The 72,089-nt window shown below is 42.7% G+C and overlaps 1 long non-coding RNA gene across 1 annotated transcript; it reads right to left on the bottom strand.

The window, feature by feature from the left end:
• Nucleotides 1-15,846: 15,846 nt before the first annotated feature.
• LOC116572353 lies at nucleotides 15,847-70,997 on the bottom strand. Its single transcript, XR_004278268.1, has 3 exons — nucleotides 70,912-70,997; nucleotides 21,818-21,885; nucleotides 15,847-16,773 (listed from the first exon to the last, which is right to left on the bottom strand). It is a non-coding gene; the product is annotated as an uncharacterized LOC116572353 (long non-coding RNA).
• Between the last annotated feature and the right edge of the window lie 1,092 nt (nucleotides 70,998-72,089).

Here is a 72,089-nt window from a genome sequence, read left to right as displayed (position 1 = left end):
TCAAATGTCCTTGAAAAAATGTCCTCTAGCTTCTACTTAAATTCTCTCAAGGATAATAAGCTTTCTGACATCTACATTGTTAGACAACTCTTCGTGTTTAAAAGACAATTCCTATATTGAGCCAAAAAGCTGGCTTCTTATAAATTCCACCCACTGGTCCTAATTTTGACTCCAAAGTAACATGGTGAATCTATTTTCTCTTCCATGTGATGGCCTTTACCATATCTGAAGGCAGCTATCATGTCTTCACCATGTGAACTATTCTCCAGGCTGACTGCTCCTGTCATCATTCTCTCAACCATTCTTCCTATGACCTGGTTTCAGAGCCACTTTTCATAATCACTACCCTCCTCTGAATGTGCTACAAGTACCCACTGATCCTCTAAAGTGTGGTTCCCAGACATGAGCAAAATACCTTATTCATGCTTTGTCTAAACTGCTACCTACCACAACTGAGCCCCACCCACCATTTAATGAGGCCTAAGAGCACACCAAGTTTTTAAAAATTATTTATTTCTTTTCAGTGTAACAGAATTCATTGTTTATGCACCACACCCAGTGCTCCATGCAATATGTGCCCTCCGTAATACCCACCACCTGTCTTCCCCAACCTCCCACCCTCCGCCCCTTCAAAACCCTCAGATTGTTTTTCAGAGTCCATAGTCTCTCCCCTTCTAGTTTCCCTCAACTCCCTTCTCCTCTCCATCTTCCCATGTCCACCATGTTATTTGTTATGCTCGACAAATAAGTGAAACTATATGATTATTGACTCTCTCTGCTTGACTTATTTCACTCAGCATAATCTCTTCCAGTCCCGTCCATATTGCTACAAAAGTTGGGTATTCGTCCTTTCTGATGGAGGCATAATACTCCATAGTGTATATGGACCACATCTTCCTTATCCATTCTTTCATTGAAGGGCATCTTGGTTCTTTCTACAGTTTGGTGACCGTGGCCATTGCTGCTATAAACATTGGGGTACAGATGGCCCTTCTTTTCACAACATCTGTGTCTTTGGGGTAAATACCCAGTAGTGCAATTGCAGGGTCATAGGGAAGCTCTATTTTTAATTTCTTAAGGAATCTCCACACTGTTTTCCAAAAGTGGCTGCACCAACTTGCATTCCCACCAACAGCGGAAGAGGGTTCCCCTTTCTCCATATCCTCTCCAACACATGTTGTTTCCTGTCTTGCTAATTTTGGCCATTCTAACTGGTGTAAGGTGGTATCTCAATGTAGTTTTAATTTGAATTTCCCTGATGGCTAATGATGATGAACATTTTTTCATGTGTCTGATAGCCATTTGTATGTCTTCATTGGAGAAGTGTCTGTTCATGTCTTCTGCCCATTTTTTTACATGATTATTTTGTGTGTGTGTGTTGAGTTTAAGAAGTTCTTTATAGATCCTGGATATCAACCTTTTGTCTGTACTGTCATTTGTGAATATCTTCTCCCATTCTGTGGTTGCCTCTTTGTTTTGTTGACTATTTCCTTTGCTGTGCAGAAGCTTTTGATCTTGATGAAGTCTCAAAAGTTCATTTTTGCTTTTGTTTCCTTTGCCTTTGGAGACATATCTTGAAAGAAGTGAGCACACCAAATTTTATTGGTGTAAGCTTCATTATTTATTTACATAAGTGTATGATTATGTTAAAACTTCATGCCCATTTTATTTAAAATCCTCCTCGTCCTCTGATTTTGTGTTTATCATTAGACTTGACCATGGCCAAAAAGAATGTTTTGTATGTACTCCATGTGATACATGAATTTGTAGGAGTAATATGGCAGATAGGGAAAGGAGCTCTCCACAAACTATCTAAGGGCCATCACTTCCCATCTCACCTGTGGAATAGCACAATAATACCCATCCTACCTTTCTCACCAGAGTAATATAAGGCTCAAATAGTAAGATTTGAAAGGGATTTGGAAAGTTGAAATAGAGACGCAAGTAGAAATCATTAAGACAATTCATTCTCAAGCCCCAATGCCTTGCAACTATTTCGTAGAGGCTGTCACTGTGCTCTTCAGCGCATCTCTCCTATGGTGGTGGTGGTGAAGGTCAGCCTTGGTCAGTAGTATTGTGTCCTGGAAAGAACTGGGGGCTAGGTACCACAAGACCAGTACTTACTAACTGTGTGACATGATAATCCATTTAGCCTTATGGAAATTCTTAATATCCTTCCAGCCAAAGACCACCAGGAGCATACCTATACTTAAACGTTTTGGGCTTATTACTCTTTGCAGCAAGGGAGAATGCTCACAATGAGGAATCACAGGTCATTCAGTAATAGGGTGTTAGAAAGAACCTATTTAGATTTGGGGCTTTGATTGGGTGATCTGAGACAGGGTCTAAGGATATAAGATTTTCTCCAGATTGGTTGCTATCAAAAAAGTGGGGGAAAGTTTTAGTCTCATATACAGCAAGAGTGAGGATAAATCTATAACTGGTAAAGAAGTAAAAGTCACTCATTTTACCCAAGGGAGGGTGTTTAGCATTCATGAGTGGCATGATGGCCTTGTTTTTGTCTATATATTTAGACAAAAATTATGAAGTGGCCTTACTTTGCCTTATTTCATTATGGTCTCAGAATACATTTGTCTGAGTTTGGTATTCTTTGGGATTGTTTTTGTCCAGTAGGAGAATGACATGATCTGGATGTGAGTTCTAGGCCAGCTTTCAGATTCAGGAGCTGCTCTTTTTTTTTTTTTTTTTATTCTCAAAATTAATTTAACTATTTGTGAACCTTCTTGAATCTTAGTCTCCTCATCTGGAAATCAGAAATAACAATTCAAAGCATTGTGGTCAGGGGGCAAGTGTGGTAACATTTGTGAAAATACTTTGTCCACTCTACTGTTGTTTGACAGACATGAAGCTTCCTTCTTCAGCTCTTTCTCCAGATATATAACCTGTGGAAGTTCTCGAGTATTCCTGGATCTCATTACCCTCACATTGCTTAACCCTCAGAAGCAAATAAGCTTCCTGTAGCTGCATAGCTTGAGTCTTCTCAGAAAGCTGCTCTTGAATTCTTCTGGTAAACCTCAGTCCATAGGTGAAACCAGCAAGTCTTCTGCACTTGTTAGACAGTAAATTATCTCCTCCACTTGTAGACGCTGAGCTCTCTTTTAAAAAAAAAAAAAAATTAAGATTTTATTTATTTATTTGACAGAGAGAGATCACAAGTAGGCCAAGAGGCAAGCAGAGAGAGAGGGGGAAGCAGGCTCCCTGCTGAGCAGAGAGCCCGATGCAGGGCTTAATCCCTGGACCCTGAGACCATGACCTGAGCTGAAGGCAGAGGCCCAACCCACTGAGCCACCCAGGCGCCCCTCGAAGCTGAGCTTTCTTGTAGGACAGACCCTAGCAGGCTGAATCCATCTTCCCATATAAGGAAGTTGGATAATGACATTCAGCATGTATTTGGTTAATTAATGGTTGCACTCTTCAAATCAAAACATCATTGGGTATTAGATCTGGAAGACACTAGCCATATCCTTATTTTATAGTTGAGGAAATTAAGAATCAGAAAAGGAAAGACCTTCTGAATTTAGTTTTCTGTGGCTTTTTGACTATAGTCATCCCAAACTGCATGAGCCACAAAGACACAAGATGGGGTTTAATATATTCCCTTTGCTTCCAGATCCCTACCTGAGCCAATTGAGAGCTCTAACATTTGAGTTAATATTTTAGTATTTTTCCTCTTCAGTCTGTCTGGGGCATACCTTTTAGGAATCCAATAATATGGACTATGAGTGCTTTAAGGGGTAGACTAGTTAGAGACAAAATTATGACTCCAACTCAATTCAAGTAACATTTTGGAGTAATAATTTTGCTAGATGCTGGAGAGATATAGAAAATGATTAAACACAAATTCTTCCTTGAAAGAGCTTATACTTTTATAGGAAAGATAGTACATGTCAGAATGTATTGAGGAATATAATGCGTGTTAAGAACAGTGGTATTTCATTCTACCTGAAGATGTAGGGGAAGACCATACAAAAATAGTCATTTATGCTATTTATGTTTCTCAGATTCTCCAGAGTAAACTCCCTCCATCCCACTTTGGTTACCGGGAGACTGAATGATTACCCACACCGCATTATTAGAAAGAACCCTAATGCCCTTATGGGTTATAGTGAGTTTAAGTCAGCTGTCATTAAGCCCTGGAAATATTTATATTTTAGGCCTAATCTCTGTATAAATAATTTACAAAAGTTCTAGTCACTTAGTAGGCACTTCATAAATGCTTCTAACAGGTCAAATAACACCAATATTTTCAGATGTCTTTTTTGTTATTTTTTGTTATTTTTTATTTTTTAAATTATTATTTCATGTAGCTGTTTTGAAAAGAGCTGCCAGATATGCATTTGTTCTGGGAACTGGCAGTCTTGTATAATATATGACAGAGGAAGAGTTTAGTTTTGAACTGTGAAAACCTTTAAGATTGTCTAGTCCAGTGACAGCAGACAGTTTTAAATTAAAAAAAAGAAAAAAGAGCTCTATTTGGTTGATAATGGCTGTTTCAAATGCATCACTGAGAGGGATTCTGAGTCTCATTCAATAGGAAAGACCACGCCTATGGGCATTTGCTTTATTTGTGCATACATTGGCCTCCCCTGATATATTACAATGCCTATGTTTGTCAAAAAAGCAAATTAAAAACTAGAGAGGGAAAATGACTTGCCCAAGAGCACACAATGAGTTAGTAGGAAAAGTCACACCAAGACCCAGGTCTCTTGATTCCAAATATATTGCTCCATAATCCCATGCAGCCCCCCAGAAGCACCTGGGAGGTTTTGTGCAAGCTGTCTATGGAAAATAGAGGAAATTGGCCCATTGTATACTAAACAGCTCAACTCCAAGTGGAAAACACAGTGACCATATGGAAGCTTCTTTAGCCAAAGGCGCTTCAAAACCCTATCCAGCTCTTAGAATCCCAGAGGCTGAGAGTTGAAATGGGCTTAGCCATCATCCAGTAAAACTATCCAGCCAAGGCAACAGTCATTTTACAGCTTCTCGGATGGTCCTAAACAAAATTTTGATGTAGGCAAGATTTGTGTTTGTTACACTCCCACCTTCCTAGCCCTCTCTACTTCTCCCCAGCATCCTGAGGCTCCTTCATGGGCCTCCAGGTGTTCATAGCTTCATGATGCTCTCAGTACAGTTTAGACAGTCAATCCAGGCTTAGTCTTGCCCGTGCTGTTACGTAATTCAAAATGTCTGAATCACTATCTCCGCTGAATGTTACATAAAAGCAATCTGAAAATCTATTTGGGTGGCTGCCCTGGGCTCTGCTTTTCCAGACTTCTTTACTTCCTTCACTTCTGGACCTATCAGTTCCCTCCTCTTTCCTCCCTGCTGCCCCCAAGGGCCCTCTGACAGTGAGATGAGGTGCGAAGGATGAGTGGGGCTAATCTGAGATTCGTTTGCAGGATGGATTTGAGGAGAAGGACCAGTATCAAAGGTAAATCCCTAGAAACATGAAGAAGTATAGAGAGCCAAGGAGAGTCTCTGGGTTGAGTGAGAGGGGGAAGAGAATTACTCTTATATACAGCACATGTAGCACAGGTACTGCGCCAGGAAATAGAGACCAGATATAAATTACATTTCTTTGAAAATGAGAGAGATGAGACTAGAAACCTTTGCACTCTGCCTTAAACCACTGGGACCTCACCCCCCACGCCCTGAAAGGAGGAGTAAGAGCTTGAGGAGACCACATAGTTCCTCTCCTCTGCTGACTGCTACATTCTAGCTTCACCTCCGGCAGCTTGATTTCACCTTCAGACTAAAGAGCAGCATGGAACCCTCCCAGACCTGCCTGGCAATCTATGAATAAGTTTTCTTGCTGTGAAGTGAATTAATGGATTAGATCTTTGCTCTCTGAAGATTCTCTCTCCAGGGCTCTGGGATTTTCTGTGTTCCTCGGTGGAAATCAGCACACAGTCTTTATAAAGGAAGCATCCCCACTTTCTTGGGGCTATAGAGGATGTCCCAAAGTCATCCCCAATCTGCCTTGCCCTGTCTCTGAAGATAGGGATGGGTTTAGGATAGACTGTTAGGCACTGCTGCCCTCTGCTGGGTGGTATGTAGCCAACTGCCCCCACAAGGTGTTTGTCCACCCCCCAAGTGCCCAGCCACGGCTTCTGTATTAGCCTATCTTGTAACTCATGTTCAAGCAGAAAACCACAGAGAAACCGAGGACCCAGCGTGGTATATGTACATGTGTGTGTTGAGGGAAGATGGCATGTAAGTGTAAACCCAAATGGCCAGTTGTCCTCAGTTAGGTGAATGTTCCCTATGACTTGAGCAAGACTTTAACTGAGGTCTCGCTCAGCAGTCCTCCCCCGACTGGTTCTCAGCATGATACCACCTTCAAGCAAAGGTGACCAAGGGGCTTTCAAGCTTCACCTGCCTTTTGCTATTGATGAGCTAACGCGCAGAAGCAAAATGGGAATAATTGGATGGCAGGGGAACATCAGGATATTGTAATTGTTCTCCTTGGAGATGAAAAGAGAAGCTGAAAAACATCTGCACGCTGAAATCTGCTCCGATGCGCTAAGTGGGCCAAGAAAACCTGCAGCCACGAAGTGGGGCTAATTTACTGCTCTAATCACCAGCATCCAATCTGAAGCCAGACATTATCTTAAAGTACACACCAGTTCCAGGTGGTGCACAGCAAATGTTTGATTAGCGCTACCAAATTCCCTGCAACTTGATAACGCTTCCAAGCACGTGGGAATCACAGGGCTGCTCACCGATGGTGGGGGCTGCTGCTGGCTTGGCAGCAGGCTGTTCCCCTCAGGTCACAACCTTCCCTAAGAAGCACAGCTCAGCCCTCTTCCCAGGGTGCTGAGGTGCTGGGTTTAAACATTTGGGGGGTGGGGGGGACTTAGCAGGGGGAGGTAGATTTAGTAGAAGAGGAAGAACCAAACTGTCTCCGGTGAGGCGTGAAAATGGACTAGAAGGAGGGTGGGGGATTAAAAACCTGTATAGTGTTTGCTGTGTGCCAGGTGATGAATATTTTATATATTTAACCTCCTCACATGATAGTACATGGTTACATCCCTGTCTTCCCATTATGCAGACAGGAGGACTGAGGGCTCGCCCAAGAGAACTCAGCTAGGAAATTATGGAGTCATAATGTGAACCCAGGCCTGACTTAAGAGCCTTCAAAGTAAATGACTGTGGTGGAAATAGGGGTTCAAATGAGGTACTGCAGATGTTAGGATCTTCTTGAGGTTACACAGAAGAGTAAGAGGAACTAGAAGCCAATCAGTGACTTCAGAGGAGGTGAAAAGAAGTGGACGGATAGCAGCCGAGGTCTTGACTGAGCCCCTTCCATGCCCCCAGGACTACAGTATGTTCCGTGAGTATAGTGAAAGGCACGGCGCCTGCCCTCAAGGAGCTGGGGGTCTGTTTGAAGGAAGGGGGATTGTTTGGCCCAGAAAGGAGAGGTGTTTGGGATTCAGAGTTGAGAACTGCACTGATGAAAAGATGATTCAAATCAGCAGAGAGAAGAACATCCGCGAAATGGTGGAGGTGCAAGCGATAGTGGCGAGTTATTCTGGGGTAAATCAGAAGGCCCAAATGAGAAATTACATCTGTCTAGCTGGAGTGGGTTCAAAAACTGCAGCTGGAAAGTACTTCTGGCTGGCTTTTAAACCCCAAAGCGAAGAGTCAAAGGTCTCGTGGAAATTTCATATCCAAAACCCAGAGATGGGAGGGGAGAGCCTACTAAAACTGAAGACAGAGTCGAGAGAGGACTGGTGACGAGGAACTCTGTTTTCATGACACCTGGAGTTGGAGCTGTTTCCTGCAGTGTCTCCTAGAAATCAGAGACCCCCAGGGGGGTCTTAGAAAACCAGGGCCCACTGCAACCTTGTAGTCTGAAGGCACACAGCGCCCCCTAATGGACCCAGGCATTGCCTCTGTACCTGGCTTCTCCTGTTCTTCCTCCACCATCGCTCACCGCATGGGGTCCTTTCCCATAAAGGCTCACTTCCTCCTTGGTGGCAGTGTGCACAGCTACATTAAGGGATGAACAGTGTCTTGCTAACACAGAACCCTAGAGTCCTCCTCCAATCAACAGCTGCTAAGGTGCCTGCTTCCAGAAGCAGGACATGGCTGTGGTTGTCAGCATGGACTCTGGGATTCAGACTGGGATTTGAGTTTTTGCAGTGATACCAACTGGCTGTGGGACCTGGAGGGTGTTACTTGACCGCTCTGAAGCTCAGTTTCCTCAATTGTAGAAATGAGATGATGACAGTAGTTACTTCTCAGGGACACTGCAAAGGCTGATGGTAATGTGTGCAAACAACTTAGGATATAACCACACACAGGATGGACACATGCAATAAAAAGCCACTTGTTAGTAGTAGTATAATTGTGATTCGATCTGAATTATTCTCTATCACTATTTTATAAATGTTAATTCTCCCTCCCTGCAGACCAGGGCTCAAACTGTTTGTGGAATGCTGTAGTCTGAATCAATGTTTTTCTCTAAACAGCCGAGCCCAGTTACCACTTTTTCCATTGGGTTTTCCCTTACACTCTGCACATTCAGGAATCTCTCTCCATAAGAATTTTTTTGTATCTCCCTTAAAGTTTTCTTCTTTATATAATAGTCATTTATACCCATGTCTATTTCAGTCAAAATAGGGTAAGCTGCCTATTTCAGTCAAAATAGGCTAGGCTGTGCTGCAGCATCCAATGAGCCCCAATCTCAAATGTTTTAAACAGCAAGGGGTCTTGTCTCGCTCACACTCCTTGACCATGGCAGGGAAGGGTGTGGATCTCTGCTCACGGCAGTCACTCGGGGGCCAGGCTAACAGGGCAGCCACCACCTCACACTTTGCTGGTCAATGCAAGAATAATAGAGAGCTAGGGAGGGTCTCACACCAGCAAATAAAGGCTCTGCCATGAAAATAGAGCACATGACTTCTTGCCATAGCTCATTGACAAACTGGTCATATGCCCTGCCCTCAAGACAAGGAGGTAGCAAATGCAACCCTACCACATGTCTCCTCACCCCCAAAGGAGAACCAGCTGTTGGTAAGAATGAGTAGTGGGTACTACATTTCTGGAAAACAAAGCCAATATTCTATCTTGCACTGTCCCTCATGTTTACTATATGCAGTAAGTACACAGTAGAAATCTTTGAGTAACTGAATGAACATATTTGTTCACATTTATGTTATTTTTCCCAGTTAAGACCATTGCCTTAGATCAAAATTCTCTTAATGACCGCTTGAAGAAATTTCGGGTATCCTTGGGGCAGGTCTGAAGGGGTAGTACAGGTCGTAATTTTATTCCCCTCTTTTTCACACCATGTGTTTTTACATGTAAAAAGTCGTATGAATTATTGTGACAGCTAGGAACTGGGAAGGATTATTTGTCTTCAGAAAACTGATTCACACATGAAATAGCATTTACACATGACATAGCTAGAAGACAGTTCAGCTGCTTATAGAAAGTGCATAAGAGCTGGTACATACTGTGTCCATAAGAGACACTGAAAAGTAGGTGGATCCTCGAGAGGTCAGGTTATATAGGAAGGAAGTCATTCTTAACCTGGTTCTTAAAGGCAGTGTACAGTTTGGGAAGGCCTGGCGGAGGAAGAGTCCTCAGTCTGCCAGAGCTCACCTTGCTCATATCTTAAAGAAATCATGAACCTGAAATGAGGCCCTACTTCATCACAGATGGAGAACAGTTTCACTCCTCACCTCTTAACAACGAGAGCCATTGTCATTATTTGAGAGCTCCTTCCTTGCAGCTGGGGCCGCTCTGGCATTTCCCTTCAGTGCCCCAAGGCTGACAGAACCTGGGGTTGATCGCGCATATATTCAGATACAGAATCTCTACCCTTCATCTCCACCGTCCCTCTCATCCTCCCCAAGAGATCATGAAAAAGTAGGAATTGAACCCATGTTTCTGATTCCAGATGCTAGCTAGAAAGGAAGAGCATCTCAGTGCTTGTAGGGAGAAAAGGTACAAATCACAAATAAGCCCATTGCAGTCCATGAATACAGAGGGGCCCTAACACATGTGCACAGAGATATGTGTTTGTGTGTGATAGAAGCATAAATCCAAGGGATTCTTGTACCTCCAAATGTGGGTTGGCTCCTTCAAAGAAGGCATGCTGATGTGCTAGAAGCATCGAATGAAGATTTTTAAGATATTGAATAAATAATTAAGACAAGTAAAATATTTATGTATAAAAATATGTGCATATAAATAGACACACAGTAATCTGGCATGCATAAGCATAAGAGTTAACCATTTGAGAGGTAAAAACTTTTGATTTCAAATTGCTTCGCTAGAAATTTTTCTAAAATATATGGCACAAGCTTGAGCCCTTGTATATAGAGGAAGCTGACAATCCTGAAGCCATTTGCTGGTGATAAAGATCATCTTTCTAACCAGTTATTAGCTGGCTCTTGAAGCTTGTAGCTTGAGTGATGGCACAGAATGTGAGCTAACTCCAGGGCAGGCTTGCAGCTTGTTTTCCTGACTAAATTTTGATATTGGTTTGCTGCTTTATAAATTTCCTTTCTCATAAATGTGGGCTTCAGATTCCATCTTCATCATTTTTTTGAACTGTGGACCATAGGTCTCTTTCTCCAAAAGTAATGGCCTACCCAGTGGCCAAACTAAGCTTTTCCCAAAAGACTGTCTAATTCTTCATCAAAATATTATCATTCCTCATATTCAAGGTCTGACCAATTTTGCCAGATAAAAAGCACTGTTCTTGTAATTACTCTTCAAGTCCCAAATCAACTTGAACCAGTGTTCTGTCTTCCTTGGATTAAGTTAGTGAGTAAGCATTGCAAAATTGTGACATTCTAGAGTTCTGCTTCAAAATGTTTCTCAAATTGTTATTCAACTGGAAAACCAAAGTTGCCATATTTTTGAGGCCATTTTGCTATAGGCACCAGAGGGTTAGACAGGCTTAAGCCTGTCTAAAATAAGGAAACTGACAAAGAATACCTCACCTAGTGGTTCTCTCCTTCTTTCTCTCCTTTTTCCTGAGCCTAGTGACCCATGGTCACTTTTGGACTGATGCAAAAGATCTGTAAATTCGATTTTGTACTTACTCTAAGGAGTAAAAATGTTGACCCTGCTCAAAGATTTTTGCATTTTGACAGATATACAAACTTTAAAAGATCACAGTAGCATGCCAAAGCCCACGGGCATTCGGAGAGAATTTGAGAGGAGGAAAAAAGTCTTAGCAGAGGCTCCGGAGCTGCGCAGCTGGCCATTTATCCTCCCTCCACCCCAGGCTGCAGATGCGGTGCACTGGGAGAAAGCAGAGTTGAGGAGCAGGCCCTGGCACGTCCAGGTGGTGCTAAAGAGAGACCTGTGTCTGTCCTGCTCCCGGTCTTCTACATGCCATCCTCTCACTGGGCTTTGAGAGGCAAGCCATGAGCCCTCTCAGGCGGTACCTCGGCACTGCCTCCGCAGCTTGTGGGGTTCAGAGACTCGGGTGGTCAGGATGGCCCGAGTGATCTGGCAGTCCACTGAGCTTCACACTAGGAACGGCTGTCCGCCGTGTGTCCACCCATGCCCTCATCAGCTCATTCATTCATTCCTCGGCAGATAAACGTTCCCTATGTACTTGATAAATGCCAGGCGCTTAGTGAACTAAGAGACAAAAATCCTACCCTAACAGAGCCTACGTTTTATTATCCGAAAGAGATAACTTTAAAAGATGCACAAATAAAATAAGGTATATAGAGAATGTGAAGGGAGTTGAATAGGGGTGAGTGTGAATAGGGGTGTGATTTAGCTGGGCTGGTGAGGGCTGAAAGACTCAAAGGAGGTGATAACAGTCGCCACCTGACACAGATGGCCCCTGGGGTCAGGCACTGAGCTGCGTGCCTTCCACACCACTCACTGACTGCTCACAATAACCAGGTGAAGCATTCAGTATTGCTTTGCCCATTTTATAGACGAGAATAGCAACATTCAGAGAGTTTAAATGCATTGTCCCAGACATACAGAGAAAAGTGAAAGCAGGCTCCAAATCCCCAAATCCTAACCGCCGTGCTTAACCGCAATGAGCACAGACAACCAAGGCCATCTGGCCCCCTCAGGAACCTCAGGACACACACTAACAATCTCTCCCCCTCAAAACACACATGTTTTCACCTATAAGATGCTGGTTTTTTACTTTTTATCTAAGAGTTTAATTTTGTTTGTTGTGTATGAATTCTCATTGCTAAATGCTGAGGAGGAAAATTGAAAAACACAGATGACCGGCCCCAGGTATGACTGGGGCCAATGAAAGTACCGATGCTTCACAGCATGGTAATCAATGTGCATAGTGTTGACCTGGAGTTCACTGTGAAATGTCAGACTACATTTAATAGTTCTGTTTAAAATGGGCCAGAGTAGAATAACATATTTTAAAAGATATTCCACTAAAATGGCTGTTGTGTACAGTATTTGCTTTGACTGCCACATAACATGCCTACATAAAAAATTGTTACCTAAAACACTGAAATAAGGTATCCTTTTGTATAACAATACACTTTCTCTCTGAACCTTTGAACATATGTATGCACAAATATGTATGTATACAGTGTTTCCATCTCACTTAGAAATAAAAATATAAAGATAATTAGAAAGTCCAATCTTTATTTAAAATGCTGGGATTAAACTTGTTTTCTTTTTAAGAGCACATTTGCTTTCTAAGAATGTGAGTCGACTTATTTTCTTTGTAAGAAAGCGGTAAATTCTTCGTGAAGATAAAATGTGAAAGATTTTTCTTCATTGGCTCCATTAGCATTCTTTCTACAAAAACACTTCGCTGTAAAGCCTCTCCTCTCTCAATGCCTCCCCTTATACTTATGTGATCGTACCGGTTAATATCAGTTTTATAAGTTGATACATTTTTAGAGTTATTTGATATGCGTATGATCTCAACCTATATTTGAAATAACTCAAAAGGGTCTGGGAAGACCCAAATTCCTGAATACGTCCTGCCTTCTGCCAACCCATACCTAAAATTCTGCTGGTATTTGATTTACTCCCTTAATTTAAACCTTGTCCTCTGCTGGAAAAATTTATAAAATGTATGCAGTCCTAGGAGAGGTGGCTCATCGGTTGCTGCTTTAACAGTAAAGCATGCAACAGTTCATTTTTCTCCTACAGAAAAGATTGTGAAGATAGATTGTCCCTGTGCATCATGGAAACCCAGGGTCTGAAGCAAGGCAATTCTCAGAAGCTTTTGAAGGTTTGCTAGCCCAAGAGCGTGGGAGAAATCTTAAAGCTCTTGAGAATGCCGCAAGCACTGAGTGGACTCAGTTCATCCGCTCTGACTTGGCCTTCTGCAGGTTGTCTGAGGAAGCACGCAGCTCACTGTCTTCCTTTCCCTTTCTGGCATAGCTTGGCTTGCTCTGTAGGCTGCACGCACAACACTACCATCGGGCTGCCAGTCACCGATCCCAGAACAGCAGCCAACACTCACTGAGTTGTCACTACAGACAATGCACCTTACAAGCATTTGAGTCCTACTGAAGCCTCTCCAGAACTCTCTGTGGTATCATAATCCCTGTTTTACAGAGAGGAAATGGAGACCCAAGGTCTCAGCATTTGTAAGACAGAGCTGGGATCTAGTCTCAGGTCTGAAAGGCTCCATCCAGGCTCTTAGCCCATCCTCACCCTATCTCTCAGATGGTCTTAATTGATTCAAGTTTGCCTACTTAAGGCAACTCAGCATTTTATCATTTGTCTTCTTAACGAAACCAGAAATATTATGCACTTTAAATGCTTTCCTGTGCTCTGATGCATTGATACTTTCATTGGTCCAAGTATTCCATGAGACTAATCAACAGTGAATTGAAGATTTTTGTGCCTACTTCTCATTGTTCTGTTGTGTACCACACTGCCATGAGTCACTTTACACTGACATCAGTTGCTACTTTACTTAATTGATACTGTAGAATTTTTTAAGATATTGGAAGTCAAAGACTCATGCTCTTAAAATAGTGTGTAAATTGAAAGAAACACAATCACGTCCTCAGGCTTCACCATAAATAAAATATATATGAGATTTGGAGCATCCTTTGCAAGTCACAGTTGTTTGGGTTATTTTCAGTTTAGAATCACACACTGTCAAAATAAAAATTGCTTTTAAGATGTTAAGTGTTTATTTTCATATTGGCCATCCTAGCAGTTGTGAAGTTCTGTCTCACGGTGGTTTGATTTGCATCTCCCTAGTGACCACGAATGTTGAGCATCTTCTCGTGCACCTGATGGTCATTGTAGATTTTTTTTGGAGAAAGAGCGATTTAAGTCCTTTGCCCATTTTCCTCATCTGAACCACTAACTGAAGGGCCTCTCTGGGGACATTAGATGTTTAGCAAGTGTATACCACAACTGGAGCATGAAGCATTTCTGGCCAAATAAGTCATCCTTAATCTTTTTCATTTAACTTCTGACAGGTCAGTTCATATACATTCTGGTCATGCAATTTTGTTTTGTTTTTTACCTGACTTAAGATTTTTATAAAAATATATAAAAATCTTATGTTGTTATGCACGTATTTCCTATACCTAGAACTTTTTGTCTTCCAGTAACTGGCTTTCCTAGATCCACATGATTGTATAATTGTTCTTTCTATGACTTCAGATAAACCATTGATAAAATAAAACTGCTGATCATGTCAAAGGCAGAGTCCTCAGATTTTCACCATCTTTGTATTGGTCCATTAACCTAATACCCTTGAGGTCAATTATTTACTTAAATATATGTTCATCCAACTATACTGTCATCCACATTGTCCCCCCCCAACTTGTTTATGCACACCCACAAAATGGTGAGAATGTGAGAATTTTGTGAGAATTTCTTCCATTTTCTTTTACTTTCTTCCATTTATTTAATTTTATTTTTATCTTTATTATCCCATTTAGTTAGTTAGTAGGGGCAGTAGAGTGGGAAGATAAAGTCAGCTCTGGAGTCGATGTGCCTCATTTGAATCCTGGCTCTCTCACTTACCGGCATGAGCAAATTAATGAATCCCTCTGAGTTCATCACAACTGTAAATTAGAGATAACAATAGGACATATCTCTTTAAAGCAATATTTAGAAAATTGAACTCATCTATGTAAAAAAAAAAAAAACCAACTTAGTTCAGTGCCTGGTCCATTGTAGGCTTTCAAAAATTAGCAATAATGATGATTATGATGACATAAATAAATCACCTAGTGGCCAGCTCCTATTACTTTTGACATGAATCCTAGCAGAGGATTGAGGAAGTAGGATTTACTGAAGACCTACTATATGCCGGGAGTTTACTCTGTTACTTTTCACACATAAAAAGAAGTAGATATTCTATGCATAAAATTCATTTTATATATAGGAAAACTGAGGCTCATAGAGGTGAAATGAAAAGGCAAAGCCCATATAGATTCAAGATAATGGACCAGGATCCTAAAGGAATTCTTCTGAGTCCAAAGCCCTACCCATCAACCTTTCTCCTTCCCCTTTCTCTGCATTGAGTATGTGGCTGACATTAAGGCTGGATGTTAATTTCTGAGTGAAATCAGATAATGAAGGCCAAGGTTCTTGAGGGATATCAGATTGTTGGGCCACTTCTGCACTGTCTTGGGTATCAGACCAGATTCTTATCATGAAGTAGCAGGGGTTGGGTGGGCAGACATTCACTGTAAGACAATAGTGTGCTCAAAAGCCTTGAAAGCGGGGACTCAAACAAATATTTGTATACCAGTGTTCACAGTAACATTACTTACAATAGCCAAAAGGTGGAAATGACCTACACATTTGTTGACAGACAAATGGATAAACAAAATGTGGTCTATACATACAATGGAATATTACTTATCCTTAAAAAGGAACATGGACAAACCTGAGGACGTTATGCTTTGTGAACTAAGCCAGACCCAAAAGGACACATACTGATAACTCCACTTATTGTGAGTTTCTGAGAGCAGTCAGACTTAGAGAAACAGAAAGCAGAATTGTGGTCACCAGGGGTGGAGAGGAACAGGGAATAGGGATTGTTGTTTGTGGATACAGAGTTTCATTTGGGGTTCCTGGAAAAGTTCTGGAGAAGGACAGATGGTAACAACTGTGTATGCATACTTAATGCCACAGAACTGTACATTTTTTTAAATGGTTAAAATTCCATGTTATGTATATTTTACCACTATAAAAAATAGAATGCCAAGAAATAATGTATTGATACTTATTAGATGCTCAGTTCCATCTCATTTAATACTCACAATAATTTCAAGAAGTAGGTCTTACCTGTTGCTTTCAATTTTGAGATGAGGGACCTGAGGCAGAAGGAGGTCAAGAAACCTACCTGTGTTCACACAGCCAGTAAAGACCACCATCAGGATTTAAACCCAGTCTGGCTTCTGGGTTTATCCTCTTACCCCCTATGTCAACATTGGCAAAGCCAACTAGCACCCCAGAGTCTAAGGAGAACCTTCAGATCTAGGCAGCGTAGGTACTCCCTGAGCCAGGGCTGTGGCCCCGGATGGGATCTGGTGCCCAAGTGGTGGGCACCTGAACCAGCAGAGGAGGGGCCATCACACTTCTCTGAGACATAGGGTTTAGAGTTTATCTCCAGTTCTGAACGCCTTCCCAGAACCTCATAAATATCCCAGACGTGGGAGGCCAAGCTGGGGTCCATCATCGAGAAGTCCGTGTGGGTGAAATGCCACTTCCTTGGCTTCTGCTGTTTTTTGGCACTGAAGAACTTGGGAGGTTTCCTGCTGGTGGCTGATCCTTGTTTTTTCTTTTCCTTTCATTATTCTGTTTGATGGGGTTTTAGGGGAGGAGAGAAAGACTTTATATTATGATGGAAGGTTTTTTTTTTTTTCCCATTTGCATCTATTTTTTTTCTCCTTTTTTGGATTTTTCTTCTATTTGCTGCCACCTACACACTCCCAACCACACAGGAAGACAACTGGTGAGCTTACATTTAGAATTAAAAGGGGTCTGATGATGCTACTACTCCTGCAGAGGAATTTGCAAATGAGAACGGGTGGTAAGAGCCAAGTGACAAAGCTATCCCATCGACACCCTCTTCATTCTTTGCTTCCTCCTTGTCCTCATCAGAGTTGACTGCAGCCCCAAAGGCCCTACAGACCTTGTCACAATTCATGGTCACATCACAGTCAATTGCAATTTGTGCAGCAAGAAGCATGTCACTAGCAATAGTGGAAGTATGGAAGTTTAGGTTATGTTTTTTAATATACTATTATTTGAAATAAATTTATTTAAAAAGTTGCAAGAATAGTACAAGGACATTTTATAGACTGTTTATTTAGAGACCCCAGGAGCTACACCAAATGCTCCAGTGATGTCCATTGTAGCAAAATGTTGCTGGATTACACCCAGTTGTCACAACTCTCTACTTCTTCTCCATCTGGAACAGTCCTTCGATTTGTTCTTATGTCTCACACACTTTACCTTTTTGAGGATTACAAGGCAGTCTTTGTGGAATGTTCCTTAACTAGGGTTGATCATGTCCTTCCTCATGATTAGACCCAGGTTGTGCATTTTGGGCAGGAAATCCCAGGATTAATGCTCTTCTGTATGTTGGCATCCCTCAGGTGGCGCACAGTGTCAGTTTGTCCTATTCATGTTGATACTGTGATCCACTTAATTAAGAGGTGTCTTCCAGGTTTCCCCATGATAGAATTATTTTTCCCCTTTGTACATCATCGATAGTTTGTGTGTACATATTCTGAGATAAGGTAAACATCTCTTTCGTGATCCTGTTTCATCCACTAGTTTTAGCCTCCACTGGTGTTTCTTTCTTCCCCAAGTTGTTAGTGTGATGATCAATGGTGACTTCCTAACTCCTTCCTTCCTTCTACATTTATTAGTTGGCTTTCTAGAACAATTTCTCCCCATGTTTTTATTCGTTTATTTATATCAACATTGACTCATGGGTTTCTAATTTATTCAGTGGGTCATAATTTATTCCTATCATGATTTATTTTGATGTTTAACTTTGACCTAGATTTGGCCAGCTGGTGGTCCTTCAAGCTGGCCCCTGTGTCCTTTTCATCTAACTGTGTTATTCTTCAAACAGTTCATTGAATTATACTTGGAGTCAGCCATTCCTCCAAGGCTGCCTGGTTCTTTTTAGTGGGTGATGGCAGCTGGAAGCTAAGATCTGGGTGCTGGGTAAGCTTAACTTGCTAGGGTACTGCTACTTCTCAGTGACAGGGCTCACACCCGCCCCCTACAGGTCTTTACTCAAATTTCATCTTCATGGGCCTTCCCTTCTGCCCTGTTTAAAATGGCAGTCCCTGACACCATCCCTAGCCACAGCCTACCCATCTCCCTTACTTTTTCCCTATCACCTATTATTATTTAATACTACAAGTATTTTTATGTATTACTTTATTATACTCCCTCCCAAATATTGGCTTAATGAGGGTAAGCGCTATGCTAGGTGACCAAAACTAGTGAAAATCCCTGTTCTCATTAATGAATGTGAACAATATATAGAATTACCTAGGAAAAGAAGTCAAGGCAAAGTACATATAATAGCCCTAAGCTTAGGAAGACCACAGCCACTTAGGAAATGGCAGGAGGCTGATGGCTGAGGAGGGGAAGAGAAGTAAATGAGGGCATAGCAGCTAGGTGAGCCCACGCCAGGTTGACCTGTGTAGCTCAACAAAAGGGTTTGGTATATCTCCTTAAAAGTGCCACGGGAAGGCCCTGCAGAGTTTTGAGTAAAGGAGTGACCTAATCTACCTTATATTTTTCAAAGACCGTACTGGCTACTTAATGGAGAGATAAGTATATGGGGGCAAGACTTTTAGCCAAGATACTTATATGGAGGTTTTTTCAGTGGCCATAGAGAGATAATGGCCTACGGTGGTGGAAGTATGCATAACAGTAGAATACTTAGCAGATATTTTGGAGACAGACTCCCTAAGACCACTGATGATGGATTAGATGTGATGGGTGAGGAAGTAAGAAGTGTCAGTAATGATCCCTAAGGTATAGTTTCAAGAACAGGGAATTGAATCTGGACCTGTCTGGCTTCAAAGCCTGTCATCTTAACTGCCTTGACATCCTCGGACAGCTATAAGAGAATGAGGCTTTGCAGGTGAATATTTGGTTCAAGAGTTTCTTTATAAAATCTGTCCACACATCCCTACCTACCAGGGAGCCAAATCCCCCTCTAGCCAAAGAAGTGATGATCTAGGCCCTCAACACCTGTGATAGGACCCTAGAGTCCCTTTGCAGGTCTTAACAGAGACCCAGGAGCTGGCAAAGGAACCCCTGTGAAAACCCCAGAACGAGGAATCACATTCCAGCTTTCCTACCCAATACCCCTCCTCTCCTTTCCTCCCGCAAAAATGTTTCTCTTTGTAATTGTCTATAAAAGATTATTGTCTGCATTTTATTTAATTATTCTGTATGAAGTAATTATGAGAGAATAATCAGCCAGTTCGCCGATAACAGACATTTCATAAAAGAACACAAAAGACACTAATAAAGGCAGAGCCAGCCCTCATCGCTGTCATTATTAGTTTCTCTACATCTTTAATTTTCACACATTTTTATTGTTTGCCTGAAATTAATTGTCCATTTCTTTCCCCAATCAGGTTTATTGCAAGTGGGCCACTTCTAGATAGCTATACTGTCGGTGTGTTTCTCTGGCGAACATCCCAGGAGATCTTGTCAATATTGAAATATCTATCTGGGAGGCTAGGAGGAAAAGAATCATAAAATCATTGTGTCTGGATAGTCTAAAGGATATCACAAGAATTCAGCCACTCCCCACCACCCTGCTCAACATCCTCATTTTACAAACTGGGAACCTGATCCTTGAGAGGAGTTTACAGACTTGTTGGTGGCAATCCGGAGACCGAAACCCAGAGCTCTTGCATAAATCAAGAACCGCGGAGCTATCATAGGATTTAACTAATCTGAAGTGGGATTTAGCTTCCAGTTGTAGGTGAACCATTCAGAAGATGGCGTCTGGGGCTTTACCTCTCCTGTGAACATTTGAAGGACAGATCTTCCTTCAGCCCCTAGCTCCTAAGAAAGTCTTGTCATGAATAGACACTTCAGTGGTCCCTAACAGTGTATTAATCTACTAGGGCTGCTGTAACAAAATACTATAGACTAAATAGCATTAACAACAGACATCTATTTTCTCATAGTTCTGGGAGCTGGAAGTCCAAGGTCAGGGCGCCAGCAGATTTGGTTTCTGGAAGGCCTCTCTCTTCAGCTTACAGAGAGCCACCTTCTTGCTGCCTCCTCACATGGCCTTTCTTCTTTGTGTATGCAGAGAACAAGAGCTCTGGTATTTCTTCCTCTTCCTATCAGATTAGGTTCCCAGCCTTATGGCCTTATTTAACTTCCCTATCTCCACATATAGTCATTAGAGGTTAAAGCTTCAATGTATGAATGGCGGGGGGGGGGGGGGGGGAGGATGACACAATTCAGTCTGTGACTGGATAATAATAATAAATTCTATCACAGAATTCTAAGAACAATAATGTCATTTTATTGCAGCATCTTTCTTTTATAACTTTTAAGCTAGTAATGGTAATAATTTCTTGGAAGCCTCAATAGCACTCCCTAGCTTTGGGCCATGGACATAGCGGTGTCTCTCGGACTCCTGAGATGGGCTGTCCCTGAGCTCTCTGCGTTCCTGCCCACTCATCTCAGGAGAGCTGGCTGGGGAGCCTGTGCCAGGGGAGCAGCCTAGGCACGGGGGCAGGCAGAAACTTAGGGGACACCACAGCCTCATTCATGGCCTCGGCGTGATTCACCCTACGTGCTGGGTGTGGACCATGCTTATCTGTCCTCCTTTGTATCCCCAGTGTCAGAAAGTCAGAGATGAATGAATGAGTGAGTGGATGCTCTATATGAGCCCAATTCAGTCACCCAATCCCTCTGCTTTAAATGCTTCGGTGGCTTCCCCACATCCAGATGGTGGAAGCTAACAAGGACTTCCATGATCCGGCCATATCCACCCCTTCTAGGCTCAGCGCTTCTCACTTTGGCACTGGCCCCTTTTTCCCTCTGTCTCTGTCCATGCTAAGCTTCCTGCAGTTTTCAGAATACTTGACGCCCTCCCTTACGTCTACGTCTTTGCTCATACTGTTCCTGCTGCCTGGAAGGACCCTTCCTTTATCTGGCTGGCTGAATTCAGGCATCAAGACTCCCCTCACCTCCTCCTAGTTTGGAAGGTTCTCCCATTTGGGGGTTCTTGTTGCTTTCTATCCAAATCCAGAGTTGTATGCGTACACTAACTTGTCTGTCTCCCTCCATTAAGTATGACACTTTTGTCTCTATAGTCTTACAATCTAACACAAGGCCTGGTACATGAAGGGTTAATTAGCCAAATGTATTACGATATTATTAATTTTTGCATTGTATAATAATAAGGCTAGATTTCCAATCCATAAATCAGAAGCCAGTGCAATACACACCTAGGTAGGAAAGCTTATGGTCTTGGGACCTGAGAGAATTTGGCCAACTCCTGAATTCCCTCCCTGTCTTCTTTCTTTCCATCAGTGGGAGGTGTCTCCCTTATGGTGCTTCATACTTGCTGGAATGGGAAGCTTGGCGGATGGTGGACACGATACAGTAATTTCCAGATCTGTCCAAATCTCCTGAGAAACTTGTGATTACATATTACCAGACTATACTCCCTATTACTAGTGGCTGAATCTCCCCAGGAGAGACCCCAGGTGTCTCTGTGATCAACCAGGTGGCAACCACGAGTATAGCAAGCAGAAGAAGACTAAAACTAGAATTTCTCCCTTGTTTCTCCCTGGTCACTGATGACCTGAGTCCCTGTGGTAAGGTCACTCACCTCTTTAGATTTTTACTTTGGTTTCTGTGCATGTGAAGAAGGTGCAGCTGGATTTGTGTTGGTCAATCCTATTCTCACGGCAGTGCAGCAGAATTTTCACAGAAGCCCAATACATAAAACAGAAAAAAACAAACAGGATTGTAATGATTGAGGATTGAAAAGACTTCGCACTCAGCCTCTTTCTCATTCCACCAGCACTGTCCTGAGAAACCCTCAAGACACTTCCGTGTGGGACTTTCAAGGCTTTCTAGCATATAATTTTGAAAAACCGTAGTTAGACCAGAAAATCTAGGTCTCTACGAGTTGGCATTTTGTGACTCCACATTAATAATGTGCTTACTGGGAGATAAGCCCTCAGGTCACTCTATAGAACAGTCTAGAAAGTTGCAGAACCTCCTCCAGGGCAGGAGAGGGGTCTTGAAAATGTTCAGGAACAGCTCCAAGAAAAAAAGGCAGAAAAGCTGTTGAAAGAAGTCTGGAGCTCGGAGATGCAAAAGGTGTAGGGAGAAGGACATCAGCGAACAGAACACATCGGCATGCTAAAACCAGCAAAGGTTGAAGTGGAAGAATTTAGATGAGTCCAGGGCATCCAAGAAGAATTCTGTAGGTCTCAATAAGAAATCAGTGAGTGCTTATTGTGAAACAGAGATCAATCAGGATTTGTCCCATCTAATTCTTCTCCATGGAGGAAAGTATAACCTTAATAAATCCTTAACCCATATGGTTCTATTTCAAGATAGTGTCATATTCAAAGAAATAAAATTTAGTGACCGAAGGCAACTAAAAATATCTAATCTAGTTTGGTCCCTTTGAGGTTCAAATCATAACACAAGCAATGCTTCTCTAAATACTCCTTTTCTTGCCTCTCCATTTCTTTTCCATCCTCTCTATTAGGATTTTTTCATTCCAGAAGTTCTTCATTTCCCCCTGTATTCATCTGACCCCACCCAACACCCAGATGAAAACCCTTGTCTGGCAAAGATTCTGACCAGGTTTTACCATGTATGTGTCCATGTACGTGGCCACTCCACATTCATGCCTAACTCAAGTTCATTCCTGAATGTTTCTCCTTTCACTTGAATCCCCCTCATAATTTTAACCCACCGGCTCACTTAGAAGAGGTGCTTTGAATGCTGTCCCTAGCACAGCATTTTTTTCTTGAGCCTTGCTATTGTACTCTGCCTGGTTTGGACCTGCCCCTTCCTCACTCCACACCCCCCAACCCACTCAGTCTCCTCCTATCCTGACACTGAGCAGACCCTTAGAAGAAGACTCCCAGTAGATGAGACTTCACGGGGGCAGACTCCAAGGAACCAGGTACCAGATATTCTCACCTTTCGCTCCAAAGACTCTTCACATAAAGGCTGAATCTCCTCCATACCTAGTCACACACAACAAAATGTTTGCACTCACTTGGGGCACCAAGAGTAGTTAATTGCTTGAACTCAACTTTTAAAATCCTGTGTCCTTTTAGCTAGTAGGAGACAGAGACTTGGCCCTAGAGTATCCGTTCAGACAGCACGTGACATCCATCTGTTGGCATTGCAAAGGGACCACTGCAAGCTCTAATCTGTGGGCCTATGTAGAGGAACTCTGCCACAGAAACAAATCTTACCATTTTCGCTCACATAATAAGCAATTGCAATTATGAATCTCCCCACGTTACTTGCTTAATTATTACCTAGGTCAGGCTGAAATACATTTGGTGGAAATCGAGCTGCCTTTCTTTGAACTGAGGCACAAATGCTTTACTCTTCACTGTTAATATCATTGCTGGGGAAATCAAGCTGGCATATGTTTTCAGTAACCACCACTGAGATCATTTTTCTCTCTCTCTCTGGGGTAATTCAGGGAAAGGAAAGCATTCAAAATATTATATTTGCCATCCCCTAGCACATTCATGTCATGTAGCACCTACAATTAATGAGTGGTACTTGTGAGGATGTGAGTCATTACAGCAAAGCATTTAATTCCATTCTTCTCTGACGCACTGATTTAATCCACCCTGAGTTAAACCAGAGCGGTAACGCACCTTCCCTCAATAGAGCTCTATGAGATAACATGGTGTGTCCGAATGACAGTAATTTTGCACATGTACATAGCAGCTTCCAGGCTAGGATCTCCAAGAGTTGCTTCACACATGGTAATTGATGGCACCTCTAAGCGTTACATTAAACATTTAATTGAACAGTTAAATGTGGATTAATGAGGCCATTAATTAATACAGTGGGGAAGTCTACAATTCTTATCTGTGAACCACAGAAAGGATTTCCCCACACCATGTATTTGAAACTCCATCAGGAAAATTCAGAATTGTGAAGCTGTTGGCAGTGGGAAAGAAGGAGTTCAGTGACAGTAGAAATAGCATAAGGCTGGCAGGAAGAAGACCCAGAATTTGGAGGCATGAGTTCAAGACCATATTTTACTACTAACTAACTCTGTTACTATGTAATTCACTTTACCCTCTAGGACTGGCTTCCTAATCTGAAAAATACAGATCTACATACAATGTTATCCCTCAGATTTATTTTATTTAACTGATGCTCTGAGTCTATGAATTTCACCAAATGGCTTCTGGGAATGGCTCAATTGCTCAGCTAGTCAAGTATTTGTTGACTCCTCCTTACCAAACATTTGGCTCAGAGCTCCAGTCCCTCCAGCTACCGTTCTCCAAGGGCAGGTGAAGAACACTGACTTAGATTCAAAAGTCCCACTTCTACTGTGCCACTGCGGAGGTGAGATTCCAGACATGAACAAATGCATCTGGTCTCTGCTCATCATTCTTCTCATGATCAAATGCAAGAAATTGTTGTAAGGATTAAATGAGATCCTTTAAATGAGAACTAAAGAGTGTAATATATATGTGAGCTACTGTTTTTGTCTTTGTTTTTATTATCCTCACCACAGCCAGTGACAGTGGTTGTAGAAATCACATCAGGGCCTGTGGCTACTCCCTCATCCTTCTACTTTCCTTCCCTTCTTCTCCTCCTACCTTAATGTTCATTCTTGAGTTTCCTTTTGTAAATATAGAAAAGACTATTTCTCATCAAGCCTTTTGGTGCCTATGATTCTTCACTCAATAAAATATAATTAAACCCTTTTATAGCTAAATAATGAAAGTGAACCAGAAAGAAAATTCTGGAGTTCTATATGGTGGCATTGCCTCTTTCAAAGTAAACCCTGTCCATTGACCTTCAAGGCAAAGTTTCCTTCTAATCACCCCTTTTCCAAAAGACCATTTTCAGAAATTTTCTTAAATGAAAATGAAGAAGCAAAAGGATTCAGTAAATAATTGTTTGTGCTTCCCTACCACCACCGCCCCCAAATCCACATGAGCAATATATTATTTAACTTTAAGTGAACTTTACAAACTTTCATGGTGAAGTCATTTGGGATGGTCTTTATAAGAATCTTTAAGGCAGAATTATCAAAAGATTAAATTATGTTCGGTAGCATTTTATTACTAAATATGCTTTCATATTTCACATGAAATAAATGAATTCTTTCTTAGCCAAAGTGTTTTATTTTTTACTATGTTTAATAGCAAATCTTAATATTTATTTAAAACACATTTATTGGACACTTACTGTATGGCAGATAATGTGCTGAAGAATATACTTATAAATATATACAGTCATTTGGGTTTTTTGTTTTTTAAATTGTCAGTACTTTTTAACGCCGCTATAGACAATTGAAACATCTTAACTTTTTCCCTTGAGTAATAGACATCATGTGGCTGGAAACTTCTTTGAGGGGACAGTTGTTCTTCATATATATGTCTTAGTATGTGTGTGTGTGTTTTAATTATGTTATGTTAGTCACCATACAGTACATCATTAATTTTTGATGTAGTGTTCCATGGTTCATTGTTTGCATTATACAAACATTTGATCCCTATTTGCAGATTTCATATTGAAAATTCACTGACATACTAAAATTTATTCGTAACCCCAAAATCAATACTCACAGTGTTTCTCACAATACTCATAGTGTCATTCAAGGACATGTGGAGAATGATGAAAAAATTGAGTTGCCTGACTCACACATTCCCAGCTAAGTCAAATAAGAAGACACTCTGCCTTCTTGTTTCAACTGTCATATGGTAAACAAGTGTCTTTTTGTGGTTTATGTAGTGCCACATTTTTTTGTACTTTTGTGCTTTTTGTGATTTTCCTGTTTAAAATGGACTCCAGCCCAGTGCTGAGGTCCTATCTAGTGTTCCTAAAGTTCAAGAAGGCTGCAGTGTACCTTGCAGAGAAAATATTTGTGTTAGATAAGCTTCATTCAGGCATGAATTAAATATGATGTATTATCATGAGAGATATCATGCTGCTGGCCATGACTTCAACATTAATGAATTAATGATATATGTTATATAAGGTACCTTTAAACAGAGACACACATAAAACAAGATTATGTATTGACCAGTTGGCAAAATTGTGATCAGACGCTCTCAAGAACCTAATCCCGTATTTCCCGTAGGAACAACTGCTCAGTATTCACTAATTCAGTGTTAGAAGCAACTTTCTAGAATGTAACTCCCTCAAATAATGAGAATTGAATATATATGTATATATATATATATACACACACACACACACAAATGCATAGAATTGACTATATACACACACACACACACACACACACACACACACACACACACAAATGCATACATGTGTAATAGAGTTAAGTACTAGACACCAATTATAGAGGAGTATAATTAAGCAAACTTATGCAGTATTTTTCTATTTAACCTGTTAATCTCATCAGAAGTTGCTAATTTAAATGAATATTTCTGCCTTTATTAGGATAAATGAAAACCAGTCAGCTGAGTCTTAGGAAACAAAATCATGAGCCTTTAAAACCAAGCTTCACCGTGTTAAGAGCCCTGATCCACCCAAAGATGGTTTATCTTTGTATAAGCCAAGTTTGAATCTCCCCATAACACAGACTCAATTTCCCACACTCACAATGCAAAACATGTCATCTCTGTTCTCTCTCAGAGATCACCTGTCCACTCCGCAGCATGCATTCACCCAAGGTGGACTAGGTCCTGGGTAGCAGAGATGACAGGTCCTCACCTTACACTTTCTACAAGGTCATGGCTTGATAGGGAGATGTGGGATGACTACAGAGGGGAACTCATCCTAGGACAGAGGATGAACGTCAGTCAAAGCTGCCCTAAGGATTAGATACTTGAACTAGGAGATAAGGAGCAGTGAGCATGGTGATCTGGGTGGAACCGCTGTTGCAAGGGTCCCCAGCACTTGTTCTGTGTGAGGCTCCAGAACAGACACCATGGACTGTACCCTCAAAGGCCAGTTTCTCAGGAAAGCTTTCCCTGGACACACTCTCCCCTCCCTGCACACATACATTCCCAGCCATGGCTAGATCTAGATCCTCCCAGAGGACTCCTTTCTTTTTCATCCTGGTACTTACTTGACTAGCATCTGTCTCCCCAATAGGTGGTGTGCCCCCCAAAGCAGGGGCCTGGTATTTCTGTTGTGGTTGCTCCCCGTCACAGTTCCCATTGCCTTACATGCTGCCTGGCACAAAGTGCCAAACTACTGAATGGAGATTGCAGAGTAAGGCCAAGGTCTTATCCCTAGGGCGATAGCTTGCTTGCGGTTTGGCAAATCAAAATATGAGTGGGATTTTTTTCTCATATGGAACAACGTTTCGTCCTGGGAAATGAATGTGCATCCCATAGGTATTTTTATCATCATGTTCTAAGCGTTTTGTGGCCTCTTTGACCTGATAATGGGTAAATTAGCAGTAACTAGAACTGAAAAGAGAGACAACAGAAAGGTTTCAGGCCCTTTAACTTATAGTTTTCAATGCAACCTTTGGTCCCAGCAGCTTGGCCTATGTTCTCAGCTCAGAGTGGAGACTAACATCCACATGGACATGGGGGTTCACATACCTGCTTTTATAATCACTTGATTCAATATAATCACCAGATTTGAGCTTGAGGATCAGCCCAGAATCCCATCCCCAGAGAATTATTTGCTTATCCTTAGTCCCCTTAAATTTCTTTACCATGGAGACCCCAAATCTCTGGGTGTGCGAAGTAAGATAAAGTGCATCCAAGTGGGACAAACGTCATAAGATGCATCATCATAGGTGCTGATCAAGATCAAGATAACCCAAATGGTTAATCCTGAGATGGTAGAAGAATACTATGAAGCATGTGAACCAGGAGGCCTTGCCCTCCTCCTGTTTCTCACTTCTTTGTTGTAGGGTTCTTAAACTCAACTATTCATGTGACTGGCCCCATAATGTAAATAGGTAGAGTGTCCAGGGAGAGCCATGGCAAGCCCCATCCTGAGGGGGCAGCTGCTGCTCAACTCCGTGCAAGAATCTGGGACCAGTGTTGTGTTGCCAAATTTTGATTTTTTTTGAGACAAAGCGGAAGTCTGGCATTCTATCTCTTTAGCTTGTCAGTTTTGTTGCTGTTACTGTTTTTCTGAAGTGCTTTTTGTCGACCATTAGGGAGAAGATAAAGATAAATAGAACCGTGTGCCCATCTAAAGGAGCTTAAGGTCCAGGGGGTAGAGCTAAAGCTCAGGCTTACAAAGATCATCATGCACAGTAGCTGGTGTTCGCTAATGTTATCCACAGAGAAAGAGCATTGGAAAGTTTTACTAGGCATTTTTGATGAGGAGACTTTCTTCTCTTTAGTAACAAGAAACTTCACTATTTCTGCCCCCAGAAAAGGAAGCTATCTCCGCCAATAGGGCCTCTTTGCTGAGCTTGTAGAGTTGTAGAATTGCTTGGAGAATTGTGTTGCAGTGTGGTAAGAAGGCTACCAAAGCTGGTTGCATCAAAGACATGCCTGAGTTAAAGTATGTTCAAACAACTGTGCTGTGCTAGCCTTCTTCAGCTGCCTTTCTTTTTTCTCTTTCCTCATCTGAACTCAGATCCAGGTCCACAACTTCCAATAAGGCATCCTTTCCTGTCCTCACTTAAGAAGAAGGAACAATCAAAACTTTAAGGTAGTGGCAACATTTAAGATTCAGAATTCTAATGCCTTTATAAAATATGGTTACTTTTTCTCCCAACTGTATCTTCAGCAAAGTGATCAGACTTTCCCTGTTTCTGCCAATGCTGAGCCTTAGTAGTGAATATGAAGGGTTTGGGGGCAACCGTTACCGATCCCAGTCTCATTCCTTCTCACACTAGGAATGTGACTGTGGCCGAGGTGCTTAACCTGGTTTATAAGCCATCATTTTCTCATGTCTGTATAAGGTGATAATAGTACCTATTTCTGGGTTGTTTTGTGAAGCTCAAGTGAGATCATACGTGTAATTTTTACATAAGTGAAAAACCTTACCGTTATCCCCAGAGAATTTGATAAGGGAGAAGATCATGTGTAGATCTATATGTGAAGCACAAAGATCTGTATTTGGCACTAAAAAAAAAAAAAAAAAAATGCTCCATTAAAGAGGGTCCATATCATTATTATCGAACAGGAGCATAAATACTTCCTTGCTGTGGAGTATTGTAAAAATAAGTGTACATCTGCAGAATTTCTAATTTACTGCCAATGGAGCAAGTCAGCCTAGGCAAAGCCATACTTAGTATCATACAGGTGTTGGCTGAGCTCTGACCTGGCCAATGGAGAAGCGTGCTCCTCTGGGCCCAGCATGAGGCATGCGGTATTGCAAGCCTGAGTTACGGTGCAGTACATATAGTCCACCCCTATTTCCCGCCTGTTGTAAAGTGGCCCTAGTTAAATAATAAACAATGGCACACTCAGAATTTTCCAGGATTTTTGGAATCCTGGAATAATGATGTGAACAGAATAATCTTCTGAGAGAACCCGACAATTTAAGAAGGAAATTCCCTCTCTCTCTCTCATCAATCTTTTCTCTCTTCCTTCCAGTCCATCCATGGATACAATGAGAAGTGCACTGAAACATTTGGACACTTATTCACTTATCCAGAGGAAAGTTTGTCCTCTGCAGACTTACAGAATTACATCAGTTCCTCAGAGATGCAGTGGGCCTTTCTGTGTGCCAGGCACTGGGCCGGGCGTTGAAGATACAATCACTAGAAAATGCAGTCCCTATCCTCAAGGGTCTCACGGTCTTGGAGACAGGGTTATCTTTGCAGAGCCCCAGCCACCCCTTTTCTCCTTCTAGAGCTCTTCCCATCCTGAGTACCCGGTGTGTTCTCAGCAGTGTGACCAATGTCTTTGTACCAGCGTCTGCATGGCTACATTGCGTTCAAATCTGCATGCGTGTTTAACCTCTTCATATCACAAGGGTGTCTGCTTTTTAAAGGAGAGGATACATGTTAAACCAAAACAGTTATCTCAAATGACAAATTTTGAGGCATTGTTAAAAAGATAAGGGGAGCAAATTTTGAGAAACTGGGTATGCACTTGCCAACTACGTAAGTTGGTTACCAAATACTTCTTGGTCAGGATCCTCCTTGACCTACTGAATAGCTTTACAAGTCCGGTATCCTGTAGGTATCCTTTATCAAAGAGTAGCGGAAAGACTTAAGCTTTCGCCGAGCGTCAAAACCCAGGGACAGTGGGTGGGTTTCTGTTGTCTTTCTCTCTAATTTTCTACAATGGAGCACTTCCGGTGCTGCCCAAGCCAACGTATGGTTTGTCATACTCCTCGGAACACCACAACATGTGTGTAAACACGAAGACTTGATCACGTACTGAGTGTGCCCATCAGAGCTCTCGGAGGGAGCCATCTCCACTGTGGGATGGCGGAAGTCAAATATTAGTCTTAATTTGAACTAGACCATTAACATGCTAGCATTCCCTGTCATTCTAGATAACTTCAGAGCCAATGACTCTCCTGTTCCCAAGTGTTAAAGAATTGCCACTTCAAAGGGTTCCACTCTTTCTCTATTTTTATTAAGAAAACTGATAATGGTTGAAATAAGCCACAGGGGGTCAAAGAGCCAGGTGGCCGGAGAGCTTATACCCGAGATGAGAAACCCTTGCTACCTGCTGGTTTAATAGGCTACCCTTATTTCTAATGGGGCTTGAGTGGAGCTGAAATCGAGGCCGAGAGATCGTATCAGAGCGATCTTAACATCGAACCACCTGACACTGGGTCTGTGGGGGATATTTCATCATTGTCTGCTTGACCTTTGGCCTCTTAGACTTACAGCCCATCATTTATGGGAAGCCGCGACTAAAAAAGCCATTTGTTCCCCGTTGAAGGTACCTGTCCTGACGCGCTGTCAACAGCTGTTTGCATTGCTAACTGTGCCAAGGGAAAACAATTGATGCGGGCAAACTCGAATTTCTAACCACCTCTTTTATTTTTGTCACTCCTGGTGCTAATGATGACCTATATTCTCTACCATAATGATTATCTTAAAAGTCTTTTTGGCTTTGAAGAGAGCATTTGAGTCCTAAGTGCCCGTATTGTGAAAGAATATAATATGGAGAGGTCTATTATCTTAGAATTCATTTGCCCATTTTTTTTCTTTTTTTTTTTGAGGCAGCACTGTAAATTAAACCGCTTGAGTTGGCTTTGTAGGTTTCTTTCTTTCTTTCCTTATTTTTTTTTTTTTTTTTTTGCATACACAGCAAGGATAACTACACCTCAGATTTATGAGCATTGTGAACAGGTTGCCATGGCAACCACTCTGGCTGCTCTACACCAAATAACCTTGTCATGTGAGCATTTATCACAGGAACATCAAGGACTGGATTGCACTGTACGCTCTTTGGCTAAACAGCAGGATTTTTCTGAATAATAATTGGTCGTGGCCTTTTATTCCACCAGTCAGAGTTAATCATCCTCGGAATCTGAAATTAACCATAATGCATTCAAGACGCAGAGTGCAGCCATTCAAAAATTCCTCTTTGGAGGAAGAAAACTTTCGAATGATCTTTGCTCTTTGTTGTATATGACCATTGTTGTTATTGTTATTGTCATTATTATTACTGGGAAGGCTTCAGGAGAGAAGAATGAGGATTTGGGAATGGCACATTAGAACTCATTACCATGATCTAAGTAAAATGGGCATTTTAACCGGCCTATTATTTATGAGAAGTAAAAGGTATTTTAAACTGCCATCAAAACCAGTTTTTTTTTTTTCCTCTCAAATTACCTTTACAGGACATTTGATCATTTGAATGGATTTTACTAGGCTAATTTATTTTCCATAGATTCATGTTTTACTACACACCCAGAAATTTCAGTGTGCTCCTTATGTAGCATATTAGGAGGGAAAATGAATGGGGTGTAAAGGATTAGCGAGCTGTCTCCGTGCCTACACAGCATGCGCGTGTGCGCACACACACACACACACACACACACACACACACGGGCGCTTATGTGCATGTATGTGAACCCACAGGATGGACCCCAGAAAGAAAATAATTACATCACAGGCATACAGCTGGCTCTCTGTCACAGGCAATTATGTTAGAGCAGGGGGGTGGGTGGGTTAAAAAAAGTGTCAGGACTGTTGTTATTCATCAGCAGAGAGATTTTCTGATCCATGAAGGGTTGCCACATAAAATTCTACTAGGGATGAGAACAAACTTCAGCAAATTCACCAAACTTCTTTTCTTGGCTACTTTAACACTGACTGTTCTTCAGAGATCCTCTCTCCGCCCCCTGCTTCTTGTACTTCCCTAGTCCCAGAGTCTTACTTCTTATAGGCCATCCATCATGGTTATTGTTGATAATAATCTCTTCACCTTAAGTGTGGCTTCTCCCAGGGATAGTTACATAAAAAAACCAAACATTGAATCCCAAATGGAAGAACTTGAAAAATAAGTGAATAGTTTTGGTTTTATTTTTAAGAAGGGATCGAAGGATAAAAGGACATTTTGAATTTTTTATTTTTTAAAAAGATTGGTTTATTTATTTGAGAGAGAGAGAGAGCAGGGGGAGGGGCAGAGAGAAAGAGAATCCTGAAGCAGACTCCCTGCTGAGCTGGGAACCCAATGCAGGGCTTTATCCCAGGACCCTGAGATCATGACCTGAGCCAAAATCTAGAGTTGTTGCTGAACTTGAGGCACCCCAAGAACATTTTTTAAATTCCCATTCATTTTTACCTTCAGGGTAGCCATGTGCTTTACCACCTTTTAAGACCTGCAGTCAGTCCAGTCAAATAACTGATTGGATTTGGAGATAAAAAATAGCTAAATGGGCACCTTTTGAATAAAGTTATTCAGGAAAATGGCACTGCCCATCCCATGTTAGATCCCTGCTCTTGTCTTTTTGCGGTTCTCCCCTGGAAATAAATGTAGACATGGGGCAGGCAGTAAGCTGAGTTGGAGAAACAAGATACAGAGCAGTAGTGGGAACACAGTATTTCACTCATTCATCAACTATATATTAAGGTCCTTGTAAATGCCGAGAATACTGTTAGGTGCTCTGGGGGAAATGGCAAGGAATGAGATCTGATCCCCAACCTCTAGGCACTTACCAGCTCACAGAGAGATAAAATATATACAGAACATGGGTAGCAGCTACACTGTTGAATGAAAAAATAATTTCTTGTAAGTAAATGGCATAAAAGTCCAGAAATGGCAATAGTCACTGGCATTGTTGTGGGGACAGGGCCTCCTATAGTTGTGACATTGAAACTGCTGGACTCTAATGATCTATGGATGGCTGGTGATTGGAAAGAGAACATTTTAGTAAGAAAGGAGGACAGAAGTGAAAGCAAGAGACGCAGAGTGTTTGGTGTGTTCTGAGGATGGTCAGCATTTGCTGGGACTCCAAGTTCATGTACATGAGTTGTGGGTAGACATAAGACTGGAAGTACCCTCAGGCTATATTTGAAGTGTCATTATCAAGTCCACATAAATTTCTTGCTAAGATGCTGGGACATCTATTTGGGTGTCATCAGAGAGTCATTTCAGGTTCTTAAGCAGAATATCGATCTAATCAAATCTGTAGGAAAATTTAAATGAAATGGGTGAGAAGGAGGAACACATTTCAGAAGTTGTTTGATCACTTGGAAAGATAGATTTACGCCAAGTCCCTGATCAACTAGCTTTCCTTCTCATTTTGTTTCTGGCGAATATGGGGGAGCCATTCCCCTTTTGATAATGGCTTTGAGGTGCTTTGTTTAATGTGGGCAGAGGTTCTCTCCTGGTGCAAACCTCAGATTCATGCTTAGCAATTAGGTAGGAGACTAGTTAGGAAAATGCAACTGGTCATACAGAGTTGGGTTTGTCAGGCTGAAGCACCAGACTCGTCATTTAATTTCTCAAGTTTTAGCAAGACTTTTACGAGAAGAAAAAAAGTGATCAGTATTGATTGGCACTCAGTAAGCTATGACCAATCTGCCAGTGAGCATTGCTGTTCTTAGACCCAAGCGTGCTTTACTTAGCAATATGTTCACACTGTGTGGTGGAGAATCTTCATAGAATTGTGTCTGGAACCCAGGGTTCATGAAGCCCACCCTGACCTGGATGATCCCCAGGACTCCTTATCACTCCCTCTGACTATGTTAGGGAGGTATGACATGTGTAGGTGAGCTTTAAAATGTGACTAGAAGGGTAAACAATTCTCTCTCTGATGCCCATTCACTCTGCCTTGCTGGTGACCATCAAACCACTGAGCAAATTTGTTTTGCATTGCCGTTCTGTCCCAGAAGCTGTTGAAAATGAAGTTCTTCTTCTTTTTTCTTTTTCATTTTATAAGGCCCATGAGGACAAAAAGCAATTTTTTCCTTCATACTCTCAGTAGAGTAGGCCTTCTTTTTGTTAGTTCTCAACTCGGTTCTTCCTGGTTAGAAATAGCAACACTGTTGGGAAGATTGTGTGTTATCTGTAGTTGTGTAACAAATCTCTCCAAAACAGGATGGCTTAGAGCAAGAATAATAATAATAAAATATCTCTCACTTTCTGAGGATCATAAATTCAGGAATGGTGTGGCTAGGCAGTGCTGGCTAGGGGCCTTTCGTGAGGCTTTAGTCAAATGTCAGGGAGGGCTCCTGTCTTCTGAAGATTTGGCTAGGACTAGAAAATATACTTCTGAGGAGGCTCACTCACAAGCTGGCGAGTTGGTATTAGCTGTTGTCAAGGGTCCTCATGTCTTCACCACAAGTATCTTTCCACGAGGCTGCTTGAGTGTCCTCACAACATGGTGGTTGGCTTCCCCCAAGGTGAGTAAGTAATGTAATATACCAAGCTCAAAGCCCTTATGGCCCAGTCTTAGAAATCACACACCATCACTTATGATTTATTCTGTTGGTAATATGATATATTGTGTTTATTCTATTGTGATATATTCTGTTGTCACACAACAGGACAGCCTGATTGGATAAGATAGGGAATTACACAAGGTGTGAACCCCAGGAGGTATAGAATTCTGGGAGATTTCTTAGAGGCTGCCTATCTCAGAAGTGCTGTATCTCTGCACCTCACAAGTGGATGTGTCAGCTTCTGGAATTAAGAAGAAAAACTACCCTGTTTCTGCTCAAAAACTCTAGGAAAGTTTTTCCTAATTTCCTAATTTTTCCTAGGAAAAATATCCTAGAAGTATATTTTCTCCTAGAGCAGTGCTCATTGGAGATTTGCTTTAATCTGAAATAATGGTCAATAGTGGGTCAAAGTATTTTAAACATACATTAAAACAGTAAACCTTTTATTTTAGCTTAAAGTTATAAATGTGTATTCATTTACCAATATTTTCATTCTTTGAGAAAACAGTAATTTTCCTTTGAGTAAGGGCCTTCTAATTAAAGTTCTGCATCATCTTTTCCCCCAAACCATTCCCAGAATACATAATTTACATAATCTAGTTTTGGTTTCCTTAAAGTAAAGCAAGACCCTAAAATGTGTTTTCCAAACAATGCAAAAATAGAATTTGTCAAGACCTTTATAATTTTTGGCTAATTTCTTAGAGCTACTTCCCCCATACTCAATTCAACATCCATTTTTTAAAAATCAACTTCCTACTTATTGACTTCCTCCAAAGCAATCAACTTGAAGTTAGTTTTTATCAATGAAACAACTCTCTTTGCATTTGTATTTCACATTTTTGGATAATTTTTAAATAAATTACATACTTACAACTTCAACCAGCATAAAAAGGCTTGAGAACAAACATAAGTGATTCTTGCAAAGCATATGGAATAACAGGTAGGACTGGAATGCACTGGCCTCCTAGTGAGGGTTGTGCTAGCCTCAGAGTTCATCAGGATGTCTTGAAGACAGGATGGACAGGATCAGATAATTGGTCGTGTGTTAAGCCAATGCTTATGATCAGTATTTTTATTTGTTTCAATTCTTAAAAAATATGCATTGAAATGACTGTTTCATTTCAATGACTTCGTGCTCCTTCCTCCAAAATCAAGTCTGTGAGTCACTGTACTTCAGCTGATCAGAAAATTTTTGACTATCAGTGAACCCACAGTGCTCTTCTTACCAAGCATGTAGGAGCGGCCTGGAAAGCCTTAAGGAATGGAAGATGAATGCTTAAGAGTTAATTCTATTTGGCCCCAAGCCTTAGGGTGATAATGTGGTTCAGCTTCTAATCCAATGTTGAATGGCAATATGTTTCAACAAGCGTGTCATCATTAGTCTCATAGTCAGGGTCAGCTTTCTGGAGGAAAGGCCCTTAGCTTAGCCTTGAATAGGTTATGAGACATCCAGTGGGACAGGAGGTTATACTACTGTGAGTATGAGTGGGAACAAAAAGAATATTTATAGAAATCATGGAAAAGAAAAGCTGAAAAATGTGAGTCTCTTGGAGATTTTGAGGGTATTGAAGGACTATCAGACTTCCAAGAGGGCACTGGGCAGATTCAAGTGGGGAGAGGAAGCTGGAGCTACGGCCAGTATATAGGATCTATTAGAGTGTTTTGGAAATAATGTGTGAGAGGGTCCAGACAAACATAGTTTGTGGGTAGAGAGTTTTTGCGAGAAAATAATAGCTGAATTTGGGAGCTGTAAAACAGGGAAGTTTGGTAGGAGAAATGCAAGTTTGAGTCTAGGGAGTTATGAGAAATAGTGGTGCCATTGTCATTGCATGAATATATAGAAAGGGTAAGGAAGTGAATTCAGATTTAGGCTGAGTTGGGGGTTGGTTGGAAGAGGAGGAGCGGAAGGTTAGACAGGGGAGGACTGGACCCAAGGAGAGGGGATGGAACCCAAGGGGTAGATTGAGGAATCATCTGCAGAGTAGTCTGTGGGAGACCCCAAAAGTGGGTGGGTCAAACCTCTGGGGACGGTCTTACAGGGAGAAAGAAGGCTAACGTTAAGTCTGAGCCTTGGCCAAAACCCTGCTCCATCCCCTGAGCCAGAGCTTTTCGGGGCCCAGAAACAGTGGCTAAAGGTGCTGCTGTCTAAAATCTTACAGCCCAGGCTTTTCATTTCCCCATTTGCCCCATTTTTGGGAGTCCCATTCTCTGTGTTTCCTTTCTGGATTTCCCTTTGGACAAGAGGCAATCAGACTTTGTGTAAGCATGTGCTCCATTTCAGTCTGCTTTTTATTTTTATGTGTAGACTCAGCCTGGCTCCCCCAGCCTCTCATTTATCTCTGCCCTTTCTTTGTTCTCCCCTCCTAACTTTTCTACTCGTTCCATTACCTAAAATTTCTCCCTTGTTAAGGATGGGAAGCCCTCCATTAGGACCCACACTCCATTGTGTCACACATCGTTTAAATATCTTTATCACTTCCCCACTGGGAAAAACAGTAATTGATGGTATTTCCATTTATCTTCACTTTCTCTGTTGCATTTGGGGAAAAGATGACGGTTTCAAATAGCTCATTATTTATTTTCCACTCAGGCTCAAGCTGGATTCCAGCACCATCTTTACAGAGACCCAGACTTCCCACAATCCCATAATGTTTTATGAGCAGTTTTACAATCCAGACACTGCATTATCATGTCCTTCTGAAGGGTGGTTATGTGAATTGTCAGGAAACAGGAGCAGAAAGATAAGGTAATCGGCCACTGCTTGACAGTTAGTTCACGATTTGCCCTGGTGAGAGCCCTTTGCTCAGGAGCTCCTGTGTAGAGGAGCTGCTGCGGTAGGGCCAAGTGACCACTAATTTTTAAAAAGCTCTGATATTCAACAACAGTGTGCACAAGCTGAGGGGCTACATGGGAACGCTGACATGGAAAGATCCCTTAAGGAGAAACTAGGTTATCCCACCCATTTTATGGATGAAGAGACCGGAGCTCAGGTATGGGATGTGATCCACCAGGAACACACATACATTGACAACCTTGGGACGAGGAACTAGGCTTTCTGACAGCCAAAAAAAAAAAAAAAAAAAACCTCTTAAAAAATTGTTTTGCTAAATACATAGAAAATATGACACCCAGCATGTCTATTCAACTGTCCCAAGTAGAAACAAAAACTCAGAGATGATGGCATGCCATAATTCTAACTTGATGTTTTATGTTGAGAAAACAAAGTGAACAGAAGTCCTAGTAATTGACATGCCTTTGTCTCAAGTGTTGGCGCTTAAGTGCTCCATTTCTTATTTACCTTGTCAGACTGCATCATTCTACCCAAGATTTATTGAGATGGAGTTTTCCCATCCCTTACTCATCCTCTCTTCTGCTTTCCTACAAAACAGAGAAAAAAACTGAAGCTGAGTAGAGCAGCTTCTCCCCACCGTCTTTGGAGCATGCTAACCAATGCCGCTCTTGGGGCTGGCTTTCAGGGAGATGCCTGAGATGGCAGATTGAGGAGAACATAGACTCACAGACTTCGCATAACAATGTCTGTTAAGAATCTCAGTGGAACCCTGGGCAGATGGGATTTTCTATAAGAGGATGGTTTTGGGAAGTAGTATGGTGTTTAGAAGGCCTGAGGTGACATACAGTAAAAAGAACACTGGACTTGGACCCAGGCTCTGGTTCTGACTTTGCAGCCAGATAGCTGCATGACCTCTCTGGACCTCCATACTCTCATGTATAAGATAAGATGTTCGTTCTACTCAGAGACTCCACCCAGCTCTAACATTTGGAGATTCTGTGGACACTCTGCTTTCTGGCTACGGTGAACAATGAGTGCAAGGAACATGGGCCGAAATGGGAATGCTGGGGAGAGGTTAATGGGAAACACATGGTGTGGATGACTCGAAGCAGGAAGAAAGGGAGGCCCGGGAGCTCCCTGTAAAAGCTTCACTTCTCCAGGGGCAAACTGTTTCCAAATCACAACCGAGCACAGGCAAGAGTTAGACACCCATAACTTAACTTTTTTATTGCTTATCAGAGAAGAGGAATTCATAATCATCTCTGTTGACTTTCAAAACACCCCCATGAAGTAAACAGATTCTATAATCCTGCATTTATATAGATAACAGAGGCTCCCGGAGGGTAAAAGACTTCCCAAGATGTATATTTATGGACTGAGTTGAACAAGTTTCAAAGTTTCCTAGGTCCTACTCACAGGCCTTCTCCAACTCAGTTTGTGATAATATACTTTCATTTCTACAGAACATTTTACTTTCTAAAATGTGTTTAAAAACCATTACTTTGCGGGCACCTGTGTGACTCAGTAGGTTAAGCAAGCAGCTCTTGATTTTGGCCCAGGTCATGATCTCAAGGTCAGCTAATGGAGGCCCTCACTGGGACATTGGACTCTATGCTCAGTGGGGAGTCTGCTTGAGATTCTCTCCCTCTCCCTCTGCTCCTCCCTTCACTCTCCCAAATAAATAAATTAAATATTTTTAAAAATTACCTCATATTTCTTGCACCATGACCCTGTTAGATACTAGGGATTATTTCTTCTCTTTTAGAGATGAGGAAACTGAGTCCTTGGGAAATTAAGTGATTTTTCCTGAGTTATCTATTTGTCCAACAAAGCCTCGTAGAGCACTTATTATTCTCCAAGTACAACCCAGACATGGCTGCCTGATGTCGAGGCCAGTTTTGACCTCACAGTGTCTCAACTACATATCCAGTGTCCTTTGAGAGCTATGATTTTTTTTTAAGTTGGCTCCACACCCAAAGCGGGGCTTGTACTCATGACCCTGAGATCAAGAGTCAGATGCTTTACTGACTGAACCAGCCAGGCACCCCTAAGAGCTGCATTTTTTAACCTGAAAACAAAAACTCTCAGAAGCAGCTTCCAAATATGGCAAGGATAGAATGGCCCTACAATTGTAATATCCCATCCAAATATCCAAATAGCAATCTTCTGTCACCCACTCTTATTTTAAGATGGTCTTCTAGCCCCAGTTAATGACTTAGGAGATATATAATAATCCTTAGAGATGTAGCAGGGCATTAGCCAACAGTTGATGAGGGCACCAGGTCCAGGCTTCAACTTTAATTTGAAATAAGCAAATGCATGTACCAATGCTGTCCACCCTCCCAGTGCTATGTCATCTCTCCCTTCTCAACACCATGATTCCACAGCTTCCTCCACCCTAGAAATGGGTGCTTGGTCTAGTCCCTACTACTCCCCACTGATGTGCCAGTACCTCAGTGGAATCAGCAGTTTCAAGAAGAGAGGCTGGATGGCCATCCCTTAGAGATGAGGCAGAAAGAGATCTCTGCCCCGGGAGAGGGCTCTGAGACTCTTGCCACCTTTAAAAAATATACTCAGTAGAAGTACTACAACTACCCATTACTGGACGTGTCCTGGAATTTGGTCCTTCAGCAAGCCCTCATATATATTAGTAAGTTGTCCAGTACTCTAGTGGACAAACATGACATTAACCCTCTACAGATCCTCAAAACAATCCCGGATTCCACATTTCCCTTCTAGTCTTCTCTATAGGTAGGTAACACAGCCCAGGGGGGTTTTGTTGTTGTTGTTGTTTCCCAACTTGGGGCAAAGGACATGGAAGAGAGATTTTATTTGTCTGAAAAACTCTGTGTTATCCCTCCACTTCAGAAATGGTGTTTCTCAGCCAGGAAGTGCCAGCAGGTTTGTCCACGCCATCCACATTACCTTGTATAGTCCTTTGTGACTATGAGAGAGCAAGTCCCTGGGCGCAAAAGGGAAGTCTGTGTCCAGGAAAATGACCAAGCCATGTTCCTGCTTTCTCCTATCTGCGCTTCTCTCCTTGTCTTTGGCATCACCTTCCTGATGATACCACCCATCCAGCAGCAATCCAGTAGTCAAGACCCAACTCTAGCCCTGCTCTTCCGATTCTGTGCTGACCATCCTATCCACTTTGAACCTCTCCCTTTCCTGGGCTGCCACAACAAATATTTCTCTTCTTCATGAGTGCCATTCATCATTATTATTCTTCAGGTGCTCACTGACTTGTCAATGTATAGTCACAACTTTCCAGTTGGAGTGTAAGCTCCCTGAAGGCAGAAGACATACTTTCTTCATCTCTGTTCTGTGCTATGGTGTATGTTAACTGGTCACTTGGAATATGTTAGCTTGTTTTAAAAATGAATTCCAAGCAGAGCAAGCCCTGACAACATAAAGCAGAGCTGAGTGAATCATATGTATACTGAGTGGAATAATAGCTTGAATAAGACTGAACATTTTCTAAGGGGAGCACGATGCTGTCCCACAGTTCTGGCTCTGCCCCCAGAGAAGTTGCATTGGTCACGCATGCCTGTGTGAGGAAGTCCCTTCTTTGCTGATTCTGGACCACCCATCCCAACAGCAGGAAATCTATCCATCTGCTCTCCTCCCTCAGGGAATGACTGCGTTGTAACCATCTCCTCTCACCTCTTAAGATGCCAAATGTATTCATTCCTTCTTCAACACAGAGTTGGGGAAATATTAGTATTGGCTGAGTTGAGACTGTGGGTCATTTTACTTAGTTAACAGTGACTGAGTCCTTCCAAAATACCCACTGAGGGACATAAGTAGCGTGGAAATGGACGCCCAACCCCTTTTCACTGGAAAATTGTGGGAGTGATTCTTTATATTTGTCATGGGTGAAACTAAACCCCTGATCTGACATTCACTTAATTTTTCTTCATGGTAAAAGCTGTTGACTTCTCTCCTATTAGTGGGATTAGAAAAAAAACCAGCACTGGCCTGGAAATCAGGAGGGCTGGCTTCTCACCCTGGCTCGGTGCCCAAGACCTCCTCCCCTTAGTTCTTTCCCTGGGACCACACCACTTGCACACCTGCCTGTCACTTAGTACCAAGTGATGGGTTCATTTGGGTGGCATGCTTCCTTTGAAGACCACCCAGAAGTTCCTGCTGACACTCATGCTTTCTACTTAAAATTATTGGCAGCAGGGAGACCAACCTCTGAGGTGCACAGTATGTGTGCAGAAAGGTGTCACAATTCCATCTGGAGGGTCTAGGAACCAAGTTCTCTCTTATGTCATCCACTGATCCACATGTGATTAGCAAAGCCCATTTAGTTTCTCTGTTTGCTTCTCTGCCTGTAAGTTGGAAACATTGATAACCATCCCCCCCAAGGGTTTCTTCCAGGGTTCTTGAGAATTAAATGGGATTAGAAATATGATCATATTTCAGAGGCAAAATGATGTGGAGAAACAGATGGTTGTCAGAACATCATTGTTTGTGTATCCAAGGGATAGCCCAGTCAGGGGACCTGGCATGTGATTCTAAGTCATAAGATCTCCCCAGGCCTTGCTTTCCCTATCTGTCAAATGGGGATTAAAATAACTGCCCTACCTTTCACACAAGGGTTCAGTGAAGATCCGAAAGAATATGTATGAAAGAGCATTGATAAGTATACTACACTATTTTCAAGTAAGAAAGAGTTCACTGTTTTTAGCAAGTCTATCTGGATTGAAGTCCATTCATTCCATGTAAGAAACTTACCCTCCTAAGAGAGAGTCCCAGAGGGAAAGCTTATATGCAAATTACCCAACTACTGCACCTGCATTACTTCTGAAAGATGTGTCATTCAACACAAGGAGCACCAGCCTGGGAATTAAAGATGGAAGGTAGACATTTATAAGGAAAACTCACAACACAGCGAGTCCCTGGGGAGAGCATATATCTTAGCAGTATTATATTCAACTCAAATAAAACAACACCTTTCAAGGGCGCAGTGTCACTTCTTCGGATTGTTGGATAGAAATGATCCATGTTTAAGAAGCTATAAAATGGCTACCATAGACCATAACTTTAAAATAAAAAAACCTGCTTTGCAGAATTGTAACTGAAGAAATTGTACACAATATTGGAAGTGCAGAGGAGAAATGGTGCTAACGTGAATAGAGGCAGAGAAAGGCACCAACAATGGCACCGCAAAATTGTGGGGAGGGAAATCCCTGAGGGCTGGAGAGAGACCTCCCTATGTGAGCTGGAGGTTATGGACACATAAACCCCAGGGCACATACCATATAAGTTTGTCCTAAAACATGGGTTATGATTGGAAAAATCAAAGAAGCAGACATGGATCTGGGTAGGGAAGTGAGCAGAGGGAATAGCAGATTTAATGATAGAATGGGACTGCAGTCACAAAAGACCTGTGCCACTTACCCTAAGTCAAAAGAAGAAAAACTAACTAAAACTTCCATTTGGGTTCTATTTAATAAATATAAGACATATAGAAATTAGCTTCTCTGAAGTCATTCAGGATGATGACTGATGGTTCTTGATGAATAGTGGTACATCATTGTTGATGATAAGCCCAACTTGTCACCTACCATTGATTCTAGATATCTGGGTAGAGATGGGAATCTGTTTCTCTCATGAAAGAAATCCTATAAGCACTAACACCATCCCCTCACAAGGGCCTGAAGGATAAGATGACTAAGTAGCAGGTGCACTAATGAACAGGGATGAGAGAGAGTCCAGGGACCAAAGACAAAATTACGCTCTTATACATTTGGAGGAACACTGAACAGGACCACAGTTGAAGTTATGTAATGGAGGACAAGGGAGATAAGAACAAAGGTGTTAGAGTTCTGAATTTATTGGTGTGAAGATATGTTCACAGTGTATCATTAAATTAAAAATTTCCTTATGAAATTATATATACTCTGTTCCCATTTTTTAAAAAGAAAAATACTTATTAGATTAACACAGTTACATTTTTTAAAGCTAAGTTCATCAAGCCAGGAGTCTGTTAAGAGCCCACAGTTCTAGAAAGAGCCTGCCTATGACAGTAAACTGGCTGTGGCTAAGCATAAGAAGTTGTTCTTTGTGCGTTATGATTTGAGAGGCAAGGACCTATCTGAGCAGAAGCAGGCTGGCAGTGCTCAGGGAGGACCATCTTACCTGTGCACTCTCAGGGTGTTCCATAATAGCCCTGGGAAAGCCTTGAGGGAGGAAAATAGCCCATCACTCTATCCCCTCTTGTCGAAGCTCTGTGATATGGTCAGTTATTAGCTCTTAGGACCCTTTACTCATGGTCAAACAGGGCTCTCCGGCCTAGCCAATCTTGGCATAGAATTAATTCATATTTTTGCATAAATTTCAGTCTCACAAAGAGAGTCTAGTCTTGGACAGGAGTCTAGAGGTAAAGGAAGACAGAGTACTTGAGTGTGATCCTCCAAGTCAAGCTACCTTTGGGGCACCTGGAAGTCTCCTCCTGTGGTTCCCCAGGGGGTCTGAGTTCTGATCTCTGCACTGAGAGGACCTGTCATTGCAGCCAGGTCCAGCAAAGGTCTGTGATGGAGGAACGTGATCCTCGTCTCTCCAGAAGGTTTTTTCATCACTCCCTGAAGACTCAAAGGTGCTCACTTAAGGAGGACCAGGTTGCCTGGACCTAGTGATTTTTTTTTTTTTTTTTTTAAGGAAACGCAATAGTTTGTTTTAATGACAGTGCTATCTTTTGCTCTTTCATTCATATAGTTCACACTCAGCCTCTATTCTCAGAACACTTGTATGTTAAATAATTAGGTTTTGGCTCAGGCCTTTCTTTGTAATTTCCTCTTTCTTCAAATGTCTAACCAGTTCAGTAAACTTTGAAAAGAGACTTAGAAGCCATTTGCCCAAACATCACCATTTTTGCCATTGGAGACAACAGTTTTTTGAGAGTTAAGAAATTTGCCCAAAATCACAATAGCTGGTTTGTAGCAGAGCTGGAACAAAAGAAAAGTTTCCAAGTCATGAACTCAGTGTTCTTTCTATGGCTTCATTTTAGCAGTTAGACTTATTGAACATTTGCTACAAGGGGTTAAAGAAAAGTGTAGGCCTTGCCCCTAACCTCAAAGCTATAAATCGAATTGAGTAGACAAGACACACAAGAAAATGAGAAGGCTATTGTGGTAACCCATTTAACACTGACTGAAGGATTTCAGGAAAAAGGGAGAGAGCTGTGTGGCTTGGTCTCTGGACTGGCTCCACCTGTGAATGGGAACTGTGACATCAGGAAGACACTAAAGGGAGAAGTTTGAGAGGCAGGTTGGAAAACAAATGTAACCCAGATACAGAGGGCCTACAGAGGTAAATAGACTTCACGTGGTGGTAACATGGAAGTCTATTATCACTGCCCACCAAAACAGAGATTTATAGGTTAGTGAAGCTGACAGGTGGGGTGGGCCCCTAGAGAACCCCATTAGCCTTTAGCCAGTGTGAGCCCCGTGCTTAGTAGACTTCTCTGGCCAGGTGCAGATGACTCAATTTTAGAAGGGGGAGGAAACAGGGAGGGAGTTTAGGACCCAGGCATGGGATACAAATGATCTGGAGAAGGGTGAAGAAGGAGGTTGAAGATCTTACATAATCCACTTTAGATCTCTTACCCTGTATTTGGAGACAATCATATAACATTTCATTTGTGTTGGTAATTAGATAAAGCTTAATGCTGAATAGGCAGAGGGAATAGCTCCTTTATGGCATTATTTGTGTTCAAGTCTGACAGTGACCATTAAACTCTCTTCTCAAGGGATTTCTGAAGACAGTATTTTTGTAAGAATTAAGAAGTTGTATATGGCATGCCTATTTTCAAGAAGATATATAGAGAGATCTCCCCCACCCAAGATAGATGGATGGATGGATGGATGCATAGAAAGATAGATAGATGGATAATAGATAGATAGATAGATAGATAGATAGATAGATAGATTGATTGATTGATTATCTTATGCCTAGCAAGTAAATCAGTGTGTGCCATATGTTTGTGAATCCAGCATCTGGCTAATGAAGAATCTTGGCCTATCACTAACTAGTTCAGTGATCTTGGGTAATTTTTGAAACCTCTCCTGTGCCTTAATTTCTTTACAGTGAAATAAAGATAATTACACTTACCTTGCAGGATTATCCAAAGAAGTAAATAAGATAAAAACACCTGAGGAAGTACCTAGCACATAGTATGCAGCCAAATAATGTTGGTTCTCTTTCCTCTTTTATATCTATAAAACAGGAGGACTAATAGGGAATTGGGCAGGGGCGGGCAACAGAAGGCTGGAAGTTAAGATGCTGTTTCAGCACAGTTAGAAATCATTAGAAACTGGAAGTCATGGTCAAGCAGTGTGTGTACCATGTGCTTTAGGCAGAAGAAACAGGCACTATCCAAGCTCAGCGACTCTAGCCTAGGGCTGGTGGCCCACTAGAATCACCGGCACCTACGTGCCCTGGCCTGGGTTTTGCAAGGTGCGCAGGGAAGTCATTGTGAGGTGATGATTCATTCAGTAAGATTCAGGAAATGGGAAGTGTGATGCTGGAGAGGGGAAGAAACAAACTGCCCTTGGCAGAGCCCTTGGCCCTTGGAGGGTTCTTGTTTTTGCAACTGAGTCTGTTTTATTAGGTTACTTTGACAAGGGAGAGCAATACAGTGCTAGTAAAGGAGTCCACACAGCCCCTGGTTTGTGCAGTCCAACAGGTTTGGAGCACAGAGCTTCACTCTTGAATATCATTCATTCCCCCCAGCAAGACAATGCCTCATTTGCATATTTTTTCTTAGTCACTATTTGTTTTTATTCACAGCAGCCATTGACCTCCTACTATGTCTCCATCTTTTATAGTAAGCATAGCACTACTCAAAAGGATAACAGCATTCCCCAGCACCATGGCACCTTACTCACGTAGCTGCAGTGCTCTCCATAGCAAGGAAGGAAAGAAAATGACAGACGCTCCCATGTCACAGGGACAGGCCAGACCCAGGTGACTGTTAGAAAGAAGTTTCTGGTATAGCTTTGGGGAAATGACCTTTATGGAACTCTCTTCTGAAGAAAGTAGCTAAAACAATAAAGGGGTGATTGATTAACAAGTGGCCCCAAATACTCAGTCCCAGATCAGACCTTCATTTGACATACCCCAGGGAGTTAGCTGGGCACATGCCTCCTAACCCAGGAGAGCCAACTTCTGTTGTAAGAATTAAGAAGTTGTATATGGCATGCCTATTTTCAAGAAGATATATAGAGAGGTCTCCCCCACCCAAGATAGATGGATGGATGGATGGATGCATAGAAAGATAGAAAACAGCCATCCTGATCAAGGGGAGGCAGAGCCCAAGAGAAGTCACCAACTCCAGTTTCTCTTCTGTTCCCTGATGCCCAACCCCTGATCTTCAATCTTGATTTGGCCATGTAAGACAGCTGCAGTGTGTTCGTGGTTCTTGCACAGTTCTCTACAAAGGCCTATACTCCATCTATCTAACGTTTTTGTCTTCCAAGTATGAACATTTAGACAAACATTTTAGTCTCCCTAGTGTGGGTGCTCAGGACAGCCTGTGGAAGATGTCTGATCCCAAGATGCGACTTGATGGCACACAGACACAGCCTCAGTTACTAAGTGTCTGTGGGTTGGCCTTGAGCGAGCAAATATAACATTAGGGGTAAGAGTTGTCTCTGATTTTGATTCCTTTATATTAGCAAATAAATCCCTTTTGTCTATTTTCCAAAGGCTCTTATTTGTCAGCAAATCTTCTAACTGATCTCTCTTCCTCTTCTCTAGAGATGGGGTCCATCACCTCTTCTCTGTTACCGCCTCAGAATAAATCTTTACCTTCCCCAAACTATATCCTTCTCAATATGGATGAGACTTGGGTCCTGACCTCAAATTTATTAGCTAAGGTACTGAAGCTGTTATCCTTAACCCACTCAAACCTCAGTTTGCCCGTGTGTTCAGTATCCCCCTCACATGCTAATATGTGAGGGTTAATTAAAATAAAGCTTGTAAAGAGCAGAATGTGGAACCTATAACAGAGAGCATGTATTAGATATTATTTTATAATTAATAAAATTGTATCATCAGTGCTTTTAGCCAAACAGAACTATTTGCTTTTTCCTGAATGTAATCTCAGCTTTCCTATGTCCCTTCTCTGCCTCCACTATGCCCTTATCCTCCTAGGCCTTCTTATGATGAAGATAAATGCCTCAGTCATTTGTAAAAGTCATCTCAAATGCATATAACTTGCTCTGATTCTCCAAACAGAACATGCTCTCTCGGAGCACTCCAGGCTGTTCTCCGGGCCCTTACCTTAGCTGTCATGCTTCTCTACCTTGTACATGCTACTGGGGTTAAAGGATCTGGAAAGCTGGTGATATCTGCATTTGGGGATGGGAAGAAGTTTACCTGGATGTGATTCAAACCATGAGGATGTGTGAGTTATCTCAAGTTACAGGGTGTTCAAGCTCTGGGCAATGGTGAAACCCCGGCTGTGGAATGGGTATGGAAGTCCTGAATGGGCACTGAGGGTGACCGTGGTGAAAAAGAAAAGAAAGTGTGGCTTTTCCACCCCGAGATGGGGTGGATGGAGGGGAGAGGGTCGCTGTGGCCAACTTCTCACTGCTCATAGTACTTCTTCATCATCACCATACTTGCCAGCCAAGGGTGGGTCCTTAAGAAGTATGTGTTCTGAGACTGATGAACCAAAAGCCCCTCTTGCAAATGGAGATTGTCCTCAATGATAGGGAAAGACTTTTTTCCGTTTAATGAGACTCTGAGATGTCAACTGTTAACAAATAAAAGAAAAAGGCATAAGACCTATTTTCTATTTCATGGACTAAAAGTCTGAGAGTTTAAGGCAATTTAGTGAGGACTTTGTGTTTGTTGCTTGTACAATTTTAAATACGTTTAATACATTAAACTGTTTTGTACATGTAGCAGCAGCAATGGAAATCCGGGGTTTCTTGGACAGAACCAAGAGTAAGGAAAACCCGCACAAGCCAGGGCGGTCCTTGGAATCACTGCATTGTTAGTGGGTTTACTAACTGACAGCCTGGAGGCAATCTATTTTATTAAGAGATTGAAAAATAGTTTAAAAAACCAGCATGTGAAGATTTCAATCAGAAATAGATGGGCACTTTTTAAACTGCAATTGGTTTCTAAAGAATGGGCCAGATAAGAATTGATAGAGGTGAATAGCTATCAAAACGTGGGGTGAAAAAAAAAAGAAGCAAATTGCCACCTACTTGAAGTGAATAGCTCTTGTAATGTAATGGGTTTTAAACTTTAAAATTGTTTTGTACTGTGACATACATAACAGTGGAAGTCTGGATTGAGAGTGTTTATTGGTTTTTTCCAATGGAAGATTGCCTGTTTGGTATTTGAATAATAATCTCCATATAAAAATATGGTAATGTAATTATGCTAACTAGTATTTTCTATAATTCAAGACTCTGTTTATAATAATATATCATATTTTGCAGTCGGGTAAGAATCCATTTGTCCCCTCCACCTGGGCCCAGAGATAGGAAGAGGAACTTTAATATATAGTTCCCGGCAATCTGCTCCTCTCTGGAGTTAGCATTTCCTCGAAGGTGATACAATGAATCTCACGAGAAATACCTTCATTTGCCACATGCTGCTAAGTGGAGATGAAGCTGATTCTTCGAAATTTTGCAGATAAACTTGCTTCGATCAAACTCACAGATGGAAACCTGCTAGTGTGAGGATATTAGCCAAACTCAACGGCAAAGGAAGTGAGAGTGTGTTTTAAATTAATTTGGAGGAAACAAATAGAATAGGTCAGTTGCCCTTGTTATTACACAGTACGTTATTGAGAAATGTATACATAAAAAGTGAGTATAGCATCAGCTAGTATTATGAAACCACCCACACAAGAAAGCACAGATTGTAAAGTTGTGGATGGGTCTACACTCGGTGGAGTCCTCTTTTAAGCTGTTGTTGTACTAAGACAATTTTGAAAAGGCTGGTCCATTATTCTTACTTTTGTACTCAAAATATCAGCGATGGTGGAGCCCCAGGGACCTTCCAGTGTAAGAGTTTGCCTTTGATTGGGAAGGCTAACCCTGAGAATACTGATTAATGGAGTGATAGTAACCCATCGGATGGTGTCTGGTGGCTTGTCCCAGGGTTCTGTATCAACCCTGTTCAGGTTGACAGCTTTTTATTTTTATTTTTTTAATGTAATGTTAGTCAGCATACGGTACATTGTTAGTTTTTGATCTAATGTTCTATGATTCATTGTTTGCGTATGATGCCCAGTGCTCCATGTAGTTAGTGCCCTCCCTAATACCCATCACTGGGCTCACCCCTCCCCTCTCCTCTCCCCTCTGAAACCCTCAGTTTGTTTCCCGGAGTCCATAATCTTTCATGGTTCATCTCTCACTCTGATTTCCCCCCTTTCATTTTTACCTTCCTGCTCCTAATAGTTGACAGCTTTAATAGCTAGGATGAGGGTACAGAAAACTACAGTTTTAGTACAAGTGGTATATATGTTGGAAAGTGTGTTGCAATCCAAACTGGTCTTCGTGGCTCATACAGCAGGCCAGACTCAACCTATAAAAATGTAGTAGGCTAAGTATAGATTTCTACATGTAGGTTTCTCAAAAGCTCACAATCAAAGAAGCACATCTTAGAGAATGTGGCCAAACAGCAGCATATGACATGCTGAAGAAGCTTAAAAAATATTGGGGCTCTAGTAATAGTAATACCATGCCCAGAGGATGGGAGGTGATTGCCCTTCACTGCACATAACACCCTTGGAATTTTATGTTAAATTTAAGGGTACCACCTTTTAGTAAAGAAGTTGGTAAGTTGGAAGAAAATGCCCAGAATGGCGAGTGAGGAATGATTGAAAGAAATAAGGCTGTTTATGTTTAAAAAGCAATCTGTTTTCAAGTACATTTGGAGCAGTCAGAGAAATGAGAAAATGGACTTATTCTGGGTAACTCCAGAAAGCAGAGGCAGCGCCTGTAAGAGCACCTCCTCTTTCCTCTGATGACCCCAAGCTCTCTGTTTTTGTTTTCATTCTTCAGCTTTACTGGGGTACAATTGACGGAAAAACATTGACCCCTAAGCCTTCTGTATCTCTTCTCATGGATCCTCACAACATCGCTAATAGAGAAAATCGTGAGAAGCTTCAATCCTTACCCCTTCTTCAGAGGGGAGATCTGGGAAGGAGGGGAAAGTAGGGAAAATCAGGGGAGCAGTACTGGCATGTCCTTAGAGCAACAGATAAAACCCTTCCAGTCTTCATTCCCTTTCCCTCCACACTCTTTTCTCCTCTCCCCTCCCACCAGACCTTACCCCTACGATTTTTGTCTTTGCATATGGGAGCCTTGAAAGTAAAGACATGACCAAGAAAAGCACATTGATTCAAACCTCCTGCAGCATCCTGCCTGCCTTTCTGTTTTTGCCCAACCACAGTGACAGGTGATTTGAGGTGATGATAAATCCATGCATTTAAAGCCTTGATTGCCTGAATAAATAGGTTGGATAGCTTCAGTAATTGGATAATTAAAGCAAAATGGAGATGCCAGTGGGGCCAGAAGCTGAGAAAATCAGAATGGCTGGAGATTTCATTTTGAAAAAAATCAAAACCAGAAACCATCACGGTAGAGCAGGTAAAACCCAAAGGTACATATCCACAATAAATAAATAAATAAATAAATAAATAAATAAATAAATAAATAAATAAAACACCAAGATGAAAGGGAAGAGGGGGCTTGATTTAAATGAACTGAGATGCAAATAGAAAGGAAAGGCACACTTGAACTTCTTAGCATGGTTTCTCTTAAAGCATGCTGATCCCCAGCTCAGGATTCCAGTGGGGGTTGGACCAGGGAAGAGTCAACAGAGGCTGGAGTGCTCAACTGAATTAGTGCTTCTCACTGCCAGACCCTCCCCTCTCCACATTCCCCCTCCCTGCCCCCCACACTCTGCTTTGCTCTTTTTATCTTCTTTCCATTTCCCTCCCATTCTTATCGCCCTCTAAGTGTGGTCCTTGAGAGCTGTGGTTAAACTCCAAAATCTGTAAAAAACCACCAGAGAGGGTACCCACTGAGACACAGCTGATACCAATCAGACCCTAAGGGGGCATAAAAGGAGGGAACACCTCCATGTTTCTAAAGGGTGGAAACCCACCTCAAGGAGATAAGAGTCGTTCATCCAGGACCCCACTGCCAGACAAAGTTGTCTTCTTCTGCTGATAGCCAGATGTACTCCTCCCAATGCTCCAGCTATGCCCGTCCTAACTGAATACTGCAAGGGTCCCCACCTCATTCAACCCCCTCATCAGGGAGCGGACCGGTGTGCTCCAGCCTCTCCCCCTCACCCCATCTGCTCCAGCCCTCCAGCCACCCCCATCTCCCATGGCCCCTGTCTCTCTCTTCCCTACACTCAGCAGCTTTCCCTGGAGATTAAGTGTTTACCGTGCAGAAATGTTCGCCGCCACCCTCCCAATCTCACCAGCAACAGTAAGGGAGTTGCACTTGGGTGTTGAGCACTCACTCTGGCACTTAACCCTCAGTATCAACAATGCCTTAACCCTCAACATCACCTTTTGCTTTCCATTTTATTGATAAGGAGATTGAGACCTGAAAAGGATAGTTAACTTCTAAGCAGATAGTGATTTCCAGAAGGAAAATCCACACTCATATTGAGAACAAAACCCATACTTTTACTGTATATGATTCCCTTTTGACTTCAGTCATACATCCAACAAAACATTTATTAGGCACTTATTATATACGAGGGACTGTGTTAAGAACTATACCTGTAGAAATGAACAGCAGCATGGTGCCCTCAAGCATATAGAGAAACAAAAATAAAGACTACTAGTAAGTATAAAATGTAGTAAGTTCTTTGCTTATGGTAGGTGCTCAGCGCATATTTGGTTAAATAAAATCACTTGAATTAAACATTCAAAATCATTCCTATGAAAATAGGCAGCAAATCAGCATTTCTCTGCATGACTGGCTCAGGCAGGTCAAGGAGAATATATGGTAATGGGGGGCAAGGGTCCCTTCTATTACTATTGAAATCACAAGCCTGCCTGAAAAACACAAAGAGATATTTTTAACCCTACAGCTGAGAGAATTCACCTCCTGTTATCTGTATCTATAGATGCAAACTAGTTTGACAGAGTTCAGGTACAATGTTAAAGAAAGGCTCCATCCATGTGAATACACACATGTATGTTCATGCATGTGTGTGTACGAAAGAAAGATTTTGTGTAAGACTCTGATTGTCCAAGATGCTGTATAATACCCAAAGCAACTATTTAAAGGAAACCCATTCTGCTGAAGGCTAAACAATACCAGTTCCACTCAAACAAGCTATGAATCACATCCCTCAGACTGGAAACCAAGAATAAAAATTCGGTAATGATCTAGTTAAAAAGTTAAATTAAATGTTCATATCTGTCCTGTGATAGGAAATGGACAGGAAGACCAGCTCCTGGTGACTAGAGGGTAATCCAGTGCCAAAAATTTTACCTGGCTAAGAGTCCAGCACGGAGCTATGAGGGACACACATGAAGTCCATTATTGGCTAAACTGGGCCCTGGGCACTTTCTGTCCAGTATCTCTTTTAATTTTCCCAGTGACCCTATGTGACCCCAATGTTATCTGGGACCTCTAGCATCTCAGGATTAGGGGAAAACATTGCAGAGATGACACTGAAATGGCAAAGGTACATGGTTTGCTTGTCAGATTCCAATACATGATTAATTTGGGTTAGAATAAGGGATTTGGTGCTTCGCAGTATTCAGTGAAGAAACTACCGATTCTCATGCTGTCTCTACTTCCTGGGATATGTTCTTTTGATTTACCTTTGAAAAATGTGAATGAATGCTATTCCTGGAGGATCTACAATTTGCTTGGCACCATGGTAGGTGCTGGGTTGTGGAGATGAACACAGTCAACCTAGTTCTTGAAGTCTTGTAAAGAAGAGATGCCAACAAAATCATTACATGTAATTAGCCACATCATTATAAACTAGTCTCCACTCTGCGGCACTAAGGGAAAAACACAGAAAAGAGTTGTGTCTATGCTCGGTGCAGAGTTTTCAAGGACACAGCACCATGCCAACCCTGGCTGGGGTGGAGGAGGCACAAGAGTCATGGGGTGGGGGGTTCAAAGAGAAGAGACCCCTCCAGGGAGAGAAGTGGTGCCAGCTTACACTTTCTACCCAGACAGTCTCCCCCAGACTCTACCCTGCACAGAGCAGTCCTTGGAGACTCTGTGCTTTGTGTTCATTAGCAAGACCCTCGCCTTACAAGGGAGCAATTCAGCTTCGGAAAACTGGTTTCAGCGCCCAGCGACTGGTGTAACTGAATGTTTCCCTTCTCAATGAATTGCTTTGGCATAATTTAAGCCCAGTCATAATATTGTGGTTCACAGGAAGCTAAAGAGTGACCTTTGTAAGTTGATCAAATCATAAAACTAATGCAAATGGATGGCTGGGGCTTCCAAAGGGGCATGCATATAGGCCTCCTCCAGGAAGCTCAGCCCCAGCTCCTCTCCATGCAAACACAGCTTTAAAGAATTTTTTTCAAAGTCTTTCTTTTCCTTCTGTCAGCCATTAATTCATGACAGCCTGTACGAAGTCCAGAAATATTGAAGGAACACAAGCAGGGGGAGTGGGAGAGGGACAGCAGGTTTCCTGTGGAGCTTGAACCCTGGAATGATGAGCTGAGCCCAAGGCAGGCACTTAACGACTGAGCCACCCAGGAGCCCCTGGCAGGCAGAATTCGAAGAGTAAATTCTCTTGGTGTTAGTTGTGTGACATTTGGCAAATTAGCTTCTGAAAGTCTCCACTTGGTCATCTGTAAGTGAGGAGAGTAATAGAAGCTACCTCAAAGATAAAGCCTGCAGATTGACCCAGGATACAGAAACGTTGTGCAGCAAAGGAAAACCATTGCTACCATTGCTTTGAGTCCTAAATGAGAATCTTCCATGAAGTCAGAACGACAAACACTTTGAGTTCTTAGGTCTCAAGGTGGCATTGCCCTGGGACTTAGGTGTTGGTTCCTGCTCTATCTGGGAAAATAACTTCCTGTCTGTGGAATAACCAGGCCACCTTATGGGCGCTGTACTGTTTTGGTCTACTATTGACCCACTTTCTTGTTTCTGGTGTTCTGTCTTGCCTGGCCTTGAGGTTGGTCCCTTGGTTTGTAGCTGGCTGTCCTGCTTCTGCCTGCTCCTGGACTGTCCCTTCTGATGGACCTGGTGCCCTCTCCTGCTCCACTTTGGCTCTCTTTGTCTGCATCCTAGGCACACCAACGTTCTAACCTGATGGGTTGGAAAAATTGCAGCATCCCCTTTCTTAAAATATAGTTTTACATAATTTCTCAGCTTGAGAAATGCTGAGAAGTCTTCCTTGCAGAGATTCCAAGGATAAGTCTCCAAGTACCCTCTTGCTGAGGGGCACTAGATTCAAATGATTTTGGAAAAGGAATCAGATCCAAGCTGGCAGCCATTTTGCTGTCCTGGGGCTCCCCTTTTCTCTACCCAGTCAAAACCCTGAAATAGGAATGCCACAGCTGCTGAGGCAGGACCACCAGGGATCTTGGCTTCAGGACAGATGGTGGAAGAAGGTGTCTGAGGGTGGGACCACTGGAGCTTAGTGCTGGATGGATGGTAAGATGAGGAGGCTCCGGAGGAAGTTGGTCTGTTTGGCTTTGGTGAAAGAGCCAAGTTCAACTTTTAGACATGTGTGTGTTTGAAGGTTGAATGGATGGATACCAGGCGGCAAGAGGGTCCTTTGACCACAGAAATCAGAAATGAGGGAGTGTTTTAGTTTTAAACTTGACTCTCTTGTCCACTCCTGGTGAATTTTGGAATTCACTCTCTCAGAAATAGCATGAAAGCATACACTGTATTTGGGGGCCTCAAATGTATTCCCAGGACTAAACAAAAATTAAAATAAGGTAAAATAAAATGAGAAGATTGAAGTAAGAAAATCGATTTTTCTAATGCTAGCCCAGGGCATTCGATTTGGGGTTCTGCTAATTGCTGAAAGAGGAGAAATGGGGGAGGGGGTAGAGAATGCACCTCAGGGTTCTGAGTTAGTGATGGGGTGTGGGCTGGGAGACCTTGGCCCTGGCTGAGAAAGAAGATCTATCACATCAGGCTGAAATGGAGAGAAAAATTCACCTGTTCTATTTCTTGACTTCCGAATGAAAGCAACAAAGCATACAGAGAACTAAGTTTAAATCCTGGCTCTGCCCCTTACCAGCTGTGTGATCTAAGGCAAGTTATTTAACTTCTCTGAGCCTCAGACTCCTTGTCTGCAAAATAAAGAAAATAGTGCACAAAGGGTTTTTTTAATTCATTTGTTAGGGCTGCCATCGCAAAGTACTACAAAGTTAGGGTGTCTTCAGGAGATGCTGATTATCTAGAAGTTCAAGAGGCTAGAAGTCTGAGATCTAGGGTCAGCAGCACAGTTTCTTCCTGAGGCTATGAAGAAGAACTCTGTTCCATGCCTTTCTCTTTGTTTCTGATGACGTGTTGGCAATCTGTGGCAATAATCTTTTGCATGTAGAGACATCACCCAAATCTCTGTGAAACCATCAGCGGTTTACCTGCATGTAGGATTAGGGAAGGTGCTGAAGAACCCATGCCCATGGTCTGGGGTTTTCTGTGGTGTTAGCAATATCATGGTGATAAGACACTTGAGAGCACTGGGTGGGGAACTGCTGGTCTGGGAACTGGTGCAGCCCCTTGCTCTGCCACAGCCTTGCTGTGTGACCTTGGATAAGCTTCTTCCCCTCTCTGCGCTTCGATGGCCTCATCTGTAAAATAAGTGGCTGGAATGCCTCTTCTCTGTGGACCCTGCTAGCCCAACATTCTTTGATATTCTGATCCCCACTCAGGTCCAGCTCCAAAGTCAGTTGGAAGGAAATTCTGCTGAATTATAGGTGTCATGAGGGATAATGCTGTCCACAGCTTAGATTTCTTCCTGGCTGAACTGCTGCTGTGCTGAGGTTGTGCCTCTGGATCAGGAATTGGAAGGGAGAAAAAAGAAGGAAAGATCATCTGCTTGTATCTAAAAAGGAAAGAGAGCAAAATGGGAAGCCCAGATCAGTCTTCCTCCTGCCCATCTTTGAAGCGCAGATAGGCACTTTCCCTGAATAGTGTGAGTTAGTGTGATGAATGAGGCTATTTGATTAAGCAGGATGAAATTGGCGAGCCAGAGTTCCCTGTGTTTTAGTTTGCCTAATGGCTGTAATCAGAAATCACGCCGTCATCTTTTCAAAAGTGGAAGCCAGTGGTGAGGCTCACAGGTAGTTGTGTGTCTGTGGTTCTTTTGAAGACCCCACATCTCTCCTGGAGCCTCTGCGAGATTGAGTCTGTGGAGGGGTCTCTAATGAAGTCTCCACCAACACCAAAGTAATTGGATCACTTTGTCAATTCAGTTAACAGCCCATTGGTTCAATTTCCTTTTGTAAATTTAGATTAGATAGCCAGTACCTAGGACAGTCCCTGGCACCAAGTAATGTGCTTCAAAAGTATTTATTAAATTAATTAATCAGTGAGTGACAGAACAGTGAGGGAGTGCATGAATAATGGATGGAAGCCTTGTAGGTAGGGGGGAGAAAACGTACGGATGAATTTTTGCTCTTTCTGTCAAATTGACATTGTGTTTGATAGGACGTGATAGGTATTTGTGATGTAGACCCCATCTGTTTATTGGTTTCTTATGGATTAAAACAGAGATTCCTACTTTTGAGCCCTGGGTCTTTCCCTCAGTTGCTGTGTAAACTTGGGGAAGTTGCTCAGCTTGTCTGTGCTTTAGTTTTCTCATCTCTAAAATGAAAATAATAGCAGTACCAAGCCTAGCTCCTGGGGATGGCGGGAGGATGGGAGATAGTAAGTGTGAACTGTAATTACACTCTGTGGCCCACGGACCTACAGATTAGTCTAGATGAGAATGCATTAGAGAGCTGCCTCTACCGTGGGATGCAGAAAGGGCAATGAGTCTGTTCTCTCCCAAATACCATGCCACTGAGCCAGTAGTGTACCTAAAATTCCTACTCTTGGAATTCCCTTTGGGAAAAAGAAGAAAGAAAAAAAACAATTCCCTTTAAGCTAAAGAAGTCCCATTGTTGATATGAATGACATGAGAAGGTAAACTTATTCAGTAATTAACCACTAGTTATTTCCCAGACTTCAGTCTACCTTCAAAAGACTGGGTTGTATGCATACATATTAATGCCTTGGCTTTGGAGTCACTCAGTTCAAATCTGGGAGCACATGTGGCTGTGTGACCTTAGACAGTTACTAAAAGTCTCTGAATCTCTGGGTACTCAACTACGACCAGCTAATGATATTTCTTAGTGTTCCTATGGGGATAATACGAGATAATGTACATGAAACTATTTGCATATATCACTCATATTCAGTTAAAGGGTGTGATTATTATTACCATGATTTTTCTCCCATTGAAAACGTGTTCATAAAAACATTATTATGGATGAAATGTTTGTGTCGCCCACTCCCATGCTTATATGCTGAAGCCCTAATCCCCGATATGATGATATTAGGAGGAGGAGCCATTGGGAGGTAATTAAGTATAGATCGTGTCATGATGGTGGAGCCCCCAAAATGGGATTAGTGCCATTATAAGAAAAGGAAAAGATTCGATGCTCTCTCTCCGCCCTGTGAGGACATAGCGAGAAAGTGACTGTCTGCAACCCAGTACAAGAATCCTTACCAGGAGCCCAGCCATGCTAGCACACTGCTCAGACTTTGATGTTCCAGAACTATGGGAAATAAATGTCTGTAGTTCAGGCCACCAAGGTATATGGTATTTTGTTACAGCAGTGCAAGCCGACTAAAACAAACAGGAAAGGCAATTCTCAAAGGTTTTCAATCATATTTGGAGCATAGCAACATTATTGAAACAAGTTTCAGCTCCCAAAATGACCACTTTGAATCACACCCCTCATCCTTATGTGGCTCGTTTCCCATCTGCCACAGATCAGTGACTGTTGATTGGCCCACACTGGCAAATGGTTCTGGAATACACGGAGGGTTATGGAAGGTCTCTTGAAAGGATATAGTCTCTGAATGGGGTTCAGAGAGATGAATAGGATGGGGTGTGAAGCGGGGGAGAAAAGTCATTCCTGTTTCCTTGGGACTGTGGCCACTTTCACGAGTTCCTGGTATCCTGTGTCCCCCTCCTCTCACTTCCCACCCTGCTCTCCATTCCCCCACCCCCATTTGTGCCAAAGAGAGCCAAGGAGAGAGATCTCTCCTTCTCCTTCAGAAACCTCTGTTTCAGTCATTTGTTCCCAGCATTTTATGGTTCCAACGTTAGGAGGCTCCTCCGTGCACCTTGCACCCTGGCCACCACATCTGGGATCAGGCACTTCCTCTGGAAGATTCCCAGGCTCAAGAAGAGAGCTGTACCAAGCAAGAGCAGGCAGGGGCACGTGAATCCGAATCTTTTGCTGGTTTTAGAGATTGTCTTTCTCTTTCGACTGGAATCTCGCCTTGCCACTTGGCCCCAGGATGGAGTCAGAGATACCACAAGGTCTGGAGACGCAGACATTCCCTCTTTGCTCTATCAGGGGAAAGGGGGGAATCCGAGAGGGGCAGAGAAAGAGACACACCATACAGCAAAACACAGCACCATATTTCGGTTGCCGCTGAGAAAAGGGTTAAAGAGAGATTTTCTTCTCAGATCTTATTGAGATCATTTTATGGCTCCGATCTCAAGGGAAATGAGCAGTTTGCACATTTACCGTTTCCTATCAGTCGACCATCTGTAGGCACCACCTTTCACAAAGAGCTTATACATTAACTGGTCACTTTATCATCGTAATATATTTGGAAAAATCAAAAACCAGCTGTTAGAAAGCCATAAACTGGAGACTTTATTACATATTGTTTATCATTACTTTAGTATTTGGAGATTCATAATGCACGGACTTTGAGATCTATCTGTATTGCCAAGGAGGCCAAAGTTTATTTCCCTAATAATATGCAAATGGAGCCTTTATACCAGATAATGAATAATCACTTTAGATTAAAGGCTGAATTTTCTTTTAGTGGTACTGGCAGTGCAGCCTTTTGCATGCAGTTAATAATTAATTTAAAGAATTACCACTTCAGTGAGCCCTGCTTACATTATTTATTAAGTGTAATTAAAGTATTTATTAGTCAAGTAATAAATGAGGGACAATCCCCAGCACCTTCACAGTGTTGTAAAATAATCACAGACCATGTTTATCTGCAAAACAAGACTGAGTGTGGCTCAAGTGTGTTTATAGATTATTCGTGATCATTCCATGTACTGGCAGTGTCCCTCAACAATGGCTGTGTGTCTGGCGTGCCCACCTGCTTCCATCACTTGGCTCATTCTACAGGAAATGAGTGTCTTGGCTTTTTCTCATTGTTGATTTGTGTGTGTCGATTTGGACGGAAAATAAAGGGGATTTCTTGGTTTAAGCGAGCAACCCCATCCACCGTGTTGGTGCAGCTCAGAATGGCTACTCCTAAAGGGCTACTGAAAACATTGCCCATACTTAAGATGATTATTTAATTCTTGTCCAAACTGGGACAAATTGGGGAATGAAAGGGGATGTTATTAATAATATGTAAATCGAGAGGGTTCTAGGCAAACCAAAACTGAACCTCTAAAAATTAGCATGGCCTTTATCCAACTAGCTGGGTGGTTTTTACCAGGCTGTGAATATAAAAATCACCTTTTACCCCTGACTGCCACTCACCACGTAAGGTTTTAGATAGAAAAATGGACCTCTGCTTTTTCTCATTTTCAGGCAACTTTGGGCCGCCCATAGTCTCCCCCGGGAAACCTTTCCCAGTCCCTCCAACCAGAAATGACTACTCCTTCTAATACCCATCACATTGCTTACCCCACTGTTGGTGCCTATCTCAACGGCTCACAGCATCTTTATTTATGTATTTATTTTTAACAACTCCATGAAGAGATTGTAAACTCTTTACAGAAGGAGATGAATTATACTTGCAGATTTTTAGCGCTTCCAACATCCTTACGTTGGTGCCTTGCTAAAAGCAGGTACATGGTAAACATTTACTAAATAGATTTTATAGTTGGGAAGCACAATCCCTTGTCTTTCTAATCAGCAATGAAGGTAAAATTTCAATCCAGAATCCCTGACCAGAATCTACTCCTGAGCAGATGAATCTGGGGGGGTGGGGTGCATAGCAGAGGAAGGTGTGACTGGCAGGCCCCATTCCAAGGGCCATTCAAGTCTGCCTGCTTGACAGTAGATTACTTGCAAATCACTGAACAGAGTCTCAAGGTCCACTCCGGTCAGACCAATGCCTCACTGGCCCTAGAGCATCATGGTCAGCTTTTGTTTTCTGAGTCCCTTCTCTGGAAAGTTCTCCATCCTATGCTCTCTGAAAAGAGCGAATAAAACCTACCAAAGTGTATATAAGGTAAGAGGCTTTTCTGAGGTGACCTAGATGATTGGTTCATCTCTGCAAATTTGACCTCTTCATCTCCATGAATCCCACCTACCTCATGTTCCACCTCCTCTCCAAAGACTTTTCCTGAGCACCTCTCTGACCATTTAAAAGTCTGCATTGTCCATACCTCTCATTGCAAACCCTTTACATCTTTGGGTTGCCCTAAGCTTTATACACATATACCTCCAGCCATCCAGAAAAGAGTGGTGCGCTCTCCCCTCCCTGTAGTTCCCCACAGTACTGGGCACACAGTGCTAGTAAGTGAAGAAAGGAGAACCAGACCTCACCTAGTTTTCCCAGAACGCTTCCTTCTCCTGCCTGCCTGTCTTTAGTCTCCCTCCCTTCCCAGAATTCCCCCTGAAAGCTATTGTCACTTATCAAAAGATACTCTGTATTAAGAAGGAGAGGAGGTGATGTGGGGTCAAAGTTAAAGGGGCTGAGTGGCATTTGAGAAAGCAACCCCAAAGAATCAAACTTCATGTTTTAATAATAGCCAGGACTACTGGGCCCAAACTTGCGGGCTTATAAATTGATTTGTCTTTGGGCCCCTTTGCAGAGCTGTTTCTAGGCGACCGACAGGTGGGCCGTATATCATGTGCACTCGGGCCTCTTGCTGTGGCAGCCTGCTCCTGACCTCTTAATCAAGCCGAGTGCCGGGGCATGGAGAGGAGATGCGCAATCACTTATGGAAACACCCAGCTGGCGTCAGGCCCACCAACCATCTGCCTGTCTCACTTTGGTCAGACTGACTGTCTGCTAATGCCCCCTTCTCCTATGAGCCATTTATATATTTCCCCAGCCTTTTTTTTTTTTTAACTGGAAAACAGCATTATTGGACCTTTTCCTGCTCTGCTTGGTTACAGCTGTGAATCACAAAGTTTGAAATCAGTCGAAGATGAAGTCAACTGCGTATTCTGCTTGAGTGGGGAGAGGTCCCAACTGCTGATCTAGACTTGTTTGGTGTTTGATCCTTTATTTATCTATAAATTTGACATGGCCCTGTTAGGAAACATCTTTCTGTTGTTCATTTTCTCATTCTTTTTGTTTTGCCAAAGGGAAGGGGCCTTTGCTGAGTTGTAACCGAAGGTCAACATTTCTTCTTGGCCTTGTCAAGAGGTAATCAATGTAAAGACAATACAACATGAGAATTGCACCCAGCTGGTAGCAGCGGGGATGGGACAGAGGTAATAGAGATTTGACATAATTCCCCTTGGCTCTCTGCTACTTCCTGAAGTCAGTAATAGATCACAAATATAGAGTAGTGAACAGAGCAGATGAACCTGGGGTGGGATCCTTGCCCATCATCATTGTTCCACTCAGCTAGGGTTGAGCGAGTACCACAGGGCAGAAAAGCACCATGGCTTCTGAACAGAAACACACAATCCCTATACCTACAAGGTAACACTGACAGTTGGTTAATCATCCAATCAATAAATCAATATTGACAATATCCTCCATGCCTGTCTTGGTTTGAGTTCCCCAGGAACAGACCAGATAAGGATGTGAGTGTACACTGTTTACCTAGGAATTGGAGGCAGCACTAGGAGACAAGAACAGGAAGTAATATAGGGAAGAAAAGGCAATGAATAAAATAGACATGATTGATTTAGCCAGCTACTGCTGTGGGCCATGGAGCCGAATTCTCAAGGAGACTCTGGGAAATAGTGCAAAGCACATGGTTCAGAACCACTTTAAGGAGTGATGGAGTTGGGATGTTTATACACCAGCTTCAGAGATTCATTAGTTTGAGGGCTATTGCTGGAAGGTGGTAACTCTTTGAAACTCTGGTCTGCCGTATATACAAAGAGCAAGCTTTCCCCTACTGAGGGTGAAGGAGGAAGAGCCTTCAGGCACCGAGAGGCAGCTACTGGTTTTTGTAAGTTAGCTGGAGCCCACTGAAGGGTCCGAGGAGTAGGGCAGGGCCCTGAAAGCACCTGTTACAAAGCTGATCCCTAAGTGAGAGAGCAAGAAACTGAACATACACATTCTATGGCTTCATGCAATCAATTTGGAAGGATGAAACTATTAGAAAGCAATCCAAAAATCAAGCACTAAGTAACATAATGAAGACTGAGAAAAAATGGAAATTCAGGGGAAGGAAAAGTAACTGTCCAACCATTGGGAAATCTTATGGAAAAAAAAAAAAAACTTAAAATTAGAGGTGCCTGGGTGGCATAGCCGGTTAGGCATCCAGCTCTTCATTGCATCTCAGGTCATGATGTCAGGGTTGTGAGATCGAGCCCTACTTTAGGCTTCACACTCAGTACAGATCTGCTTTAGAGTCTCTCTCCCTCTCCCTCTGCCCCTCCCACTCATGCACTCTCGCATTCTGTCTCTCTAAAATAAATAAATCTTTTTAAAAACCTTACAATTAATTTAGGACTTGAAGAATGGATAGAATTTGGATTATGGAAAGGAGGGAAAGAAAAGATGGGTTAATATTATTTATTCCCAAAATTGGATACAAAAAGCAATTTGAAAAATAAATAATCAAATTGAGTTCAGTGAACTTTTCCCTCCTATGCACATTTACATGATCATCTTAGAGATAGTTTACCTATATCCATGATTTCACTCCAAAAGACCATTTTAGTTTCAGTTTCTTGCAATCTCAATTCAGTGGCCAAAGAAATTTGGATCAGATGAATTCTCAATTACTTTCCTATCAGAGATTTTAAGAATCATGAGTCATCAGTAAACTATTCAAAGGACCAATGATATTCTATTTTGAAAGATTGTCTTGCTGGTTATGTGAATAATTACTGCCTGCCTTATCTGTTTGCCCATTCAGCAAGTCAAACCTCGGTGAAACAATATTTTAGAATTTAGGGGGTGTTCATATGAAGAGTGGGGACAGGTCTGTCACATGCTCCTTTGACAGAGGAATGGATACATGTATAAGAGATGTCCTTGGCTGCTGGTTTGACCCTCCATGGGAGGCAAAATAGTGTTTGGGTTTAGCTGAGAGCTTGGACTCAGAGAAGACTGGGTTTGAATCCCAGGTCTGCCGTTTGCCAACTTCATGACTTTTGCAGCTTGACCCCTGTAGACATTAGTTTTCTCATCCCTAAATTGGAAGTAATAGCTTTCATTGCCAGAATTGCTATAGGGATTAAAGTGAAAATGGACAGTGCCTATCAAGTATGTAGCCTAGTGTCTGAAAAATCCAATGTTCAATGATAATGAAAACAGTGCGTTTTAAAAAAAGAAAGAAAGAAAGAAAACCAAGGTGCATTATTTGTAGCCATCAATTGTACATGCCCTTCTGGTTTCAGGGCTTCTTACTGCTTAATTTTACATACCACATACTAAGTCCCTAATATTAGTTCATACCATGTAGGAGTGAGATGGGAATGTGCTATTTCTGGCTGCATACTTTGCACATTAGTCCATACATGCACTTTAAGCTCAGGACAAATAGAAAAGAATCAACTATGTAGGTTAATATCATAGAAATAAGAGCTTTTTAAAAAATTGGCATTAATTTTATGTATTGATTATTTTTCTTGTTGGTTTCATTTTTTTTCTCTCCAACACAATGGACTAGAAAAACACGGTGCTTCTTTGTGAATGTTGCTCCCAGGACAACTACTCTGTGGTGTTGGCAGCAGGTCACAAGGCAAGGCCGTGAGGGGCCAAGAGTCTGGCAAGATAAGGGCAAGGTCAGACATGTGAAAAATTGCCACAGGGCAAGGAGTAAGCTGTGAAGCATAGCTAGGATCTGAGATGGGTCTGAGGAATTCTTCCAGCAGCATCAGAGAGCAGGTCTCAAATGGAGGGCAGTGTCTTTCTCCTTTGTAGTGGTCCAGAGAGGACACTGCAGCCCTGGCATGGACAGCAGCCTGACCCAGGGTGACCACATACTGGTGGCCCAACCCTGGATACTTTAGAGAGCAAGAGGAGGAATTATTAATCACTGCCGAGACAACTGATGCAACCAAGACTGTCCCAGGCAAACCAGGACCTACAGTCTCCCAGGTCTGGGGTCTTTTTCCTTTTCACTTAGAATCAAACCATTTACTTAGCCCCACTCTGGCTGGGAAGCCCAGCCCTCAAATTCTAAGATCCCAATAGCTGTCAAAATGCTCCCTCTCCTTAATCCCCATCACCTAGGTAACCCATTCCCTACCTTGATCCTCTTCCTTAGGGATGGATGAGAGGCTCCTATCTGCCTCTAGACAGTCCATTGCTCTCCAGCATCCCCATCTGCGGGCTGAGCCCTCCAGGTGAAGAGGGTGAGGAAGGAAATGACCAAAAAAACTGAGTAATCAAGACGAATCATATTTCAGTGCAATGTTTTTTAAAAATCAAAATCCATGCCAAAAAAAACCCTTGAGGAGAAAGAGATCAAAATTTCAAATAAAGACAGGTCAGTAGCAGTACTGTGCCAAGGCATATGGGAGCCTAAAGCAGAAGGAAACAGTCATACTGATCTTGTCCTTAGCTTAAGTCTTGATGTTTCCTTCATTATGGATTTTTGCATTAATTTTTTTTAAAATATTAAATTAAAATATTATTTGTCTTGGTGGTGGAATTCTATGGAGGCACCTCCGATTTTGTGCCTCTCTTGCCTCACTCTCCTCCTGGCCCTGAATTTCGTGTAAATAACACTAGCTGCCACTCATAGAGCATTTGGTGGGAAGCTGGCCTTGGGCTAAGTACTCTGCTTGTTTAATCATCCCCTCCAGGTAGGACTCCACCACACAGCTCTGCCTTCACAGTGTTCCCTACTGAAACCGGTCCTCTTGATTACCAGAAACTCCCAAGTCGAGTTACTCTTTCTGAGCAAGGAAAAAAAGCTTAAAGCTGGAAAGACCCACTGAAACACCCTAACTCTTTGCTTTCTTTTTTCGCATGAAAATTTCAGTCTTACTAGTGGAGATATGTGACTGGCCCAGGGTCACACAGCTGCTTGGGACTAGGGTGCATTTATTCATTAACTCAACAAATATTGATCGAGCATCTGCTACATCCTCTGATGTAGACACTGGGAACGGAGTAAGGAACGAAAGGGACGGTGTCCCTGCTGTCACGGAGCATATGCTGTAGTGTGGGAAGGCAGTTAATAAACACACACAGACACACATATACACGTATCAGATGAGGATAGGAGCCACGAAAAATTGAATCAAGGTGGAGAGGAAAGAATGATGGCGTGAGATTGGGGTTTCATTTTGCATAAGATGTTCATTAAGGGATTTTTGGTGGGTGGTTTGAGCAAACACCTAAATGAAGAGAAGGGAAGAGGAAACTATGTGGACAGAGGGGAGGTGATGGGAGCTAGTTCTAGGACAAGTGCCTCCACTTTAACACTATGGACATTTAGGGTGGGATAATTCTGTATTGGGGGCTGGAGGGGAAGACCTATACATCGTAGGGTGTTTAGGAGCACCCCTGGCCTCTACCTACTTGATACCAGTAGCACATCCCTCTCATTTGTGATACCCAAAAATGTCCTTAGCCATTGCCAAGTGTCCTCTGAGGAGTAAAACTGTCCCCAGCTAGAACCAGAGTTTATGTACATAGTAAGAGGCAAGTGCAAAGGCCCAGAATAGGTCAGGCTCCTCCTGTAGCTCAGAGCAGTGCTCTCTGTCACCTGTCAACCCCACCAGCCCCGAGCACCTACCACCTGCAGAGCCAGCCCCACCCCCGACACACCCTTGTGTCTGATTCATTTCTCCCAGCCTGGCTGTTGGCCATCTTTCATCCTCAAGAGCAAAAGCTCCCGGAGGGCAGCTGTCCAGCCTTCATTTCTCTACATCCTGTGGAGGACTGGGCTCCAGGTGGGCTGGCTGCATGCAGGCACACTCCCTTCTGCGCCTGCATGGTGGAGACACTGCAAAGAGGGGGAGAGAGCTCAGGAGAACACGGCATCCCAGAACTGCAGCCCAGCCCACACCCTTCTGTGAATTGCCCTCTCTGCGTACTTAAGGCTGTGCAGCTCTCACAAAGGGACAACATGTGATGCAAGTTCACCTTCCACTCAATTAACCTTGAGAGAGAAGGGGTTTTTTTTTCCTCCCCCCAAGAGACTTTTTTTTTTTTGATGACCTTTTTGAAGCATCTTATTTTCTGGGCAAAAAGCCAAATGATACACTCTCTTCCCAGCTGCAGGGCTGTTGTAGATTCTCAAAGCTGAGGTAAAGACAGCCTTTGGAATAAATGCAAGATGGGCAGTGGGGTTGGGGGAATGTGAAGAAATGCCTTATTATTCCATCCGAGATGTGCCTGGAGGGATAGAGTCTACAGGACCCACGAGATGCGGGGACCTGGAGACCTCGGGGCTGCCAGGCACTCCCCCCAATTAGGGAGCATGCATGAATATGAATTTTAAAAAATCAATTCCACTTTGGGTGAAAGTTGAATATTAATAAGTTACAACAAAGCACATCTTGCACAGTATTTTGCAATATATGAAGAGAGTTTTTTTTTTTAACCGATGTAATCTCTGAGTCTCAGCTTCACTTATCAAATAACATTGGATCTTATTTAAGATTGGATCAGTGGGGCAGAATAAATGTTAGAGTATATTTTCAACTGATTTGTTGGACAATGGTACCCAAAGACTCCCCTAGCCCATTCCAGATGTTCATCATCCCTGATGGTAGGTTTAGAGAGGAGTGGCATTGGCCCCCCCCTTTCTCTCCAGTGCAGGTCCTCCATAACCAACTGTGTGTATGTGCAGAAGGGAAAATGAAAGAGAACACACCGACCAGCTCCACCTCCTCATGGGGTTGTACCATTGGCAGCTCTGATGGCAAAGGGAGATTCATGAAAGTGGCTGAGTTTGCTTCAGATCCAGTGTTTCCCCCTCTCTCTAAGGCCCAAAGGCAGTTGGGAGACATGTAGAATCTTAGAAAACTTACTCGAAAGCAACAGTGTAGAGTCACTGGCTGATGGCTTATTTCGTGGGAACTAGGAAGTCGTAACTGGAAGTCAGAAGGCTATGCTGGCGAAAACACAGAAGAACCACAAGGTCAAGAGTATAGTCACAGAAGCATGGACAGGCTGGCTTCCAATTCTGGCTTTGACACTTGCCCTTTATCCTCATGACCTTGGCCAAATCCCTTTACCTCCCTATGCCTCCATCCTCCCATCTGTAAAATGGAGATAATAGGAGTAGCTAGTTCTTAGGGCTGGAGGAGAAGGAGTGTCCTGGATTCAGATGCCCTCCAACAAGGAACTGAGTATCAAGGATCAAAAGTGGCCAAGAGGGGAAGCAGGAAGCTGAGGACAAGCACGTGTAGGCTCCCCCTAAAGAATGGTGTTGAGAGGCATGCCAAAGGGCAGATGCCACACTGGGACTTTGCTCTGGGTGTGAGGGAGTGGAGGGGTTGCAGGCTACAGCATGAAGGGAGAGAGACGAAGAAGAGATGCCTGCCCCAGGGGAGGCACTGCTGCCTAACATCTGCCATCCTGCAGCCTCCTGGGGGAGGCCCTGAGGCCAGGATCCAAGCAGCACAAAAGAGCTTTCTGGAACAAGTTTGCAGAAATGGGCACTAATGTAAAGGCATCTCTTTAGTCCCAGTTCCTATCATTAGTTTCCATTTGCTGTCACAGGATGAAGGACCAGTGATTTGTGTTCCATGAAAATGTTCTTCCCGGAACATTAGGAAAGGAGAATTGGCATCATTGCAACACCCAGAGTGGCCCTGAGGCTTCTGGGCGGGGAACCCCCACTCGGGGTGACACAGGAAGAGAAGCCTTTCTCTTCAGGCAACTCAAACCCCCAGATCTACTCACCCCAGACCCCCTGCTAAAGAGTCTTTTCCTCCTGACAGTGTCTTGAAATGATCGACTAGCCAGGCGCTGATTTCGGTACCATCTCTGCTGTCTTGTCAGCTGTCCGTACTTCGGTGAATCAGGCTAGAACTGGGCAAGAGCTTTGAATATTTCCAGTCTGGCTCCTCTAGAAGCTAGGAGCCGGAGAGATTTTTAATCTGCCCAAGAGCACATTCGCCAGCCACATGATGGTGTCTGAGCCCCATGTCCTCATGGGTTTGTGCAGCTGGGACAGCATGGTAGAGGTAGAGACACGTCACTCGAAATCTGGATGGTGTGCCTGATGACCTTTCACAGCTGTGGCCAAGTTAGAAAACTCACAGGATGTTTGATGCAAGAGAGTGTGCTGATGTACACAAAGCTATACCTCAGGGTACAAATAACAGTTAAAAATAGGACAATTATAATGAAGTGCTCTCTGTATAGCAGGGGAAGATTCCAAATGGGAGGACTATGCATGGCCATCGGATCTGAGCTAGGGTGGACTTTTTAAAATTTTTTAATTTAAATTCAATTTAATTAACATACAGTATATTACTAGTTTCCGAGGTAGAATTTAGTGATTCATTGGTTGTGTATAACACCCAGTGGGCATTCCATCAAGGGCCCTCCTAATGCCCATCCCCCAGTTATCCCATGCCCCTCCTCCCCTCCCCTCCAGCAACTCTCGGCTTGTTTCCTATAATTAAGAGTCTCTCACAGTTTGTCTCTCTGTCTGTTTTCAACTGATTGCCCTGGAGTGGATCTGTAGAGATCCCTCAGTGTTTCCGTGCAGCACTTTTGCTGAGCAAGTGAGTCCATGAAGGTCATTGTCAGACCCTAACTCCCTCCAGCAATGAAGAGTGCCAGCCAGCTCAGGTAGGAGACACTAACCTGCCATTCATCGCGCCAAGGTGCCCTACATCTTGCAACCGTCTATTCCCAGGGCCTCTTCCAGTGCCTGGTACACAGGCTGCCCAGAAATCAGCTAAGGAACATATGTTCCTACCCTGGTCTGACATTCGGGGACTAGATTTGGAAGCTAGAAGTGCTCATGCTATGACTTCATTCACTTCCATGGGTGGCTTTGAGGGAGGAACCCCTCTTTGGACGAACCTATGTATATGGGGTGCAGGCCTAACCTGGTCAAACCAGAAGGTGAGAAATCTGAGCATTCAGTCTCCTCATCTGTCCCATCCTTGTCCACCTTCTCCAGTCACTAGTTCATTCTACATTCTGGGCTCTTCTAATTTCCTTTAATACTCAAAATTGCTCTCAGAGACAGAGCCATTAGGTTCTGAGGGATTGAGAGGCCATTTTCATTGAGCTATATAACCTGTTACCTTCTCAAGCATATTCTCATCTGACAGGAAACAGTGCAGCCTTAAACATGGCGCATCTCAGGCAGCCACAGCGTCAGGTAAAGGGGGAGGGAGAGGCTGAGACGCCTCCCTGACAGCCCTCCACAAATCATGCACTGACCCCTCACCTGTTTTCCCCACCATCGCTTCCATGCTGTACCTTCCTACCAGAGTCTTTCCACAGATACATATTGGGGCTGCCCAACTCACCTTGGGGGGCCAGCCCAGAATTTGTGGTTCACACTGTTCCCAAAGCCCTTCGTGAGGGGAGCATATCCTTTTGTGAAAATTGCAGCCTAGGACAAAATAGCATTACAGTCTAGGTTTACAAAAATACTGAGGAAGCCCTAACAAAATCTACTCAAACCAACAACAGAGACTATGCACTAAATAAAGAGAATATCAGTAACATTTCACATATCTTACATTAGCAATAATGGATCCCAGTGAGTTCTGTGCTATTAATTCCACTTACCATCCCTCCCTCCCTGGAAACTTTTCACGTTCTTCCTTCCCTGCAGCTTTAATGAGATACTTGTAAATTCATTTCGCTTTGTTGCGGAAAATACTCACCCTAAGAAGCATTTGGAATGTGTGGGCCTGGTCCTTGGGTGTCTTTAAGATTTTATTGGCTCCTGCCTCCTGGGTCTCGCTGTGTGACTTGGAAGCTGGAGAGAGAAGAGGCTTTGGCTTGCCTTTATTTAACTTACTTGGATGCCAATGGAGATTTCTCAAACCCTTGCTCAATGCTTACTGTCATAGGCCGGGGGCACCTGCCCCGGTCATTCCCACCAGATTTCACCTCTCACCTCCCTCACTAGGCCAGTCAACATTATTTTCCCCAGTTCATCTTCATCCTCCCCCCAAAACTTTATCTCTGTTTTCTGTTTCCTGCTGCACTCTTTCCAAGTCCTCCTGTTTCTTATTATTCCCGACATTGACAACCTGCCAGTCCCAGCGGCCCTGGCTGCTGAGCAGACGTGCAGAAGTAAACCGGAGCTCGCTAGTTTTTATTGCATCAGGGGGACTTGCATGGGGGAGAGCATGACTGTGGTCACCTCTCAGAGATGCTCCTTTGCATTAGGGACATTGGAGAATGTGAGGGTGAATCTGAATGACAGGGTCACCTCCAGGAGCCGCCTCGTTTGGATGTGATTGAGTGATTTATTAATGAGAATTGCATTTCTCTCTCTTCCCCCTCAGCTAGGAGCAGCATTATGAGCCATCCTCCAGTAGAACCAGACTAATCTCCTTTTTTTAGAACCTACTCTAATTTAGTCTAGGCCTTAGGAATCTATCTCTCAACTCTGCTAGGAAGCCTCACACTGATACTTGAGATCAAAGTGTCTAGAATAGTTTTGGCTCTCTAAAGAGCTAGTTCTGAAGCAAAATCCATGTTTATCGTCAGAGCCAGCCAAATGTTGAGGGAGAACCCACCTTTGCTTATGTGATACAGCATTAAGGGCCATGAAAAGACCGTCAGATGAACTTACTTTTCTCCTAAGTGCCTTAAAATCACATCGTTTGAGAGTAAGAATATATTTAAGTTAGGTAGCATTACTCACCTTCAGCATTTAAAAAAAATTTTGTTTAGGTTTATTGACTGATTGATTGATGGATTTGGAGGGGGAGGGGCAGAGGAAGAGAGAGAGGGACGGAAAAAATCAAGCAGACTCCAAGGTGGGTGTAGAACCCATCGCAGGGCTCGATCTCGCAACCTTGAGCTCAGACCTGAGCCAAACCAAGAGTCG

The sequence above is a fragment of the Mustela erminea genome, chromosome 13, assembly GCF_009829155.1.
Source record: "Mustela erminea isolate mMusErm1 chromosome 13, mMusErm1.Pri, whole genome shotgun sequence".
Taxonomy (NCBI): domain Eukaryota; kingdom Metazoa; phylum Chordata; class Mammalia; order Carnivora; family Mustelidae; genus Mustela; species Mustela erminea.
Note: the sequence above shows the minus strand (reverse complement) of the source record. Positions and strands in the feature narration are given on the sequence as shown.